The 72089-nt window shown below is 39.8% G+C and overlaps 2 protein-coding genes across 2 annotated transcripts; one reads left to right on the top strand and one right to left on the bottom strand.

Moving 5' to 3' along the window:
• LOC109227882 (serine/threonine-protein phosphatase 7 long form homolog) lies at positions 24622–26007 on the top strand. Its single transcript, XM_019393074.1, has 4 exons — positions 24622–24978; positions 25115–25285; positions 25383–25772; positions 25849–26007. Exons 1-4 carry the CDS (start codon positions 24622–24624, stop codon positions 26005–26007), a joined length of 1077 nt encoding a protein of 358 aa, XP_019248619.1.
• LOC109227065 (DEAD-box ATP-dependent RNA helicase 38-like) lies at positions 40329–51702 on the bottom strand. Its single transcript, XM_019392066.1, has 8 exons — positions 51314–51702; positions 50932–51225; positions 49870–50097; positions 48858–48923; positions 44891–45307; positions 44607–44718; positions 42144–42229; positions 40329–40804 (listed from the first exon to the last, which is right to left on the bottom strand). The coding sequence occupies exons 1-8, from the start codon at positions 51572–51574 to the stop codon at positions 40742–40744; spliced, it is 1527 nt and encodes a 508-aa protein (XP_019247611.1). The 5' UTR covers positions 51575–51702; the 3' UTR covers positions 40329–40741.

Raw genomic sequence — 72089 nt, 5'->3', positions numbered from 1 at the left:
GGAGCCCGCCTGGAGAACAAGGGAGTACAATTCAAGTCTTAGCTTTCAAGTTCTTACTGATATTTGGTAATATGATGTTCAGCCACCAAACTGGGGCAAAAGATTTTCTTCGTTTTGTCTATTTTTGTTGAAATCAGGAGCCCGCCTGGAGAGCATGGGAATACGTTTCAAGTCAGCAGTCAGGAGCCCGCCTGGAGAACAAGGGAATACATTCAAGTTTAGCAGTCAGGAGCCCGCCTGGAGAACAAGGGAGTACAATTCAAGTTTTAGCTTTCAAATTCTTACTGATATTTGGTAATATGATGCCCAGCCACCAAACTGGGGCAAGAGATTTTCTTTGTTTTGTCTATTTTGTTGAAGTCAGGATCCCGCCTGGAGAACAAGGGAGTACATTTCGAGTTTAGTAGTCAAGAGCCCGCCTGGAGAGCATGGGAATACATTTCAAGTTCAGCAGTCAGGCATCCACCTGGAGAAAGGGAAAACATCTCAGATTACAATTCAAGGGGCAACAAAGGGATATCACCGGGAGAATACAAGTCAAAGAGGCAACAAGAACCACAAGAGCAAGTTTGAATATAGATAGGATTTTTGTAAAGCATAGATCATAGTCTAGTCTAGTTTCTTTTATTTTTGACATGGTGTAATAAGGGGGTTCAGTAAGCAGAAGCAGCAGCAACAGTGAAATCACAGCTTCATGGTAGTCCCAGCTACCAGGCCTTCCTGAACTACACTGACCTGATTCCTTTTTAGCCAAGGATATGTAGGTAGCCTCAGAAGCAGGGTGCGGTCAAATCTTTTAAAATGTTTCACACAGAGTATTCAAACGGGCAAAAATCGCTTGTATTCGCTCACTTATCTTTGCACGAAAACTCTTCGTGTTTCTAAGCAAATAGGGACAGCTGTGAGAACATGATTTTTGCCCTATATGAATCACTCCCACAAACTCAAAACAAAATTTCTTTCAGTGTTTGCAATTTTGGGAATTTTCGTGGCATTTTCTGTTAATTGTTTGCATTTTGTTTGTGCATTTTAATTAGTGAAAAAATACAAAAATGTGTTGCATATGCATTTAGGAGTCAAATCTTTCCGCGATTCGGGATTCTAAACCGGTGACTTGGGACACCATAAATCTCCCAAGTGGCGACTCTGATTTTTTAAAAATAAATCCTGTTTCGATTGTCACTTCAAGTTGGAAATAACTCCCTTATACCCTTCCCGGGGTGTGTGAAAAAAGGAGGTGTGACAGGGTTTGCGGTAGAAATGTGGTCCGCATACCCGTTCTGCGGTTGCATAATGCACCGCATAACTGCCCTTTACAAAATCTCAAGATGATTATGCGACAACTATGCGGTCCGCATATCAGTTATGAGATCGCATAATAGACCGCATTTTGACTTCACATTTGACTAACACACTAACTCACTTTGCAACAGAAATGCGATCCGCATACTTGGTTTGCGACCGCATTCTGGACCGCATAATAGCACTTTTCTGGAAAACTTCGATTCTTGAATTTTAAATGCTTAGATCAGTACAAAGGGTCCGAACTAACACATACTCGGAACTGGGCACTACGAGCTACTAGGTTTTAAGTACAAATTTTCACGGGGCCTTACACAATTATCAAGCCTACTGCCAATTGATCATATGCAAGAAGAGACACAACATTGAGACTCACCCTAGAGAGTCTTGGGAAACAGTTAGAAACACAGAATTGTAGGTTAAAGAACACACATTAGAGTTATAGAAAACAATGTCATACCTGTTTGTTAATTTCAGGCAGTAATGACATTCAGAAATTACATGATCATTGAGGAAGTTAACACGCTACACATGAAGGATCTAGTAAAAGCAATACATCCTAATAGATTCGGGGCAATGAACTGGTTCGTCACAACAGTCTTGAGCAAGGTAGGGAGATAGGCTCATAGCAGACACTAGACATAAGTACTCATAAACACACAGAACAGTAAAGCATGCTTAAAAATCTAGAATCGAGTTACCAAACTAGGAAAGTTATAACATTAGAAAAAGTTCAGAATCACAAACTAATTTTATGTTAAATAGGTTGTAAACAGAAATATCATGGTAACATACTGGTTCACAAACAGTTCAGAAACACAAACAAAGGATGAAACAACAAATGCCAAAGTACTTACCAGTTACCAATAGACAAACGAGTAAACGAGAAAAATAATTTCAGCAAAATCTCGATCGTCAATACAAAGATGAGAAATTGAAGAGGAATCTCAGTGCGTCAGAGTTCCCAAGGGTTTCGGATGAACCTCGGGCAATGATCACACTGAGAAGGTCCAATAATCGAATTCCGGTGGCCTTGGCTTTCAGCAGGCCATGAAATTAAGTTTCAGAGTAAACTATGACAAGTAAGAGTGAAAGAATAGCAGTAGTTGTTAAGGTCCCTAGGTGAAACAGGGTAGGGGGTTTATATAGTAGCAAGATTGGAAGAACAAACAAGGAAAAACAATCAATCAACACAAAAAAGAAAATATCCCATGTATACTCAAAAATATTAGAGGAAGTAAGAATTTCAAACTCTAGTTGGAGTCAGATTTAGGGAAAATCATTGAAAAGACCCAATCACGACAGAATCACCGGAGATATACCATAACCAAGAGAAATTTTCTCTTCTTAAGTTTATAGAGCCACAATCGCACCCAAAACCATAGGGTTAAAGCCAGATCTGTGAGAATCGAACATTCCATAAGTCTAACGGTAATGAATGTTACCATAACTGAGTGATAATAACAGAAAAGGTAAGTATCATCAACGTATGAACGTTTAAAAGGAAGGAACATGAGAGAGTCTCCATGGTCGGCTAGAATTTGGTATGAAAGTGGAGGGATAGAGAGAATATAGAGGCGGCTGGGCGGGGAAATAGGTCTTTAGGGCTTGGGTGAGGGATTATAAAAGAGAAGAGAATGGCAGTTGTGGATGTTGATTATTTAAGATCAACGGCCATGATCGAAGGAGAAGTTGCGTGTTATTTGACGGGTCATGATATTCGGCCATAAATGCGTATATTTAACCATTATTGTCTAAAATTCTAGTACTTTTAATCATATTTTGAGTATTACTTATATTACTTTATGATTTGTTTACCTTGAAAATGGTAATAACAGTTAGATTTGATTTTATGGTTCTAAGTGAGAGATTAGAAAATGAAATAAGAGCTTGTAGATACCTTAGTAACCAAACAGAATAGTTGGAAATCGAGGCCTCGAGATGGCGTGTGCGAGCCTCGAGGTCGAGTCGGATGCCCGGCTAAGGGCAGTTGATGAAGGGTTAACGGTTATGATAAATTTGATGGCAGCTCTTTATGACCAATAATGAGCAATAAATGAAGAATAAGTAGTGGAATGTAATAAATATAAGTAAGACAATAAATGTAAGCAATAGAATCAAATGGAGAGTATGTTTGAGCTAGAAAGCAGAGAATGTTCTTGTATTGAAAAATGTGTGTTGTCTCTCTTACAAAATGACAAGGGTCCCCTTTATAGATGAGGGGAATCCCATTATGTATAAACGAATTTTTTACAAAGATATGAGGTTTGTACAGATATTTAATGCCATTGTACAGGCATGTACTAGCCTAATAGGCTAGGTCAACTTTAATCATGCCCTTGGGAACCTCCCGCTAGTGTGTCATAATCGTTGCTGTATACTACCTCGGGGCCGAGAATTATAAACCATTACGGTCGAACTGCGAGCTAAACTCTGAGCCTTCCGGGGGTGATCTCTATGAGGTTCCGTAATGATCATAAAATCAATCCCTCGAATTTTTACTGTATACAGATAGTCCCCGCATTTCTTAGATTAAAATTATATGAAACGGCTTTGACACCGATCTCCTTGAGCCTCTTGCGCGACGTTAACTTTTACGATAACTGAGGTTTCCCATCGATACGTCTTTCCTAGAAACATTCAATATAGCGCCAATTTATTTTCTCAGGGCAATGATAACGCCACCGATTTGTCTTCCATAGGGCATTGATTGCGCCGTCGGTTACGCTGCCACCTTTCTAAAAATGGGAGTCTTCTTGAACCAAAACTTAATTCAATCGTTCTCCAACAGCCTTTCATTCCTCTCTTCTCTTCATCCTTAACCAAATCTATTTTCCATGTTTAAAGCCTGTGACCATAGGGTCACATGGCAGTGTTCTCATCAGTTATGCCATGGCTCTTTCCCAGAGCCTTCCCCTTCGAAGTGGGATCGCACTGGGTTTTTTTTTGTTGTTGTTGTTGTTGGCCCGAAATAATGATAGGAATCTCAAATTATTTTCGCATTAAGGAACATGCAGACTACGAATTTCTGCTCATCTCTCTTAACTACCTGGTGTGGCGCTTCACTTCTTTTACTTTCCGTGGTGTGAGGTGGCGCTATCTACTAACTATTGCATCCCGCACCGGTGCAACTTCTCAAGAAGTGGCTTCATGGTAGTAGTGCTGGCGAGACCCATACTCGCCAAATTTTTCGCCTAGCTCTTCTTCATTTTCTCAGCTTCTTCATCATTTTCTACTTCTTCGTCGTTTTCTGCTTCTTCTTCCTTTTTCGCTTTGGAAGGGGTTCTCGAAGACATAATTTGGATGGTTGAGATGGCTCCCCGAGGGATTGGTTCTCACAGAAATGGCTCCCGAAGATGTATCCGAGAATAGCTTAGATTTTTAGTCGTTGTTTTTTGTTTTTTTGTAAGGACCCTTCGTGGGCTTTTGTAACCATGTGTAAGGACCCTTCGTGGGCTTTTGTAATCATTATTTATTTATGCAAAATGCTTCTTGAATATGTCTCTGATTTATGCTGGATTTCCTTTTATTTGTGTTTGCGAAGAATCGGAACATGTGGTTTTGCCGATCGATCCAAATACCGGACATGGACGTGGGAATTTCCTTGATTTTTGATAGGTAAATATGATTTTCTCTGATATCCCTTGTCGTTCTTCAGACCGAACCCGGGTTGACTTGATATAGAACTAGGTTGTCGGAACCTACGACTTTGAATTGAGTGGGAGTAAGGTCTCGATTTTTAGAACAAAACTTAGGCCTTTTAGACACCGTCGATAATCCTCGAGGGATAGTTTGCTTGAGTCTTTGGGAATAAAAATAGCCCTTGGGCTTTTGCGGACTGTCCCCGAGTGAGACTTCGCTTAGGCTCGGGCAACCTGAAAACACGTGTCGAGATTAGAGTGATAATAGCCTTAAGGAGTTATAGATAGGCCCTGGATGAGAGTACGCCTAGACTCGGATAGCCCCTGGATTAAATTAATCGAGAGGACGTTTAATTTGATCCGAAGGCGAAGAATAGCCAAAGGCATTATTAGTAGTTTTTGACTTAAAATTGGCTCGAGTTTGGGTAGCTCGAGGGCCAGAGAATCGGGTGAATGACCCGCATTTGCAAATAGCAGAAATCCTCGAGGTAGGGTACCACCTCGAGGTTAGGCTTATATGAGTAGCTCCTCAAAGTTTATCTTTCGTTTTGATAGGGATCCTCGAAATCGGGCACCATCTCGAGGCTTGTAATGATATTAATGGCTACTTAGAGCCTATCTGCTTTTTGACAGAGATCCTCGAGATCTGGTACCATCTCGAGGCTTGTAATGATGTTAATGGATCCTTATAGACTATCCTCTTTTTGACAGAGATCCTCGAGATCGGGTACCAACTCGAGGCTTGTAATGATGTTAATGGCTCCTTAGAGCCTATCTTCTTTTTGATAGAGATCCTCGAGATCGGGTACCATCTCGAGACTGGTAATGATATTAATGGCTCTTTAGAGCCTTCAGTTATGGAAGCGGAAATCCTCGAGATTGGGTACCATGTCGAGGCTTGGTTGATGTCGTGCTCTTTGATCCTCTAAACGTCATACGACAGCATTAATCGTATGACATGGTTATGAAACCACCAAGGTGACCCTGCCGGTACATCTTCCCAAAGCGATAGTGGCTTAGCTGGCTTAGCCAGTATTTTTAATCGGCCATTGAGGCAGGTGGACAATCACCGCTTACTCTATATATAGGTTTCTCTTCTCTCCTTTGAGGATTTCCGCAATCCTAAGTAGCTATTTGTTTACCGTGAAAATGGTAATAACAACTAAATTTGATTATGGGACTCTAAAAATACGTGATCTATTTTTATGCTAGTTGTTAGGCAGTTGATGCTATGTGAAAGACTTAGAAACGAAACAAGAGTTTGAGAACAAGTTGATAACCAAACCAAAAGGTAGCAATCGAGGCCTCGAGCTTGTCGATTCGGAGGCCTCGAGGTCGACTCTAATGCTCGGCTGAGAGCTATCGAGGGTGATTGATGTGCGACTAACAGTTATGATAAAATTGATGACGGCTATTTATGGCCAATAATAAACAATAAATGATGAACAAGGAACAGAACACAGTGAATGTAAGGAATGAATGGAATAATGAACTCAAGAGGATATGTTAGAGAGCAGAGAAAATGTTCTTGTATATTTTAGTGTGGAGAAACAGATGTCTGCAAAATGAAAAGGATCCCCTTTATATATGAGGGGAGATCCCAGTATAGTACAAAATACATTAATTACAAAGATATGGAGATGGGACAGCTAGTTGACCCCCTTATTTGGGTTTAGGCCTAGTCTGGCGGGCTTTGTCGGCTCCACCTGCACGCCTTGGGAACTCCCCACTTTTTATCCTAGCTGTCAATTTGCGCCATCTCGAGGTTGAGCATCAATAGCCCTTCGGGGTGGATCTCGACCATGGTCCCGAGCCTTTAGTGATCTTTGCTTACGAGGCGTTATAACGGCCAAAAATCGGACCCTCCAATTTTACCGCATACAGATAGTCCCCGCGTTTCTTAGAGTAGAATGATAAGAAACGACCCTAATAACCAACTTTTCGGATTTCCCCCGATGACATAACACTGATGACATAAGCCTCCATGATAATCGATACGTCCTATCATTTCATCTTTCCAGAATTATTCATAGCATTACTGTTTCTTATTCTTCAAATATATAATGTCGCCGCTGGTTCAGCTCCCAAGATGCATTAAATGCGTATGACGATACGTCTTACAAAGACACTGATGGCATTGTCGTTTATGCTGCCGACCCTCCTATAAATGGGAACTTCCTGGAATAAACTTTTATTCAAGTGTCTTCCAATATCTTTCTATCTTTCTCTTCTCATCGTCTTCATCCATTGATATCTCTCATGTTTGAGGCCCGCGGCCTTATGGTTATACGGTAGCGATCTCGCCAGTTAGGCCACGCCCCTTTTTCAGGGCTTTCCTTTGCCGAGCGGGATCACTACGTCTTGTCATCACTGTTGTTGTCGTTGTTGTGTTATTGTTAGCTCGAGATGGTGAGCCAGGGGAGTCGATTTCCTCTAACCTGGGAAGATATTTGGATTCTACACCGCTGCTCACTCTTCCACCACGGCCTAGTGCGGCGCTTCATCCCCTTCTCTCTCCAGGGGTGAGGTAGCACTTTTGGCTGGCGGCTTGCACGGCACAATGTCCCAAGAAGTGGACTCAAAGTAGCCGTGCAAGTAAGGCTGGCGCCCGCCAAGTCTTCTCCTGGGCCGTGGTCTTCTTGGCTTGGTGGAAGCCTTTGCTCTTTGGCAGGCTATGGCGTTTTTTCATCCCTTTCTGCTTCTCCCACTTTCCTCTTCTTCATCCTCTCCCTCGAAGATGTTGTTTTAGAAGGTCGAGACGAGGCCGTCGAGGAGGCGGTGCTCGAACATAGTTCCGCCGAGAGAAGATCAGACTCTTGGCTTTCATTGTGTGGATTTTCTTTTGCCTCTTTGTTTCTGTGTAAGGACCCTTCGTGGGATTTTGTAATCATATGTATCCCTCGTGGGCTTTTGTAATCATGTGTTTATGAATACAAAGATGTTCCTTTGATTTGTTTCTGACGTGTGTCATATTCCCCTTTATTCTTGTTTGTGGAGATTCTGAATGCATGACGCCATCGGTTGGTGCCAATATTGAGCCCAAGTGAGAGCATTTTTCCTGACCTCTAATTAATTAACACGGCTCCCAGCAGTACCCTTTGCCGTTCCTTGGACCGAGCTTGGGTTCGACTGATAAACTCGGGTTGTCAGGATCCTTACTTTGAGTTGAATGAGAGTATGACTTCGAACCCCGGGACTAGTCTCTAGAGGGGGAATTCACTCTGAAGCTCAAGAATAGGGACTGCCTTTAGGCTTTCGAGGGTAGTCTCCAAGTGGGTGTTTGCTCGAACACAGGCCACCTTGGAGCTTGTTTCGATCTTAATGTAGATAGCTTTAATGGGCTGTAGATAAATCCCAGATTTAGATGGTATCCCGAGGCCAAGCTTACATGAGTAGGTTTTTAGAGCTTATTTTCTTCTTGAGAGAAGCCCTCGAGATCGAGTAACATCTCGAGACTTGTAATGACATTGATAGCTTTCTGGAATCAATCTCCTTTTTGTAAGGTCCTCGAGGTCGGGTACCACCTCGGGACTTGCAATGATGCCAATGGCTCCTTGGAGCCTAACTTCTTTTTTACGGGGTCCTCGAGGTCGGGTACCACCTCGGGACTTGCAATGACGCCGATTGTTTCTCAGAGCCCAACTTCTTTTTGATGGAGGTCCTCTAGGCCGGGTACCACCTCGGGACTTGCAATGACGCCGATGGCTTCTTGGAGCCTAACTTTTTTTTGACGGAGGTCCTCGAGGTCAGTTACCACCTCAGGACCTTGTTGATGCGGGGTTTTTGAACTTAAAGCGTCGTATGACGACGTCGGGTGCAGAATGTGGTTACGAATGGCCGAGTCGACTCCACCGGCATATCTTTCCAAAGGGACCAAAGCTTTAGTCAACATTTTTAATCGGCCTTTGAGGTAGGCGGGTGGTCGCCGCCTTTCCCACATATAGGGTTGTCTTCGCCTTCTTTGGAGATTCCGCTATTCTGAGCAATTGTCCTCCTTCACAGAGTTCTCCTTTCTCGCACCAATTTTCCTTTAGCTCAAAGCTTTTGCCCAAGCCTTCATTTCCCCTTCTTTCATTTTGATATAGTTATGGCTGCTATGCCGAATCTGCTTGGCAAGGAGAGAAGAGCTCCGCTTCTGGGCACTTAGCTTCGGGAGGGAGTCTCCCACAAGAAGAGACTCCCAGTATTCAAGGTTATCACGATTAGACCTCGAAGCCCATATCTTCAATAGGAGAGGAGCATCTCGAATTGGTGAGGAAAGACTGTGGATGGGGGGAGAAGGTAGCATTACGTGTACTTTCCCTGGTAGAGAGCTTTATGGACCACGCTGAGGGGTTTTTGAACGTATATAAGTACCCCTTCATGGTAGGCCACCCCGATAGGGTTGTGCTTGATTGCTGTCAGAAATATTGGATCACCTTGGCGCAGATTCATCCATCATTTTGGCGGATAGTACTGATGATGAGGTTCTTCGCGGAGAAGGCAGGGCTTGAATTCACGCTCAGCCATCTTATCAGGATGTATCGGCCTTTCCACAATCGAGGCCTGGTAACTTTACGATGCCGGTCGGCCACGCCTATTGTTGTTGATGATGAAGATGATGGAGACCGGGAGTGGATGAGTCGATTCATCCGAGTTCGAACTGTTGATATTATCCCTGTGGAGTTTATGCTATTCCCTGAGGAATGTAATTATACATGTAAGTGGTACACTTCGTGCCTCTTAGTTTTGTTAATGGCTAAGGTAGGCTTCGTAGACGTGCCTTCCTTTCTTTTTCTATAGCGATTTCATGGATGTCGAGCGATGTTCCTGATCTGCTGGATTGGGTTTAAAAGTTGGCGACCCACTCGACTTGCGATGAGCGTAAGTGGCGAGCTTTGTCCGGAGGCAGATGGGAAGCGAAGCATCATAGTACGTGTTGTGAGATTTTTTTTTCTTTTTCCTTTTTTCATTTGGAAAGGCACTTTCTCTTTTTGCGTACTAATCTTGTTGTTGTAGGCATCGTGGAGCCTTCCGAGGCGAGGCCGAGCCCCTTTAGAGAGGGAGAAGGGTTGTTAGCTTCTGAGCTAAAAAATAATAACAATAACCGAGGGATACCTTTGTAGGGCAACGGTGCTCAAAGCAAGGAGAACCTGGACCGGGGGCCCGGAATGGAAGTATTGACTGAGCCAACTGCACCCGTGATTTCTGGATTTGGAAAGGCAGTTTCTCCTCCGCTGTCGTCCCCTTTTTTTGTCGGAGGTAATTCGGGGGATGCTCGGAACCCGGGGTCATATATGCCCAGCGACCGTGCCTCGGCCGGGGTAGACTTTTTTAGAGTCGACGAATCCAAGCTAGCAGATGTGTGCTCGACCTTCGAGGAAGCCCAGCGGCTTCACTATGCGGTGAGTTTTGGAACAGGCTTATTGAGTTCGTGCCTTCCCTTCTTTATCGTGTTTCCTTTGCAGGATTTTGATAAGCTTAAGTCCAAGCTGCTTCGCCGTGAGGCCAGGCTGCGGAAAGCTCTGAATGAGGAAAAATCCCTTAGGCGCCTTTGCGAAGAAAGGGAAAACGAGTTGGCACACTTACAGTATAAGGCGACTCTGAGCTTCAATTATGAGAGCTATTTGAAGGAGCAGGTAGTTTTTGTTCCGATCGAGCGTGTGTTCTTTCTTCTAGCTCCTGAGGCTAATGTTTTGCTTCTTTCAGTTGCAGAAAAAGATGGAGGACCTTGAACACATTCGGAATGGAGTTGGTCGAGCCAAGCGCGAGTATGATGAGTTAAAGGCTCAGGCGGACGCTCAGGCTTCAGCGGAGAAGGGTGCTCTTGCCAAAGTCTCTGCCCTTAAGGTTCAACTTCACTTAGCTCGTGATAATAGCTCGTCTCGAACATATATGATTATGAAGCTCGAGTCTGAGCTTTTGAAGATAAAGGTTGAGGTTGTGGACGCCCGGGCCGAAGCCGTAATGAGCAAACTAAAGCCGACCAGAAAGTGGCGGTCGATTCGCGATATGGCCCTGAGGCTCATTAGGCTGCCCGTAGGCTTTTATGTACTTGGCCGATGCGAGCCTTTAGCATAAGCCGGCGTTTGAGCTCTTATGCTTTTGTTTTTAGGCATACTTTGGTCAATTGTTTTGGGTTCAGTCTCCGAGTCGGGTATCGATTCGAGCTCATTGGACGCTCAAGATGTCGAATTTTAGGCTGGCGACAATGGCTCTTACGCTTTAGGCCAATGCGACCTTTTGTGTGGGCTGGCGTTTGAGCTCTTATGCTTTTGCTCTTAAGCATATTTTGCTTAATTGTTTTGGGTTCAGTCTCCGAATCGGGTTTTGACTCGATCTCATTCGACCCTCAAGTTTTATAATTTCAAGCTGGCCCTTAGGCTCTTACGCATTGGGTCGGTACGACTTTTTATGTGGGCTGGCGACAGAGGCTCTTATGTGTGGGGTCGATAAGACCTTTTTTAGGCTTTATTTTTCTCTCGTTAAGGACTTTTTGGAATAATGTTTGCCTGACTCTTCGATGGTTTAATAAAAAACCTCGATTGTGAGTCGTTATATATGCGATGATCGAGCACCTCAGGAGGTTTGGCTCGGAGGATGAGTATCTCGAAGCCTGTAATTTGGAGCTGACATGGTCGAAGCTCTTTTTCCTATGTTAAGCGCAGCCTGTTTAACTGGTTCTTTTCGAAGTAGATTCGAAGTTATTAAAGGCCTGTGATTTTGTAGCGATGGTCGGGCGTCCCCGAGTCGCGTTAGTTTGGCTGGTGCAGCCTTGTGACCGTAGTCATTTGTGTTTGGTCGGAGCCATTTTTAATCCCCAGTGGAGTAGTTTCGGTGTCTATATCGTGGGTATGCCTTTTAGGGGTCGTACAAGTTCGATATATAGCCTTAACTTTGAGATCGGATTTACACCTTTAGTAAGGTATTACAATTTTTACACGCCTTTGAGGTCTTATAGTTTTGGATGCTTGGTACAAGTATGGTTCATGCCTTGCTCGAGGTCTTACAGATATTGCCACTTGGTACAAGTATTGTTCATGCCTTGTTTGAAGTCTTACAGATACTATTGTTGCCTTATGTAGGTCTTACGAGGCCGAGTTTGCCCGCTTGGGGTCTTATGGCCACGGGGTTTTAATGAATGGTGACTGGCGACAGTCCCCGAGTCATCAAAGGTATCTTGGCTCGGGAGCCGTTACTCATAAACTTGGTATTGCCTTATTGAGGGATTACTATTTTTGAGATTCTGACCCGTAGGCCGTGCGATTTTTGAGGTTTTGACGCCAGTCCCCGAGTATTCGGAACACTTTCGGTTTTGGAAATGCTTTGTGGTTTTGATGTTGCCTCGTTGAGGGCTTATGAGTTTGGAGTTCCGACTCGGAGGTCGTTCAGGCATTTAATTGTTGCCGCCAGTCCCCGAGTATTCGCGACGCGTTTGACAGAGTAGTCATTTTTTCTAGAAAACCGAGTTTCTTTTGGAACGTGAAATTCCTTGATGAAAAGTATTCTTCGATTACTTGGTACAAGTATATACGTTTTCACTGTCAGGGGCCTAACTATCCCATGTGGACACGGTTCATTCGACCGTTTGGCCCGGTACATCATTTTCCAATTGGGACCCCATTCGACCTCTCTTGGCTTTTCCGTATGGGTGGCCTTCCGGGAGGATGCCCACTAGTATTCGAGGTTTGTTGCGAAAAAAGCCTTGAATACTCGTTGACTCTTCCTTAGGTAGCATGTGGATGTTGCCTCATTAAAAACCTTGCCGGTAAAACCCTTTTTGGGGAAAAACTCGGTCGAAGGAAAAGACTGCAACGTATGCTTTTGAAACCTAAGGCCTTCAAGCTGGAGAGTGCTTTGGCCGTTTCGATCTGGTACCTGCGCTTGGGTCAGTGTAGAATGTAATCGAAAGAGAAAAGAGATGGTCATACTTTAGAGTGGAAGGTGTTGGCGGTGTTTCGAGCCCTGATGCGTTTTGGACGCTTGTGACGGGGACGCGGTACAATCCCCTGCTTTGTTTAGTCGGGAGTAGTAGAGATTGTAGCTTGTTGTCGTTATTTTGTTGTTTGCTTATCCTTCAGCTCCTTTGAAGGCGAAGGTGTCGGTGTCGAGGCCACATCATGTACTGCGAACATTTCCCTCACCTTATGCTGCTCCCCGTAGACGGTTTTAATCCCATCCTTTATCGGGAATTTCATCATTTGATGGAGGGTGGACGGTATTGCTCTCATTCACTGTATCCCTGGCCTTCCGAGCAAGGCGTTGTATCCCATGTCTCCCTTGATGACATGGAATTTTACATTTTGGGTTGTGTCAGCCACGTTGACTGGGAGGGTGATTTCCCCTTTCGTCGTTTCGCTCGCCATGTTGAATCCATTGAGGACTCGAGAGGCGGGTACGATTTAGTCGAGCAATCCGAGCTGCTCTACCACCCTTGACCTGATAATGTTTGTCAAGCTACCTGGATCCACAAGTACACGTTTAATTTGAAATGTATTTACAAGGAAATAGATTACCAGTGCGTCGTTGTGAGGCTAAGACAAGGTCTCGATGTCCTCATCGCTGAATGTGAGGGCATCCTCAGGTATGTAGCCCCGAGTTCGTTTTTCTCTGGTGATGTATATTGTTGTTTTTCTCATCACGGGCTCTTGTGAGGTGTCGATGCCTCCCAAGATCATGTGGAAGACATGTGGGCGATCATTCGTTTCGTTCTTCTTGGTTGCTTCTCTTTCCCGGAACTGATTTTTGGCCCAATCGCTTAGGAATTTTTGGAGGTGACCTTTATTGAGTAATCTAGCTACTTCTTCTCGGGGCTGGTGGGAATCCTCGGTCCTGTGGCCGTGCGTGTTGTGAAATTCACGCACTAAGTTATGGTTCCATTGTGAAGGGTCTGATTGTACCGGCCTGGGCCACCTGGCTTCTCTGATTTTACTGATGGCGAAAATGATATCTGATATGTCGACGTTGAAGTTGTATTCTAACAAGCGAGGCGCCTTCGTTGGCCCTGTGTGCCTATCAAATCCGGCTCTGTTGACGAGTCCCGGAGGATCCTGTCCTCGGCCCATCCTTCGGTCATTGTGGGGTATGTTGCGTCTTGGGGAGTTTCTCCTGTCTTTAGTGTACGACTGGTACCTTTCTTTGTTTGGCTTTGGCTCCTTCTCTAGAAGCCTGCTTAGGTATACCGAGCCCGAGGGGGCTCCTAGCCGGTCGTCCTCGACGCTGATCTTCAACTGGTTTGGGTAGTGAACGTCCGACTAGGTTACGGGGGGATATTCGACCAGATTCTATTTCAGCTGCTTCAAAGCCACCGAGCTTCGTTCGTTCAGACCTTGAGTGAAGGCCTGTACCGCCCAGTCGTCGGAGACCGATTGTAGTTCCATTCGTTCCATCTGAAAGTGAGACACGAATTCTCGCAGCATCTCATTATTCCTCTGCTTGATCTTGAAGACATCAGATTTCCTTGTTGCTACCTTGATGGCACCAGCATGTGCCTTTATGAAAGAATCTGCCAGCATGGCAAATGAATCTATATAGTTTGGGGCCAGGTTGTGGTACAACATCATTGCCCCTTTAGAGAGCGTTTCCCCGAACTTTTTCAATAGGACGGACCCGATTTTGTCGTCTCTTAGGTTATTGCCCTTTACCGCACAGGTGTAGGCGGTGACGTGCTCGTTGGGGTTCGACAATCCATTGTACTTCGGAAGGTCAGCATTTTGAATTTCTTCGAAATGGGTTTCAGAGTTGCTTCCTGCGGGAATGGCTTTTGTACGAACTTCTTAGAATCCACACCTTTCAGGATCGGCGGTGCTCCCAGAATCTAGTCGACCCTGGAATCATAGTCTCGACCTTATTGTCGTTGGCCTCTATCTTCTTCTCGCCCGATTCAATCCTCCTCCCGAGGTCCTCGAGCATTTTTATGATGGCGGGATCGGCTGCCGACCCGTTGTTGCTTGACCTCTCTGGTACCTGCTCGGCTGGGGAGCCATCCCTGGTGCTACCGTGCTAGGAGTTTTCTGGTGACTTTGCAGCTGAGCAATAGCCAGTTGTTGTGCCTGCAACATTTCAAAAATAACATGAAGGCTAACCTCTCATTCTTCCCGAGCTGAGGTTTACTGGGCTTCCTGTTGGTTTCCTTGGTGTATGCTCCTGTCGGTGTGGGAGCTTGTTTTGACGTGCTGAGCGTCACGTGAAACCCCATCCACGGGTATCGGTTCTGGCGGTTCCCCTAGGTTTCGTGGTGGTACACCAACACCTGGGACGTCAACACCATTTTCTCCATGCTCTTCAAGGTTGATGTTTTCACATGCGTTTACTTAGTTAGACATTTTGACCTAAAATCAAAGATCTTGGACAGGAAAAAGTGTGAAAGGTAACTTGCGTTGTGTAATGAAACCAGCAAGGAAATAATCACTGTTATTTTTAGCCCCGAGGTGGGCGCCAAACTGTTTACCGTAAAAATGGTAATAACAATTAAATTTGATTATAGGACTCTAAAAATACGTGATTTATTTTTATGCTAGTTGTTAGGCAGTTAATACTATGTGGAAGACTTAGAAACAAAATAAGAGTTTGAGAACAAGGTGATAACCAAACCGAAAGGTTAGCAATCAGGGCCTCGAGCTTGTCGATTTGGAGGCCTCTAGTTCAACTCTCATGCGCTGCTGGGAGCTATCGAGGGAGATTGATGTGCGACTAACAGTTATGATAAAATCGATGACGGCTCTTTATGGCCAATAATAAGCAATAAATGATGAACAATGAATAGAACACAATGAATGTAAGCAATAAATGGAATAATGAACTCAAGAGGATGTGTTAGAGAGCAGAGAAAATGTTCTTGTATATTTTAGCGTGGAGAAACAGATGTCTGCAAAATGACAAGGATCCCCTTTATGTATGAGGGGGGATCCCGATATAGTACTAAATCTATTAATTACAAAGATATGGAGATGGGACAGCTAGTTGACCCCCTGATTCGGGTTTAGGCCTAGTCTGACAGGCTTAGTCCGCACTAGCTGCACGCCTTGGGAACTCCCCGCTTTTTTATCATAGCTGTCGATTTGTGCCGTCTCGAGGTTGAGCATCGATGGCCCTTCGTGGCAGATCTCGACTGTGGTCCCGAGCCTTTAGTGAACTTTGCTTACGAGGCGTTATAACGGCTAAAAATCGGACCCTCTGATATATACCGCATACACTATCCTCCTTCATAAAGTTCTTCTTTCCTGCGTTAGGTCCTTCACTATTTTAATATTGAATCCCTCGTTCAAATTCCCGCTCCAATTCTCTGATTTTATCACAATTATGGCTGCTACACAAGGATCCGTTCGGCAAGGAGAAGGAAGTTCTGCCTCTGGTACCTGCCTTATTGGTGGTGCACCGCCAGTGTCAAGCGAGCCATCCTTGAGACATTTTATTTCGAGGGGGAACTTTTCATCAGGGAAAACCCCCATTGTTCAGGGCCATTATGAGTATGCTTTGCAGTAAGGAAAGATTGTGGATGGGGGCAGAAAGTAGTACTACAGGTACCTTCCCCGGAAGAGAGTATGATGGATCATGTCGAGGGGTTTATGAACATATACACGTACCTCTTTATGTTGGGCCCCCTTGATGGGGTTATGCTCGACTTCTGTCAAAATGATCGGGCTACCTTGGCATAGGTTCATCCGTCATTTTGGCGGATAGTACTGATGATGAGTTTCTTTGCGGAGGAAGTAGGGCTCGAGTTTACCCTTAGTCATCTTATCAGGCTGTACCAGCCTTTTCGCCATTGAGGCCTGCTAAACCTGCGATGTCGATCCACCAGGCCCTTCGTTTAGTCCTATCTCCGTGGCCAGTCATGAAATGAGGGATGGTGTCACGCCCTAAACCGAGGGACATGACCGGCGCCCAACCGGGTAGTCCAGTCAAGCGGACCTGGGTGCCTTTCCTATCCCACGTGTTACCCCGTATTTTCATTGCTCATTAATCAAGGAGTTAGCCATTTATAATTAAAACACCTTTTTACAAGACATACATGGTTAATTAATGAGGTTTACCACTTTCTCCGCCCAGCATACAAAATATGGAATTACATCAGTTCGTAACCCACATTTATTGTCTACGGAGCCTCTAAAGATACAACAAGATAATACAGTACTTGCCGGTAACAAGGCTCCGGCTATACCTTACACAAAAACCAAAATAAGACTCCGGAATAACAGCGGCATGAGCTATGCAGGGCCCCGAGAGGAAAGGGGCTCACCAATACAGCTGGCGGAAGATGAAGGGGAGCTACGGTCGGTGGACTGGAGTACCTGCTACGGATCCTACAATCATAACACAAATGTTGCGCCCCCCACAAAAGGGACGTCAGTACATTTGAATTGTACTGGTATGTATAAACAAACTTTGCCCTGAGTAACCTCAAACCATATACAAGTGACAAATGGTAAAGGAATCAACAATTAAATATGCATGAAAGGAAACAATCAAGGCAAACAAGTTGACAATCTCTCCTTTTCCCCATCATCATTTTCGCATCAATGATTTCACACTTTTTCTCATATTTTCATTTCAATAGTGATATCGATCACTTTCCACCCTTTTTACCTCGGCCACCCTTATCACCACAACCCACACCTTATTACTTCGTGTTGCGGCGCGCAACCCGATCCCATCGAACAATCACAATTCACAAACAATACCACAACAAATACAATTCACAAAGAACAACAACAATTCTCAAGGAATAACAACAACAATCCTCAAAGAGCAACAACAACAATTTACAAGAACTTCCATAGACATCAATACCATTTCCATCGTATTCCACATCTTATATGCTTTTTATGTTACAACGAGAATTTCCCCCGACAAGCCATATATATTATTACCACAGCTATTCCGATTGCATCAATTACCATTTCCTTCCATCATTTGTTTCACAATTCTTACCACATAGCACACTCACAATCACACACCTGGTTCATTGCCAATTACTTACATCATTATATCAAGAGCCATAACCACGAACACTCAACCATACCAATCACGAGAATTTCACATACAACCCACGTAGAGATCACATACCAAACACTCAAACACCAAACAAGGTGATTTTACAAAGGTCGAAGTTAGCCATACATACCTGGAGCCGAATTCCCTTTTAATTTCTACTACCAACTTCACCAAAAAGCCTAGCAACGTCAATCTAGTATACAAATTAACACATATTTCTTAGAATCAAAGTTCCCAATCACTACCCGAACACATTTAGATTATCAACCCTCCTTTGTACAATCCTTTACTCCTACCCAATCCCTCTTACCAGATTTTAGGTTTTAAAAGACATGCATGAATGTTTCAACCTCTATTATCAAGAATCAATGCATGATACTTCCCCCCCCCCCCCTTAATTAAACCTGAAAATTAATGAAAATGGGTTAGCGATTTTACCTGCAAGGGATGAAGACACTCACTTTGAAATTTCCTAGCCCGGTTAGTTTTGAAGAATCAATTCGAAGAAGATGAACTCTCTCTCAAGAACCTCTCCTCCCTCTCTCTTATTTTTGTTCAAAAAAGTGGTTAAAATGAGGGGTTGGGGTGTTTTATTAAAAAGGGGGTCGGGTTTAAAATTTAGAAAATTAGGAGCCGAGTCAGGTTTGCGGTCGCACTTTGCGATCGCAGATACGAAATGCGGTCCGCAGAATGGACCGCAAAGAGTGTTCCAAAAACCTGATTCCACTATTTGGGTATGCGGCAGAAATGCGGTCCGCATACACGGTTTGCGGTCGCATAATGCACCATATTTTTGACCTCAAATTTGACTGACACATTGACTCACTTTGCGATGGAAATGCGGTCCGCATATTAGTTATGCGATCGCATATTGGATCGCATTTTGACCTTAATTTTAACCAAACCACTGACTCATTATGCGGTAGAAATGCGGTCCGCATACTTGATTTCCGACCGCATTCTGGACCGCAAAATAGCACATTTCTGGAAAACTTGATCAGTACAAAAGGGTAGCTCGCCGCGAAGAATTTTACACATTCCTAACACATATTCGGAACTTGACACTATGAGCTACTAGGTTTTGAGCACAAATTTTTACGGGGCCTTACATCCTCCCCCCACTTAAAATCATTCGTCCTCGAATGAGGATCTTGAAAATCAGTTGGTTTTTAAAAACATGATATGCAGACTCCCAATTTTCACTAACTCCCATATTTTTGAAAAATTTTGCCAGAGTTTCCTTTATAATTTAGACATATCTACCTGTCAGAGAGCCCCCGAAACACAATTCCAAGCACCATTACACAATTACAACTATCCCTACAGCTGGTATACAATTCATTACCTCGACAATTGCACATATTCATTACCTACAGCTGGGAGAAGAAGTTATTCCGTTTCGCTAAGGTGAGATAGACGACGGCTCGGGATCTGGACCAAGTGAGGTGCATTAAAGATGATGACGGCAAAGTTTTGATGGGGGATGACCAGATTAAGAGGAGATGGCAGACCTACTTTCATAAACTTCTAAATGAAGAAGGGGATCAGGATATTGTGCTAGGTGAATTGAGGAATGCCGACAGCCCCTATGAATTAAGTTATTGTAGGGACATTGAGGTCGATGAGGTCATGGAGGCAATGCGTAAAATGAGGAGGGGCAGAGCTACCGGGGCAGACGAAATTCCGGTTGAACTTTGGAGGTGTGTGGGTAGAGCAGGCTTGGAATGGCTTACTGGGTTGTTTAATGTTATATTCAAGATTAATAAGATGCCTGAAGAGTGGAGGTGGAGTACAATGGTTCTGCTGTATAAGAACAAAGGCGATGTTCAGAGCTGTAACAACTATAGGGGTATCAAATTACTAAGTCATACCATGAAAGTCTGGGAGAGAGTGGTAGAAATGAGAGTACGAAGGACGGTGTCTATTTCAGATAACCAGTTCAGGTTCATGCCGGGGCGATCTACCACAGAAGTTATCCACCTTATTAGGAGGAGGATGGAACAATACAGGGATAAGAAGAAGGATCTCCACATGGTGTTTATCGATCTAGAGAAAGCGTACGACAGGGTTCCTAGGGAGGTTCTATGGAGATGCTTAGAGGTTAAAGGGGTCCCATTTGACTACATTAGGGTGATTAAAGACATGTATGATGGAGCTAAGACTCGGGTTAGGACAGTAGGAGGCGACTCCAACCATTTCTCGGTTGTTACGGGGTTGCACCAAGGGTCTGCGTTCAGCCCTTTCCTATTTGCCCTGGTGATGGATGCCATAACGCATCATATTCAAGGGGAGGTGCCATGGTGCATGCTATTTGCTGATGACATAGTCCTAATTGACGAGACACGACGCGGCGTCAACAAGAGGCTAGAGGTTTGGAGACATGCCCTTGAGTCTAAAGGTTTCAGGCTGAGTAGGACGAAGACGGAATACCTCGAGTGCAAATTTGGGGTCGAGCCGACGGAAGCAGGAGTGAAAGTGAGGCTCGACTCTCAAGTCATTCCTAAGAGGGGTAGTTTCAAGTACCTTAGGTCAGTTATTCAGGGGATCGGGGAGATCGACGAGGATGTCACACATCGTATAGGGGTGGGGTGGATGAAGTGGAGGTTAGCAACGGGAGTCTTGTGTGACAAGAAAGTGCCACCATTACTAAAAGGTAAGTTTTATAGAGCAGTGGTTAGGCCTGCTAGTTGTATGGGACCGAGTGTTGGCCGGTTAAAAACTCACACATCCAGAAGATGAAAGTAGCAGAGATGAGGATGCTGAGGTGGATGTGCGGGAATACAAGGATGGACAAGATTAGGAATGAAGATATTCGAGAGAAGGTGGGCGTGGGCCCCATGGAGGACAAGATGCGGGAAGCAAGACTCAGATGGTTCGGGCACATTAAGAGGAGGAGCACTGATGCACCAGTGAGGAGGTGTGAGCGACTGGCTGTGGCAGGCACGAGGAGAGGTGGAGGGAGACCTAAGAAGTATTGGGGAGAGGTGATCAGGCAGGACATGGCACGACTTAGGATTTCTGAGGACATGGCCCTTGACAGGGAATTGTGAAGGTCGAGCATTAAGGTTGTAGGTTAGGGGGAAGTTGTGAATATTACTACAACGCACTAGAGTGAGACTAGCCAGTTAGGAGTTAGTCTTAGGATGGGGCTTTATCTGTTGGATATTAGTATACCTTACATCCTTTTCTCCATCCTTTTCGTATTTCTTATATTTCTTATATTGTTGTTATTTTATTATTTTATGTTATTATTTTATGTTATTCTATTATGAGTCTATTGATAGTACTAATATATTGTCTCTTGTTGCTCTCTTGAGCCGAGGGTCTCCTGAAAACAGCCTCTCTGCCCCTCGGGGTAGGGGTAAGGTCTGCGTACATATTACCCTCCCCAGACCCCACTTGTGGGATTATATTGGGATGTTGTTGTTGTTGTTGTTGTTCCTTAATGATTTCCTATAAATTAATTTTTAATTTTCTTATTAAGGCTTTGTCCCAGCCCATCACGGAGGCCACTGTATGCGCTGATGAGGATACCACGGAGGCCGACGAGACCATGGTGAGAAAATGGCTTTGATTTAACACGTACAATACTAATATACATTTTTCACATGCTAAGCTTAGTACTTGTTTTGTAGGTTGTTGACGGCCCGACGGCCTTTTCTACCGAACCTGCCAGCTGTACTGTCGATGCTGCTGCGCATCCTCACATAAAGAGGCGACTTGATGATGATGATCCCGATAGTGTACCCGGGCGACAGGGGATGCGACTCAGGCCAGTAGCAGCAATGAAGCACACAGGCTGCGGGACTCATTGATTTACTTTTGTTTGTACTTTGTAAAAATACTACATTATGTAAGTAATTGCAACAATTATATTTTAACAATTATTTTGTATTAACTGCGGTTGAACAACAACTTTATTTTAACAGTACAACACAAAGACAAACATAACTTTATTGTAACAGAATTTGAACAACAATTTATTTTTACTATGTACAACACAAACACAAAACGAGACGCACCTAAACATACACATAACCAAAACAAACNTCCTGTATTTTCTGCTCCAATCGTAGAACCACATCATTCTGGGCCGGAATACTCAGACCATCCGAGGTTTCAGTATTCTCAGCATTTTTCCTTCGGACTCCATTCAAGTCATCCATCTTAGTTTTTCCTCTGCTTTTCGTATTACTTTTCTTCATCCTTTCCTGAATGACTTTAACTTTCTCCATAGCTTGGTACACAAGGTCTGGCCCTATCAATCCTTCTTCACACACTTCAAGCCATCCAATCGGAGACCTACACCTCCTTCTGTACAATGCCTCAAATAGGGTCATCTGAATGCTAGCATGAAAGCTGTTATTGTAAGCANCGCGCTCATGTGGGGGGTTCAGACTCCGGAGGGGCTCCTACAGCCCAAGCGCAATATCATCGTAGCATTCGCTGCGGCGTGCAGTCCGATCTACACTCAGTCCAGATATATATATGCATGTAAGCCACTCGGGCACAGTCAAATTGTTCATTTTAGTTCAGTTATTAGGAATTATAGAGCTAAGTGTTTAAACCTTTATTTATTTACTAAACATTTCGAGGCAGTGTCTAACTCAGGACTGATATCATGCAATAAGCTAAGCATCATGGAAGCAGTGATAAGGATCCCTGAAGGATGCAAATGATAGGCACAAAGCCCCGAACATATGCATAAAATCCAAGTAGGATGATTACCAAACAATTTCTAGTCAAGAACACAGTACGAACATCAATCGGAAAGGACTAGGTCACAATCCCCAGTCACAATCGACCCCGCACTCATCATAGAGTACGTGTCTCGCCTCAATATAGCGTCACAATGTGATATACCGGGGTTTCAAACCCTCAGGTCATCATCTACATCTATTACTCACCTCAAGCCGGCCACAAGTCTAGCTCGCTATGCCTTTGCCCTTCGAATCAACCTCTTCGCACGCCGAATCTGATTAAAACCACAACGAATACATTACAATAGGCTAAAGAAACATAACCCAATCGAAAAGACTCGAAAAATACTAAAATTCACTAAGTTGGCAAAACCCAAGCCCCGGGCCCACTTCTCGAAAAATTACGAAATTTACATCACTGGATTCCTCGTCTTGCCACGAGTCTACACATACCAATTTTACCAAAATCGGAGTTCAAATGCCCTTTCAAAATCCATTTTTACATCACAACTTTTCAAGCCCTAGCTTGACCCGTTTTTGATGAATTTTCCACAATTTACATGTAATTTCTACCATAAACTCGAATAATTAGGCCAAGAGACTTACCTCCAATTGATTCTCAGTCTAAACCCTCGAAAATTCTCGCCCAAAGCTCTCAAAACCGCTTAAAAATGGTGGAAACCAACTCTTGTTCGCGGATGAAATTTAATATTTTAAACCCTTCTGTAACAGTTGTTTTTTCGCTTCTGCGGTCCCGCTTCCGCTTATGCGGGACCGCTTCTGCGGTCAGAAGTCCGCTTAAGCGGTTTTCACTAAAACCGCCCTTTTCGCTTATGCGACTCCAGATGCGCTTCTGCGGTTCTCTCAACAACCGCTTCTGCGGACCCGCTGAAGCGACCATCCTTCCGCTTTTGCAGAAATTCCCTAACCCAGGCCTGACCGCTTCTGCGGTCGCTCACCCGCTTCTGCGGAACCGCTTCTGCGGTCCATTTCCGCAGAAGCGGAAATATCAGATGACAGCAGCAACAGACCTGCAACACACCTCAAAACTCTCGTTCAACCACCCGAATTCACCCCGAGGCCCCTGGGACCTCAACCAAAAACACCAATACATCCTAAAACCTCATTTAAACTTGTTCTCATCCTCAAAACAGATCACACAACGCTAAAACCATCAAATCACATCGAATTCAAGCCTAAGTTTCTTAAAAAACTTCTGAATTACGCATTCGATCAAAAACCCGACCAAAACACCTCCGAATGACCTGAAATTTTGCACACATGACCAAAATCACCTAACGGAGCTACTGCAAATCTCGGAATTCCATTCTGACCCTCGGATCAAAATCTCACCTATCCACCGGAATTCGCCAAAGTGCCAACTTTGTCAATTCAAGCCTAATTCTACTCCGGACCTCCAAAATCACTTCCGATCGTACTCCTAAGTCAAAAATCACCTCCCGAAGCTAACCGAATCACCGGAATTCACATCCGAGCCTTCTAACTAATAAGTCAATGTTCGGTTGACTTTTCCAAACCAAACCTTCCTTAAAGAGACTAATTGTCTCATTTCCTATCCAAACCAATTCAATTCAACTCTAACTCACCCGTTGCTGATAATAAAACATGAAAGAGCAATAAATGGGGGAAACGGGGCTGTAATACATGAGACGACGGGTTGGGTCGTCACATCGAGACAGCTATCGGATCAGCCTCTCCGCCCCAGGAGACCTGACGATTTGTGGGAGTTCTTGAAGCAGCATCAGTTCCATGCCCGCGTAGTCGCGCGCCTACAGGCTACAGGCTTCTTTACGATTTTGCAGATTGGGCGGATACAGCTTGATTGGTCTCTCATCACTACATTGGTAGAGCTGTAGCGATCGGAGACGCACACTTTTCACTTGCCCACTGGAGAGGCCACCGTCACGCTTGAAGATGTTCAGGTTTTGTATGGGCTGCGCGTAGATGGACGGGCCGTTGCACTGCCCCAGTACATGAGATCCATGACGCGTGCCCAGTATTTGGATTTGATAGGGCAGTATACTGGTTACAGACCTCAGGGTGACGCTATACAGAGAGGGGGCAGTCACGTTTCTTTGTCAGCTATCAGAGACCATATGGCGTTTTTGCACCGAGACATTACCGGCGAGACAGAGGATCTCCATATTGAGCGGTACAGGAGGTTGGCGCTTCTCCTGCTTTTTAGGGGTGTCTTGTTCTCGAACACTTCGGGAAGTAAAGTGAGTATGCGTTTTCTGCATCATCTGCAGCAGCTAGATGAGTTACCCCTGTACAGCTGGGGTGCTGCTGTTCTAGCATATTTGTACCGGAGTATGTGCCGGGCGAGCATGCTTTGCCAGGTGGACATATGTGGTTTTCTGCCCCTTCTACAGGTGACAACATTTTCGAATACTCTGTTCATTAATCCGAATTCTATATGGTCGAAATGACTCTTAAATATTACATCAACCTTTTATCTAGGTTTGGGCCTGACAGCGGATCATGCCGTTGCAGCCACCTCTGCCACCACTAGAGCCGGGTAAGGCTTATCCGTTTCTTCCTCTAGCTACTAGGTGGTTTCTCCGGCGTGGGAACTACCGAGGCTCTGATGCTCATCATAATCTCCCCCTTGTCAGGGATGTGTTAGATATGCTGGTGGCCGGACAGGTAAATATGTACCTACACTTACTTGTTATAAATTGACTTGTGTTGCGCATACTCACTTTTATATTATTATTTGGTAGTTCATCTGGACGCCATACAGCGACGAGTTGCTAGCTCAGTTGCCCGATTATTGCTTAGTCGACCGACTGCTTTGGAGCACCTCCGTCCCGAGTATCATGCCATAGAGCGTGTGCTTCGCCAGTTTCACCATCCCCAGCCTATACCAGGGGAGCCAGCATGGGTGCCTACACACTATCAGCGAGATGACCGTACCAGGGTGGACGATATATTTATGGGATGGCTAGAGCAGCAGGTCCATATTTGGGAGCAGCAACAGTACCGTATTCCGGCACCACCTTCATTTACCCAGGAGGCCACTATTCAGCTGTATACGTCATGGTACCGCCGTCACACCCGACTGATGATCGGGAACCCCATTCATGTACTTGGCGAATGCTACAGACTATACGCCAGGAGGCACGAGGCATTGGTATGTTTTTGTGGCTTATTAATATCTTATAATTGTGATATAGCGTTATTTAAGTAATATTTTAAATGTTTCACAGGCTATTGGGCATCATCTGGTCTACCAGTTGGGACAGGAGATGCAGCAGCATGGCGACAGTGCTACAATCGTTGAGTATGGCCGGCAAGTGGCAGAGCTGGCTCGTCGGACCCTGTTTCAAGCAAGAGATGGCGTGAGGTTGGATCACGAGGCTCAATAATGGCACTAGAGGACTACCATCGGGGAAGGGCTGTCCCACGAGGCAGGGTTAGGGCACGAGGGAGGGGTGCCCCACGAGGCAGGGGTGCCCCACGGGGTCGCAGGGGATGGCGAGGAGGTGCTCCCCAGCAAGGGGGCGTTGAGGCACCTGTCGACCCACCTGTTGACAGACATAATGAGGATTTTGGAGATGAGGATCTTGGAGATGATCAGCCGGGTTATATCCCTCGGGTAGATGAGCCTTCTAGCAGCATGCCGTCGTACAGCCTTCAGCTATCTCTGCCAGCATCGCAGGACACCCCGTCAGGAGCATTGTTGATCACGGGTACATTCGACGGGGATGTAGACTAGTTCTTTGCAGGCCCATATACCGCAGCTGAGCATCGTCCGACCCGGGACGTGGATGACGGGCGCAGTTTGAGTTATGCCTCATCCCCGGCGGTTGATGCGGATCTACCATAGGCGCAGGTATGTTTTGTATTACAGTGAAATTTCAATTTGTTACGGGGTTGCACCAAGGGTCTGCGTTCAGCCCTTTCCTATTTGCACTGGTGATGGATGCCATAACGCATCATATTCAAGGGGAGATGCCATGGTGCATGTTATTTGCTGATGACATAGTCCTAACTGACGAGACACGACGCGGCGTCAACGAGAGGCTAGAGGTTTGGAGACATGCCCTTGAGTCTAAAGGTTTCAGGCTGAGCAGGACAAAGATGGAATACCTCGAGTGCAAATTTGGGGCCGAGCCGACGGAAGCAGGAGTGGAAGTGAGGCTCGACTCTCAAGTCATCCCTAAGAGGGGTAGTTTCAAGTACCTTAGGTCAGTTATTCAGGGGATCGGGGAGATCGACGAGGATGTCACACATCGTATAGGGGTGGGGTGGATGAAGTGGAGGTTAGCAACGGGAGTCTTGTGTGACAAGAAAGTGCCACCGTTACTAAAAGGTAAGTTTTATAGAGCAGTGGTTAGGCCTGCTATGTTGTATGGGATCGAGTGTTGGCCGGTTAAAAACTCACACATCCAGAAGATGAAAGTAGCAGAGATGAGGATGCTGAGGTGGATGTGCGGGAATACAAGGATGGACAAGATTAGGAATGAAAATATTCGAGAGAAGGTGGGCGTGGCCCCCATGGAGGACAAGATGCGGGAAGCAAGACTCAGATGGTTCGGGCACATTCAGAGGAGGAGCATTGATGCACCAGTGAGGAGGTGTGAGCGACTGGCTGTGGCAGGCACGAGGAGAGGTAGAGGGAGACCTAAGAAGTATTGGGGAGAGGTGATCAGGCAGGACATGGCCCTTGACAGGGAATTGTGGAGGTCGAGCATTAAGGTTGTAGGTTAGGGGGAAGGTTTGAATATTACTACAACGCACTAGAGTGAGACTAGCCAGTTAGGAGTTAGTCTTAGGATGGGGCTTTATCTGTTGGATATTAGTATACCTTACATCATTTTCTCCATCCTTTTTGTATTTCTTATATTTCTTATATTGTTGTTATTTTGTTATTTTATGTTATGTATTTTATGTTATTCAATTATGAGTCTATTGATAGTACTAATATATTGTCTCTTGTTGCTCTCTTGAGCCGAGGGTCTCCTGGAAACAGCCTCTCTGCCCCTCGGGGTAGGGGTAAGGTCTGCGTACATATTACCCTCCCCAGACCCCACTTGTGGGATTATACTGGGATGTTGTTGTTGTTGTTGTTGACAATTGCACATATTCAATCACTTGCTACATTTTGCACATGAATTAGTCACTTCAATGAGTCCCACATAATTTAACCGCTTCGACATACCACATCCATATAAATAAATCATTATCAATCTACACTACCATTAGTTGCTTACTTATCACATGAGTCTTTATAAAACTTTCATTTACCAAAAAGAGGTTCACATGACTTAANCTCTGCCCCTCGGGGTAGGGGTATCCCCGGCGGTTGATGCGGATCTACCACAGACCCCACTTGTGGGATTATATTGGGATGTTGTTGTTGTTGTTGTTGTTCCTTAATGATTTCCTATAAATTAATTTTTAATTTTCTTATTAAGGCTTTGTCCCAGCCCATCACGGAGGCCACTGTATGCGCTGATGAGGATACCACGGAGGCCGACGAGACCATGGTGAGAAAATGGCTTTGATTTAACACGTACAATACTAATATACATTTTTCACATGCTAAGCTTAGTACTTGTTTTGTAGGTTGTTGACGGCCCGACGGCCTTTTCTACCGAACCTGCCAGCTGTACTGTCGATGCTGCTGCGCATCCTCACATAAAGAGGCGACTTGATGATGATGATCCCGATAGTGTACCCGGGCGACAGGGGATGCGACTCAGGCCAGTAGCAGCAATGAAGCACACAGGCTGCGGGACTCATTGATTTACTTTTGTTTGTACTTTGTAAAAATACTACATTATGTAAGTAATTGCAACAATTATATTTTAACAATTATTTTGTATTAACTGCGGTTGAACAACAACTTTATTTTAACAGTACAACACAAAGACAAACATAACTTTATTGTAACAGAATTTGAACAACAATTTTATTTTTACATGACAACACAAACACAAAACGAGCGCACCTAAACATACACATAACCAAAAACAAACAGTAGAACTAATGAAAACACTTGACAAGGGAAACATAAAGATACGTTACTACGCTCAACAAGTACATGTCATTATTTAGTCATCACCGCCTAGTATTCTCCGCTCCAACCACTTGAATTGGTCTTCCAGCTTTTTTTTCTCTACTTCCACCTCCTTAAGTTTCGCCTTTAACTCGAAAATTTCTTGCTTGGATTGGTGCTGTCTTTCCCACTGCCTCTTACACACATCATGAAGATGATACAACTTGTCTTTGTAGTATTCCTGCTCACATGGTTCATCAATCCATACCTTAAAATTGCATGTAGGTACGTCGGGTTGCTTATAAAAAGTGTTCATACACTCCGAGTAGCGGCGTCCAGCTTCTTCCCAACATTCGTTCATCATGCTTTTGTTTCCGCAGTGGCACCTTGGGACTTTAAGGGGTTGTTGAGACATTTCTTAAAGATAAACTTTGGTTTTACGCAAATATTTGATATAGGTTGTTGTTAAGCGCAGAAAATAACTAGAATGCGCTCGTTATTTATAGACAAGATTTCACATAAAACGTAGTATTATACCACGCTTTAGATATTAAATTTATCTGAAACAAAACAGTTTTTTTCACATGGCTTTCAGCTTTTTTAGAACGATAAGACAACTCAAAAAAATGTAGTATTATACTGCGCTTTACATATAATTTTTTTCTGCAACAAAACAGCTTCTTCTGCAGTCATTTCAGCTTTTTTGAGAACGACGAGACAACTCGCAAATAAGTTGAATATTTGAACAATTCTATGAAGAAAATACTACATTATGTAAATAATGGCAGCAATTATATTTTAACAATATTTTTATTGTAACAGAATAATAAACAATTTTATTTTTACATGACAACACAAACACAAAAGGAGCGCACCTAAATATACACATAACAAAAACAAACAGTACAACTAATGAAAATACTTGACAAGGGAAACATAAAGATACACTACTACACTCAACACATACAAGCCATTGTTTAGTCACGACCGCCTAGTATTCTCTGCTCCAACCACTTGAGTTGGTCTTCCAGCTTTTTTTTTTCTTCTTCCACCTCATTGAGTTTCGCCTTCAACTCCTCAATTTCTTGGTTGGTTTGGCACTCTCTTTCTCATTGCCTTGTACACAAATTATGAAGAGAATAAATTCTCTCTTTGTAGTATTTTTGCTCACATGGTTCATCCATCCATATCTCAAAATCACATTTACGCTCGTCGGGTTGACTATCAAACTTTTTCATACACGCCCAGTAGCGGCGTCCACCTTCTTCCCACCAATTGTACAAACTGTATTTTTCTCCGCAATAGCGCCTTGGGACATAAAGGGGTTGTTGAGACATTTCTTAAAGAGAAACTTTGGTTTTATGGAAATATTTGCTATTGGTTATTGTTAAGCGCAGAAAATAACTAGAATGCGCCTGTTATTTATAGGCAAGATTTCACATAAAACGTAGTATTATAGCACGCTTTAGATTAACTGATAAAACGTAGTATTATACCACGCTTTACATATTAAATTTTTCTGCAACAAAACAACTTTTTCACATGGTTTTCAGCTTTTTCAGAACGACAAGACAACTCAAAAAAACGTAGTATTATACCACGTTTTACATATTAAATTTTTCTGCAACAAAACAGCTTTTTCACATGGTTTTCAGCTTTTTTAGAACGACAAGACAACTCAAAAAAACGTAGTATTATACCACGCTTTACATATTAAATTTTTCTGCAACAAAACAGCTTTTTCACATGGTTTTCAGCTTTTTCAGTACGACAAGACAACTCAAATAAACGTAGTATTATACCACGCTTTACATGTTAAATTTTTCTGCAACAAAACAGCTTTTTCACATGGTTTTCAGCTTTTTCAGTACGACAAGACAACTCAAAAAAATGTAGTATTATACCACGCTTTACATATTAAATTTTTCTGCAACAAAACAGCATTTTCACATGGACTTCAGCTTTTTCAGTACGACAACACAATCTTTTTCAGTACCACGCTTTACATATTAAATTTATTTTTTAATATGTCATTTTTTTTGGTCCACAATCTTGGTCTTCTTTACACAATTTTGGTCTTATTTACAAACACCAATATGTTTAATATTTGAACAACCATATCAAAAGGCGCGAGGTTAAAAAATAAGATATATCAAGATTATGGAACATAATTTTATTTGATAAATATTGGAACATACACAAGGACCGACACGTATTACAAAAAAAATACGAAAACAAAAGACTAAGGGTATCCTTGATAGTTGGGTACATTCGACGAACTTGCACCAGGAGCTAAAGGGCATTTACGACGGTTGGGTCCTGTTTGCAAGCATATGCCACATTTACGCGCATAAACGGTGTCACCAATATCCATTTGGTTCCGTATACGCGTTCTCTTTTGCACTTGCAGCTTGCCCAAATAGTCCTTGTTACACACCATCTTAAAAGGTTCCGGTGGCCAATAATGCTCAGCACCTAATGGCTGCAACTGCCCACTATACGTGTCTACGTATGCAGCAACACTGTATTACCTATCAATATAGTTGGTTGCCCCTAAACCAACTTGTTGAAATCACTTCAAGGCATGTGCGCACGGCATGTGGTAGATGGTCCATTTCCCACATGAACACAACCTTCTGGCTTCATTCACCGTCTGTAGGTTATTCCCACGATGTCCGCGGATAGCGGTCTTAACTTCAAAAACACCCCGGTCGTGATCGTACTGTAAAAATAAATGCCAATGTGCTCGCCTCCTGTACCTTTCAAATCTTTTCATCGGTATTGGCATAAATTAAACACCCTGTCCATCAATGCCGATGCAGCTCCATGCCTTTGAACTAACCTCTCCGCACTCTGTTTGAATGTCATGCAGACCATGGCAGTGACAGGCAATCCACGGGCAGACTTCAACAAGCCGTTGAATGACTCCGACACATTTGTAGTCAGGGCTCCCCATCATCTACCGCCATCAGCATGCAATGTCCACATGTTAACCTCATGTCCCATCAGCCAAGTATATGCTCGTTGATCAATCTGCTGGATCGCTTCCATGCACCTCATGAATTTGCACTGCTGGTGCTCAGTTGCGGCCATCCACATTAAGTCATGCAAAGCCTTGTCAGGATATTTCTTCTGGAAATTATCCTTCAGGTGCCTCACACAGTAACGGTGGTATGCATAGGGTTCCTGCCATTCAGGCAAGTGCCGCACAGAACTTAAAATACCACCATGTCGATCAGATATTAGACAAATACCTGAACGCTGTTTAACAACGTGCTGCTTCAAGTGGTTCAAAAAAGCGTCCATGTCTCTTCGCTTTCGTTGGCACAAATGGCAAAGGCTAGTGGAAATATTTGTCCGTTGGCATCTACTGCAACTACAATCAAAAGCTTAATATCATACTTTCCATAGATATGAGTACCGTCTATGGAAATTACAGGACGGCAATGCACAAAACCATCAATTGCTGGTTTAAATAACCAGAACACATAGTTGAAAATATATTCGGGTCTGTCCGGACTCCGCTCATGCCTCCATTCAACAACAGTCCCGGGGTTAAAGTGTTGCAGTGCAGCCATGTACCTGGGCAGAGATGAAAAAGACTTATCCCAGTCACTATAAATAAGTTCAAAGGCACGTTTGTGACCGAGATATGCCTTTCTTTTGGTTATAGTGCAACCATACTCCTGGTGGACGGCTGTAATACACTCTTTAATCTTGAACCTAATGGACACTTCTAAATATGGAATCAAGACAAGAGAAATCAAGTCTACATCCAAGTTGAAGTGATTCTCATTGAATGTGTCCATTTCACATCTGTGGGTGCTAATAAATTTACCCACTTTCCACAACCCTGATTTCTTCTTGCTGGCAAGCAACATCCAATGACAACCCATAAAGTATCTACGGCATACAGCCTTAAATACCTCTGTAGTTGACTCGCTTACCGTCATCTCACGACACTCTCTTACGTTGTAGATTTTTACAGCCCTGATTAGGCGAGCTTTATCGGGAAAATACATGCCCTTTGTCAGCACAGCTGGTCTAGACTCATCCCACATCGCTGACCGAATTTTGTCATCATCCCTTTTGAGGGCATCCGCGTCCGGCATACTCGGCAAATTATCAAGGTAGGGAATATTCCGCTCATGAAATGGCACGTGGGACTTGTACACTCTTGGTCTAGCGGGAGGTGGAGGAACATGCTCCCTCGTCAGCTCAGGTTCAACATTCACTTCTTCCTCATCATCATCTTCATCATGGAAGGGTGTGTCATCTCCAGACTCATCCGCATTGATGTCATAATGACTATCATCTTCCTGACTCTGCGCATCTGCCAAATCACGAGTCAATACGTCGTCTATGGCCATCTGTGTGAGGTCAGGAGCATCAAGATGCTCGTTTTCACTGCACAAAAAGAACAAAATGATAAGCTACCCAACTAGATAAATACCTTACATATAGCTATATCACTTTACTTACAAGTCGTAATGTCTTGACGTTTCGTGATGGATGTTTTCTTGTTGGTGATGACTGCCGGATGGACCACCGTGGTCCAATATGCCAGAACTACGCATATTCCAACTAGGGACGGGGTCATAACTTGTAAAATTCATATCTGGACGGTACCCCCTATGAAAAATATGAGTGTTAATACAAATTAATTAAAACATAAAATAAACATCGCTAAAGCATAGAAAAATTGAAGTTTACCAGTCGTCTTGTGGATTATATAAAGACGAAAAATTATTTTGTGGCTGCTCATTCGCCGGTGGTGACAAGTTTAAATCAAGGCAAGCTCTTTCATCAGCAATCTGTCCCACAAAAACTGCTCCAGAATAACCACCCGATGATTGGGGGTTATCCCTACTATGCACGCCCTCATTATTGGAAACGTCTTCAACCTTGACGTACATTTCCAACAATTTTATTACAATAAATTCCCTGTATTCATCCGGAATCCGCAAAAAATCTCTAAGAGTTTCATCATCTTCGATGTTAAACTCAGAATAATAAGCAAACCCCTGCGGAGTCACTGAATACGAAAATCTAGCGGTTACTTTAAGGTTCACCGAACGTTTCCTCACACTCATTTTTTTTACATAACAACGATACCAATTTATCATACTCCATTGTAAGCGGCAATTTAACATGACACTGTGGAGGTGAGCTATACCTCACAGAGTTATTCTCCAGCACAACTTTCACCCCCCCCCCCCCCAACCCCTACTAATGAAACCCTTATTTTTGGTCTCTTCAGACATTATAAAAAAATGATTGATAAGAAGAAGAGAGAAGTATGAACGGAAGTTTGAAGGAGAGTTTTGAATGAATTTTCATAAAATTCAAATGCCTTTAAATAAGGCAAGTCCGAGCTTGGTATGCAAAATTTTTAAATATAAATCGCAGTACAATACTGAGTTTTATCAATTTGAATTATTGTTATGTCAGTTATCCGCAGAGCACTTATTGGTGGGCCCAAATTTAAAAGCGATTCGCAGTATTATACTGCGAATTGTGTTGATCGCAGTATAGTACTAAGTTTTATCAAAAAAAATTATTTTTTTAATAATTCGCAGTATAATACTGCGAATCACTTTAACGGCTAACTTTCCGTTAAAGTAATTCGCAGTATTATACTGCGAATTATGTAGTTATGTAACTTTTTTTTTAACAGTAAAAAGGTATTTTTTGCCCAAAAAGGCATTATTTAAGTTCTGGACTCGTTTTTCATATATTGTTCCAGAAAACTTTAAAAGGTGACAGAATTCTGACTACTTATAGAAAAGCTAAGAATGTTACATTGTCGTATTCATTTTCTTAAAAAAAAATTACTAAAATATTACGTATGTATCAGATATCTTTCACTTATATTATATAGACATACATCATAATTATTTTAAAATTAAAGAAACCTCAAAAAAGAATATAGCATTGTCAATCTGGATGGCATATATGAGGTATAGACTAAAATGACGACCGAGTAACTCATTTTCGATTCGTTATCAAGTTTACTGGTTTTTTTAATTAAAAAATTTCATTATATTGAGAGAAGGGGAATGGAAAGGGAAAAGGTGATGCTTCTCTACTTATAGGGTTTGAACCCTCCACCTTAATTGTTCATAGATTGAAGCAGATCCAGAATTTCGCGAAAAGGGATGCACTATATATTATGAATAGACGGATATGATTTAAATTTAACAAATCAACCTTCATGTTCTTATAACCAGGGCCCTTAATTTTTTAAATTTTTTATTATTATTTATTTGAAGTCTTTTTTTTTTATACAAAGTTATTAATAATTTTCTTATAATCAATAACTCCTAATAAGTATTTCTCAATTGACAATATAGCTCATCCATTTAACCTTTCTTGTGACATTGTTGTTCTTAGGTAAGATTTTATCAATTTTAATTTTGAAAACTTCTTTCCGCTGAAGCAACGGTAACATGAGTTACTAACATTATTCCATAAGCACTTCAGGCATTTGGAAAAGAATTAAATCTTTTTATTTGATTAAATGTATCAATTAAACTGTTATCTTCTAATTGTACTATTTTCCTTAATATTTTTAATTGAGAAAATAAATCTAAACCATCAATATCGAATTGATTATTATACTTTAAGGAACATTCAAGATTAAGGCAATATTTTTTTAAATTTTCCTTAGTGATCTTAGTTTTTACTGCCAAATCGAAAATCAAAAATATTTTCATATGCTTCGAATTGTTCAGATCTATTTTGAAGTGAAAAAATAGCCTTGTCTATTATCTATAAAAGTTAATCAACTCTAAAGGACTCTTCGAAAGATTTTGAGATTTCATTATCAACATTCGCATCAAATTGTTACTTCTTATATATCACACGTTTCTTACGAAATTCGGGTTCGATATTCATTTCAAGTGCAAGTTCCTTGGTAGAAATCATAGCAGTTGCAAATCCTTTTTCTCTATATTTGTTAAAGAAGGAAATTAAATTTTTTTACTTTACATAACTCTTTTTTAAAACTTATACATAGTCTATTAGGTGTAAAAAAAAATGGGGCCCCCACAAATATTGGGCCCTAAAGCGGTTGCTTTATTTGCCTTATGCCAGGGCCACCCCTCTATTTAATTAGAACACAAGATAGACATATATGGGAATTGAACCTTCACCCTGTAAGGTGCACCAAATACTTATTTGCACAATAAGACTCTTTGAGCTTGATACACATACATATATTTTTAAGTAATTTTAAAAAAATAAAACATTATCATACGTGGTCTAGAAAGAGAAGCATGAGTTCATCACGTGAATCCACACCCCGTACATTGGATACGCCCCTGTACATGGAAGGCAGAGAGCTCACTAAGTGAGTGTTGAGCTCGTTTACGGGTTAAAATTAAAGTTTTGACCTCATGAATTTTGTAGATAATTGTCTTATAAGGCATCTGAAAAACACAACCAAATTTACAATAACAGAAAGTCAAAAAACGAGAATGCATGACATATATAACTTGAGCAACACTATCTAATTATGAACTAGTTGAAAAGATCAGTGGAGCTTTTGGCAATATTCCTACATGCATAAAAGAAGAAGACTTCAACATCAGGAGTAGAAAAAACTGCATCATTTGTTAATCTTCTTGGTAAACATGACTTGGCCGTTGCAGCTACCTTTCTCTTCTTCGGAGCCGGCGGACACGTCGAAATCTCCGGTATCCGATATCTCTTCCCTTTAGGCGTTGCGCAAGAATATTCATGCACCAAGTTTTGCTTTACTTCCTTCATATTAAGGCGGGCAACTTTATGTGATCAGACGTCAGAATACTAGGGTTTTGGAAATATTCTGAAATTTTTTGAGGTGACTACACTGAACAGAAATCTCACTTAGACGAAACTTATATTCTTCTTCATGTTGTCACTTTTTATCCAAGAAAATAGTAGTTAAAAAATGGAAGTGCGTTTTTGCTAATGTAAGCTGCAAAATACAACAAAAACTAGATTCTAAGTTAGTTGTTAGACTATTGGATAGTTGGAATTATCCCGCTTCTTTTTTGATAATTGAACTAAGTACAATTACTATAAAACAAAATAGCAACTGCTACAATGAAATTGGCGTGGCATTTTTCTAGTTTGCTTACCAATCATGATAAGAACAATTGCCTTTTTGGATTGAGAGTGATTAGAAAAAATAAATTTGATACAAAAAATATGTAAATAATAATATCTCATAATAAATAAATGAGAATGCAATCTCACTTGTTGACTCAGTGTATAATTTATTCGTTTTGTTATTTACCTAAACCTCCGGTGAAGTGGGCTTGCAAACATAGGGTTAAATGCTCATAGTATATCTACAGATATCTGGTAGTATTATTTTTCCATTTTAAATATTTCGAATCTCAATTTATTGTGAAGAGCGCTTTAGAAGAAGACAAAATCTATGTATTTGAATGTTTTTAAAAAAAAAATATTCATATATATATATATATATATAGGTACAGTCATCAGTGAAAGATAGTAAAGAAAAAAGAAAATAATTATTGTTCGCATGATTTGCCAGTATCCAGTTGCAGTTTTTCAGGAAAAATATTTTTGCACATACTTTGCAGGAAAGTATGAAAAAACAAGTGAAAATTTTACATAAGAACAATATTTGGGCTCCCTACTTTTCAATTATAGCCCATATTTCAATTTACAATCAACTAGCCTAAAATAATAGGCTAAGATTCAACATCTAACTCCAATAGGTTCTCAAAATTACTATTTAATTTTTAAAAAAGATTGCTCAAGCTTTTAAGTTAATTTTCGAATCAGTAACTGTGACTCAAATATTAGTTCAACAAACCAAATCCATTTGGGTGGTGAAAATTAAATTTTTAACAAGCTTAATTATGTGGGTTTAAATTCTGGATTTGATTTTGTGAGAAATTTGGAGTGGGTATTATTTAGACTTGTTAGAAATAGTATAAGGAGGTTGTATATAAAATTTGAAGTCATTTAATGGAGATTTGGACTGGTTTTGAACAAGAATTGCAACTGAAAATCGTGGAAGAAGTTCGTCTACGGACGCTTGTATAAAGGTGTATAAAAGTGTATAATAGTCTATATTATGTGTTTATACACTCATATACACTATTATACAAGATTATACATAATTATACAAAAGATTGATTTCGTCTTCTTCCTTGCGTCTTTTCTGAAATTTAACTCAAATCTTGCTCAAATCTACTCCAAATCACTTCAAATTTAAATTTTGAACTCCTTTTGATATTTTCAATCAATTGGAACAACCGCCAATCCAAACAACTAACAAACTCAAAAAGCCCTATTTTCGAAACTAAAGTTTTGAATGGCCTTCATTGGTGGACTTCTACACTTCAATTTTTTTACATTGCAACCAGGTGACATAGGGGGAGAAGCAGTAATGGTGGACGGTCCCTTGAAGCATATGTAAAAGATGTGACAAGAATAGAGAGTGAAAGCAATGGTTGTGAGAACACAAATTTAACTACATAGCTTTTAGAAGCAATGGTTGTAAGAACACATATTTTGAATTTGCAAGAGCTACTGTTTTCAATATACGTACAATATGGGCTAGGTCGGGTAAAACTTAAAAACATGGACCATTTTTTATTATGGTGTGAAGTCATGTGTATTTTCTTATAATTCTTTCAAAAACGAATTTGGGTAGCGTTGTTAGTGAACATGAAAGATGAAACTAACACTATGTTTGGATCATTGTTCCCCATCGTTTTATAATGTATTGTATTGTATTGTATCGTATTGTATCATATCGTTTTATGAATACAATGTTTGGATAGATTGTATTGTTTGTTATTATTAAATAATATTTTGCTGTTTGGTTTGACTGTATCGTACTGTACTGTAACTGATAAGTTTACTAACATACCCTCAACTGTACTGTACTGTATTGTATTGTATTGTATCGTATTGTATCATATCGTTTTATGAATATAATGTTTGGATAGATTGTATTGTTTGTTATTATTAAATAATATTTTGATGTTTGGTTTGACTGTATCGTACTGTACTGTAACTGATAAGTTTACTAACATACCCTCAATTGTTTAAATATTAAATTTATCAAAGTTATGCATAAAAATAATTTTAAAAAACAAAACAGAAGAAGGCAAAACACCTTAAGAAAGCAGAACAAAGGAGCGAGACAGAAGAAGGCAAAACAAAGGAGCACAGCTAATTAGAATTGAGTTAAAAGCAAATTAGGAGAAAAAATAAAACAGAAGGCGGCAAAACACCTTTTAATGTTGGCAGCAGAAGTTCTGAAAAAAAACAAAGTAGGCTATAGGTTGGAGAATTAAAGTTAAAATAGCAAAAAAAGCAAAAGGTTAAATAGAATTGTGAGTAATAAGTTAGAGCATAATTGAAAAGAAAAATAGGAAACAATCCCCACCACACCAAATCGGTTGTTTCAAAAAAGGGATTTTATTGTTCCAGAACAATGGATTTAACCATACAATACAACCAATTTTAATGAAACAATCAAAACAAACACTGTTTTGAGTTAACAATACAATACGATACAATGGAGAACAACCATCCAAACAAGCTGTAAAGCAATATGAACTTATTGTATTGCGGTTAAATCGTGATCCCTTAATTATTGATTTTTTTAAATAAAAAAAATATATTTTCGGTAACGCTTACTGTTGCAGAGTATTCGGTGAAAGAGCTAAATATATCTTAAAACATAGAACTATAGCAAGTTAGCAACAGTAGAATAAATGGAGTTCCGACCAAGCTTGTTACATATCTGGCCAAAAGAATAAATTCCTTAAAAGTGCGAGTCCGAATAGAAAAATAGAAAAAGTTGATATGGTTTGAATAAAATTTAGATCTGTAATTGTTGCTAAATTCCATTTACCTTAACTTTATAGAGTATTGTTTTGGCTATTATCTTAACAACTTTCATTAACATGTGCATGCCCCCTTAGCCTTGTCTTTGATGGGTGCCAGCAAGCCGCGGATGGTAATTAATTCTCCGACCAATTAAGGTGAATCCGAGGTTGTAGATGAAAGTAAGCAACAACTGTAAGATTCCACTTAAGCTTGAAAGAGAGAATATTCTTACTGATAAATGAAAGAGCAGCCTTAAGGATAAATTTGCCACAAGCATTTTCCCAGGTAGCAGAGTTCCATAATACGTTAGAGACGGGGACGGAGCTATAGTGTCAGCTACTGAATTCGACTGAACCAGTAAATATGATTCAAATCGCGTATTTGTCTCAAAAAATTATTTCAATATATACAAATTATTAATTTAGAATCTAGCAACTTAAAAAAGAATAAAATTTCTTTCTCACCACCTAATGATGATCAAATCACGATCATGGTGTTTGCGAAGGCTTGTGAGTGCATTAAGTAAATTAAACAGATACTAGCTGGTCTGAACTGTGCAGGATCGAGCCCTGGCCCATTTTTCTATGGTCGGGCCAGTGTAGCTACGGTAGGTGGCGCTCGCCTTATGGTTCTCAGTCCTCTTTCGCCGAGATGCCCTTTAAAAAGATTTTTTCCCGCATCGGAACATCCCGGTTCTAATTCCATATGCAGAATAGAACACATAAGCTTCAAATCTCAGATACCTGGAGGTCACTCACAGATCATCTACCCTCACAAACAGAAAACACAAGTCTTTCTCCAAAGTCTTCTTACAAGGCAGGATTCAACCACTGAAGATACCTACACTTGACTTGCATTATTTGCAATGTACAATCTCTTTTACATCAGATAAAGATTGTTGAACCGCCAAATTGAAAATAGAAAGTGAACCTGACAGCAATCAATTATGAACAATGATACCTCTGCATTTCAGGAGCACTCTAGGCCTATGATGTTTCAACAGTACAAAAGCCATTTCCAAGCATTACCAGTCTGTTTTACTCAAAATAGTTGAGGAGAAAATGAATAGAACATATTTACCAAGACAGGAAGAAAAAAACACCCTGACAAGACCAAATAGCCAAATACATGCCATCAATTTACAGTCTGTTTCGCTGATGCTGCTTCAGCGAAATACAGATAGTGCATCCACCTCCTGAGATCTGTTGACCAACAAAAGGTACATTCTACTCAACTTAGAGCAAGCCAGCTTTCTTCAGAGCATTCTCAAAATCCTCCTCACTTTTCCATGAGGCGATCTGCATAACGAACATGAAACAACCAACCTGAGTTTAATGTTTTGCCCATGGCCAAGGACATGGGGAATTATACCAAAACTGAAAAATAATTCAAGCAGTTAAAGCTCAACTATGTTGGCATTCTACTATAGAGAAAAATTATCTCTGAAGTTTACCATGCCATATCTCATAAGCAAGTATATATTTTCTCAAGCAGCACTCAAGATGCCATAAGAAAGTTGTTGTGACACAATGGGTCATACAAGTCATGACAAGCCATGGTCATTGTAAAGACGTAACCCAGCTGTATTGAATTATCCTAAAATCCAAATTCATGGAATCAAAACCTAAATTGCCAAATATTCAGGAAGGGCAAATTTGGAATGGCATCTCTCTAGTATAAAATAGTGATTGACCACTATTTTGACCAGAGTTTATAATCTACTGTCTTTTACATAATATGCAGATCACAGCAATGTATATCATACAAAACAATTCTACTTAAACAAAAAATGGGGAAACCCCCCCCCCCCCCCCCCCACCAAATAGAGCAACTCTTGAACACCTTATCAAATTAAGAAAAATACTCTATACCCTTTTTCCCTGGAAGATGTTTCTTTTCCCTTTTTTTTTAATGAGAAAGTGGCCAGCCTTTTTTCTTTTTGGTGAATAGCATACAACAAATGTTGCATTTGACCATAATGCTAAATGCTTTATTCATCTTGCTTTTATCTTGAATTGATTCTGCACACACATATCACTTGGAAATGTATCATACTGGAAGAACACTTAGCTTTTACAATAGTGAATTTGCAACCCCCAACCCTCCCGGAAAAAAAAAAGAAGAAAGAAACCACCCCCACACACACATAAAGTGGGGAAATTCTAAGGGGTAGGTTTTCCAATCTCTTGAATTAAGAGGGATAATATACTCTTAAACTATTTTCAGGCCACAAATTTGCCAAACCTGTAGTTAATCATGTTACTCCTTCCGTCCCAATTTATATGGCCGTGTTTGACTGCGCAGGAGTTTAAGAAAGAAAAAAAGACTTTTGAAACTTGTGGTCTAAAACAAACCGTAGAAATTTTGTGTGGCTTTAAATTATCTCATCAAGGATAAAAGGGGAAGTTTAAAGTCGAATTATGACATTCTTTTTGGGACAGACTAAAAAGAAGAGTATGACGCATAAATTGGGAGAGAGGGAGTACTATATTTCCAGCCTTAGTTCAGTGAACATAAGCGGAGCATGCTAAGCACCTTTAAGCAGGTATGACCTAACCGTACAAAAATCGTAGGCAGAATCCTAAATGGTCACAAAGCAAAGCCCGAAATGCAGTAACACAAACAGTAGATACATGCCTCAGTCACTTGACTATTGAAATGGTTCTCAATCTTTGACATCAGCATGTTGTCTCGGTCATCGCAGAGCAAGTTGAATATGGCACCTGCTCAACACAAAAGGGAAGTCATATTAAGCATGTTGCATAAACTAGGTAATATTTATACATGGCTCATTTCAATTGTATTCTAATACCAAAGGAATTAGCACAAATTTGTCTCTTATCTGTTCTCTCTTAATTTATTTTCCTACAGGCAACAAATATATATCCAGTCATCCCTTTAACAATGAGCACTCAGCAAAAGGGTTTGCACATTGCATTATCCATTTGGTTCCTCATCTCCTAATGAGAAAAGAAAACTACTAGATTCTATCGTGTAGAGTGAACTCTGTATTTGGATAGGTTATTGACCCTCCCTTTCAGATCCTAAAGCTTAGTCCTTCACTTCAAGGAGACACCATAACCATTGGCTATTACAGAACTACGGAAGAGAACATTTATTTTGCAAATGTTGATCTATTGCAGTTCGCCACATATTAAGAAGGTTTTCTCTTTCATGGGAAGCCAACAATCTACAGAGAACCAATGCTGCTCCTATGTCACATGGCAAACGCCTTACTCTTGCACTAATTTATGCACTTACAGTCCACCATTTCTTTTGCTTGACACTAAGCCTCACTTCCCGTTGGTTATGGTCTTTTCACTGTGCTTGGAAGCGCGTTACTGATGGTCTTATCTCTATAATGTTAAGCACTAGAATTTTAAATGGAAATTCGAGCACTACTAAAAAAGAAAGGAAAAAAAGAAGAGTATGTTAAGGAATAAATACTTGTTTTCATGTCGCAGTGGACTTTCTTTGCGAGTACATAAAGAATGATTTTTTAATTGGAAAACTAGAGAATTTTCATACTAACAAAAGCAGTCTATAAATATTCAGAATACAAATTTGTATTCATGTTACAGTGGACGTTTTTTGCGAGTACATACAAAATGATTTTTTAATTGGACAACTTGAGAATTTTCATGCTAACAAGAGCATTCTAGAAATTTTCAGAATACATATTTTGAAGTGCCTTTTTTTTTTTTGAGAAAGTTGAAGTGCTTCTTCCCCATGTATATCTAGGTTCTTAAGGGGATTTCATTGTGAACTCCTAAAAGGATAACAACCTTTCAATTAATGCTTAAGACTAGACTCGCCTTTTCAAGACCGTACGTCTCAGTACTTGCAGGCTAAAAGTGTGTCTGTTGGTTATTATGAATTTGTCATTATTTTCAAGTAGATTTCCTTTATTTCTTCATCTTCGTTCATATCAGTATATTTTTTAATGCTCTCGAGAAATGCACCATGGACACTGTACATACTCCCTTTTCTATGACGGACACTGTACATATTCTCTTTTCTATGACGGATACTGTACATACTCTCTTTTGCTAGTATCATAACATAATATAACATATATAAATGGGATAATTTAGAGACTCCTTCGAGGTTTTGCTTCATCATACTAACCTTCCTTATAGTTTTGCAATATTAAGTTTGCCTCCCTTATTTTCATTTTCGTAACAATTGTGATTCACTGGGTTGTTTTGTTGTTGTTGCTGTTTTAAACTACTTATCATTAATACAAACTAATTACAATGTGATCAATTTACCCTTTTTAATATTAAACTTGTTTGATTAATGTTATAAATATCTTTTCTTTAATTTCTCATATAATTAGAAAAACATACTCCTAATACCCTAGGCTAGTTCTTCAGTGTTCTGAACTACTACCATCATGGCCACCGACAAATGAAGGAATCTTCATACTTCAATATTATCCAGAACATGAACATGACCAGTAGCGCAAAACTCACCCATTTCAGAAATTATGGATAGGCATATTCATTAAAGTATTACCAATGAGAGTTCCAATCAAGATTTAGCAAAAGAAAATAACCAAACTTTATCGAGACATAAAGAAGATAGAAAACCATATTTTCCAAAGTTAAAAGGGATGGGAACCAAGAGCGGAAGAATCACTCTACATAATGTTTCCTTGCAAGAGGATTACAACGTCCCCAAATCCAAAGACTCTTCTACTACATTATTATAAAAGAAAACAACCCAAATATTAACGGCTGGAGAAGCTAAGTATAGATTGCATTTTTTTTTTATTTCAAAAGAACTTGTCAATTAAGATAATTTCATTGAATTAATTAATTGGAAGAGTTTAATATTAAGAAAGGGCAATCTATCAATCGTAAATTATTTAAATTTAATGACAAATAGATTTAGAGAATTGTTACAAGAAAATCAAAATAAGGGAGGCAACGGTAATATTATAAACCACAAGGGAAGTTAGTGCGACGAAGTGAAACCTGGAGGGAGGTCTCTTAAATAACTCTATAAAAACAATATGTAAGTGATACAGAATGATAAATACGCCAAGAGAGACAAACAAGAGCAGGGAAGATGCATAAAAAAGTGGAAACATATTACCTTTGCGGCCAAAACGCCCTGCTCTACCAATCCGATGCAAGTATACCTCATGATCTGGCTCTGATGGACTCTCATGTCTTACAGGGAGATCATAATTAACCACCAAATTAACCTGCATATATTTTGTAGTAGCTTTTAGGAATTCAAAATGTTAGCCACCAAAACAGAAATCAAGAAAGCATTTACAGAAATAAAACATCATTGCTATGAATGAAGTTACACGAAGAACCTTAATTTTATATCATATATGACTGACAACTGGGAAGATTAAAATCTAAAGTTACCTGCGATTGATCAAATCCACGAGCAAGAAGATCAGTTGATATAAGAACTTGTGTCAATCCTTCTTTGAACTCTTTGATTATTTTGTCTCTATCTTCTTGCTTAAGAGCCCCTTGAATTGTTGTCACTTCATAGCCATAGTCCACCAATGATGTATGCAACATACTCGCACTGTTTCTTGTACGAACAAATATAATTGTTTGCCCCACCTTCTGTCCTAGTTCAAGAATTTTGTCTTTAATCACCATGACTTTTGAAAGTTCATCCGGACACTGCACTTTATACTGCTTCACTGAATCCAGCGAAAGTTCTTCTTTCTTCACAAACATTTGGTTATAATCTTTCACGAAAAGATCTCTAACAATTTTTGTCACAAATGCTTTGACACTTTCCCCAAACGTTGCAGAAAACAGAAGCACCTAAAAATTAAAATGATAAAAAAGAAAAGTCAAATATTTAAAAAAAAAATATTGATAAGGTAAATTTTAACATCAATTTTTTTTTCTAAAGAATAGCCCGATGATGGAAGCTTAGCGAGAAGAATGTATTATAAACAAAAACTTAGCGCAGACGCAGACGCCCTTCTCATCCCATCGCTTTCTTACCTAAGATAAACTCAGGTGTTAACCAGCTCCATGAATTGCACTTTAATTTAAGCCTCAGACTATACTCAGTTACTCACTAAATGAGGAAGGTGAAGTTAGACATTGCTAGAAGTAGTATTCTAGTTCCAATCCTAGCCCATGGCGTAAATAAGAAGGAAACATGCGGCAGCCACTATTCCTTTTTACATGTGAGATAAAGACAAAGGAATTTTGCTTCTCTTTTTTATTTTGCAGCTGCAAATGCAATGTATATTATCAGTTGTACTTCAAAGCAAGAAATAATTATTAATTGGTCAGTTTTGGAACGCGGAACCTGGCAACCTCCATGAAGGGCATAGATAACATCAGCCTGTATGCAGCTTATTATCTCCATTGAGAGAGTGGCTGACTCGTATCAAATTCATTACAATATTCGCCCCTCATTTCTGAACTACTTTTTCTTGGTGTTGACAACTCTATTCAACTATTGATATTAAACTAACAGCAGTTCCAAGTGTATAGTTCCAATAACAAGTTGAAATTTATCAGAAAAGACATAAAAGAGCACATCACCCCCCCCCCCCCCCACCAAAAGACCCAAAACAATAAGCAGAGACTAATCCTCTCTCTCTTATCTGCAATGCTAACTGAACTATCTCTTCCTTCCCACCAATGGCATACACATGTACACACACACAAAACCAGGCTTCAACTGCATATGTAAAACATACAAGTAAAACACATAATAGAAATGCTAAGATTCAAGCTTCACACTTCCAAGGTTCTGGGACTGACAGTGTTACTACATGCCCAATAAGAAAAACAATCTTTGACAGTGACATCCTGTACCAAGATTTTTTCCCAATAACATAATGAAATAAAAAGTTACATCTATAAAATACTAAAAATTTATCCACAAAAGAATGAGAAAAACTATGACTTGTGAAATGCAAAACTTACCCAGTTAATAGGTAATTAAGCCCCCACCCCCAAAAGAAAAAAACAAAAAGAATCCATCATTAACGCTCCTTGGGTACTAAACTTTACCCTTCTTAAAGTATGCAGCAAATCCCCATCCGCCTTTCGGTCTCTTGTCCTCTTCTATTTTCCCTCATCTTCTTCTTCTCTTCTATTATCCATGAAACAGCTTGGTTTAAGGGTCTATACTTGTACTCCTCAATTGCTCTAAAGTCGTTCCCCTTTTGCATGCTCTATATGCCCTATTTACGGAGGATGTAATGAAAGATGCACACTAGTGAAAACTACACCAACAACTCGACACAAATAATGCTTGCTATCTATTACTTGTGAGCAACAAATATTGACTGACTGATTATATCTTTCATGTAGTTATTGAATTTCTCGAGAGTATATTAAGTACTTGAATTTACCATGTCAAAATAATGTCAATTTAATAAGGGTGTGACTTAGCAGTCCATGAAGCTAGAACGGACCATGGGAGACATGGGTTTAAACCCTAGTAGCCTAAAAACCAAGGTGGTTTCTTCCCATCTATCTAAGCCTTTGGTAGAAAGATTTACATGGTACCTGTGTAGGTAGGAGGGAGCAGTACCTAGTGAATTAGTAGAGGTGCAAATGAGCTGTCCGGACACCACCGTGATTTAAAAGAAAATAAGTGTCAATTTGATTTGTAATTCTGACATGCTACATTCGTGTATGCTATGCAAAAGTATCTCTTTTCCTTTGAGGTATGTGTGGTCGATAAGATAATTTTTAACCTATGTATCCCTAGTATAGATAAGCCATAGACCTTACCCTACAGTTCAGTCCAGTAACTAATATTTCACTTCTACCACCACAGCACATCATTTAACCTTGCTCTCCAATTTGACACTGTAACTAAGTTCTCACTTCTAGCATAGCACAGCATTTGTTTACTGGGGAGAGCAGGTATTAACTATTAAGTCTTCCAGTTGAGTGTAATCTTCAAAATGAGTCATCCTTGTTGATGTGGCTCAAAAACCTCGGTAAAGGAATAATTAGGGCCTAGGGGTATCAATAGATATCTCTAAACCGACCGAACCGTACCGCACCGAACCGATTTTAAGGTTTCTTTTAATAAAATCGTATGTTTTTTTATAAATCTATAACCTTACCGATAATTAGGGTAGGTTTTGTATAACAACATAACCTAGTACTAATTCCACTAGTGGGGTCTGGGGAGGGTAGAGGGTACGCAGACCTTACACCTACCCCGGACGGGTAGATAATTAGGGTAGATTTTTTATTTTATGAAAATAAACCGAAAAAATACCAAACCGTACCGAAAAAATTTACATATGGAAAATATATTTATATATTAAGTTTAAAAATAATAAAGTATTAAATTTTTCCTTGGGCGTTGGAATTATTAAAACGGTTACAAGCCAACAAGTAATTAACCTCAAAAATCCTAATTCCCATACCTATTATGCTCCTCCTATTGAAATTAACTTATTTCCAGCATATTCACTAGCAAGACACAAGGTATCCTAGCGATTATGAGTAACAAACTACAATGTGTTAAATATGCTTCCTTTCGTATGATTTAGATTTATCTTTTTGAATATTTAATCTTCTATAGACTTTATTCTTGAGCCCCGGCTTGGTTAATATCTTTCCACTCGCGTGATTTATATTTTCTTTGTCTTTGCTTAGTTTCTTTTACACTGCTATAGAATGGTTGATAGATGTATACTCTGACCATCTTTCATATTTTCTTAATTCATCACCCTCTAAACAGTAAAAATGTCTAGAGTTTTGCGAAGTCCTATGAAACTTATGTTATTGCATTCTACTTCGACTAGTGGCTTTTACATGACATTAAAAAGACAACCGAAAACTAACCGAACCGTACCGATAACGAAGAGAAACCGATATGATTGGGATGGTTTCAGAAAGTTAAATTTTGGTTATACATAATAGAATAACCGAAAAATTAGTACGGTACAAATTTAATAAAATAACCGGCCGAACCGAACCATTGACACCCCTAGGAATAATATTTGGTAAAATTATACAATCAACAAGTTTAGTAGTAGTAAAAAAAAAATTAACCACTTTTTTTGTAATAGGTAATAATGCAATGTGCTACTCTAAGGCTCAACCCTGCATGTGACCTCTGAAGTTTTTCAGACTCTTATTACAAACTGAACTACAATTCAAGCAGCAGCAATAAACATCATAGGTCTCATGTTCGAGCTCAGAGAATGGAGCCTCTTTAGTAGGGAGCGCTTTAAGACCCCCCCCCCCCCGAAAGCAGGTACCGGACAGGCGGACACCATGTGGGAAACCAAAAAAAGTAGCAGCAATATACCCAAAAAAAAGAATTCATCACCACTTTAACTGGAATTTTGAAAAACACAAGGGCCAAACTTTAACCAACCTGGCAGCCAACGCTGGCTTTGACAATTGCCTTCATTATTCTTATGGAATCATCCTGAAAACCACTCTGTGCACAAAGAAGAACATCAATAAGCAATCAAATACTGAGCAGGAATTTCAGACAGTGCCTTAATTTTACTGGACTGCCTTCATCTTCTGTAGACAATACTTTTCCTTTTTCAATAAGCAGTCAATTCCAAATTCAAATTAAGTATTGGACTAGTAAACAACTCGCCTACCAACTATGTCGTAATTTACATAAACTCTGAGGTGGCTGAATTATGAATTGCCTCCTAATCATTTTACAGTTTCCATTAATAATAGGTCCGTTAATCAGTGAGAATCCTGCATTGTTGGGCAAAAGCAAAGAAGTCCGTGACATGGAGCCTTGCCTTTTATAGCACACTTGACAGGTCATGAAAGATAACCTCATCTTCACGGAAAAATCCAGCTGGCATATGAAACAAAAAAATTATCCAGGAAGTGAAAATTTTACATACTACATTCGAGATTACTTCTAGTATGTCAATTCCTTCTTCCCCCTAATAAAGAGGTAACGCATACACTCACCCAGCAAAAAAGTTTTAATTTCTAAAGATTTGTCTGCAAGGATAACAATACCCACCCCACCCCCAGCAACAAGTTCTGGTAACCTCGAAGAAATCTAGAGGATCAAATGCACCCATAAGAAGAATGTGCTTTTACACTTATCCCCAGGAAAAAATGGAAATCATTGATAAAATGTCAGAGCACAAACTGTTAACATTTAGAGCAAATTCCCCCCCAAAAATGAAGATGGAAAATTTAATATTCAAATATTTAGCTCATTAAGCTCAACATTACCATCCATCTAAGAAACCAAAAGCTATATCCAAAATGTTTACACCAACCAAAAAAAAAGAAGAGAGAGAACTCATTTTTTAAAAAAAAAGAATACATGTATAATCATTAGCAAGAACAAAAAGGGAAAAAATCAAAGGAACTATCGTAAGTGCTGATAGTCAATCAATTACCTCTGCCAACATGTGGTCCGCTTCATCAAATACAAGAATCTTCATGCAACTCATGCCCAGTTTCCTTGCCGTCACCCACTTATTTATAGTTCCAGGTGTGCCAATTACTACTTGTGCTGACACAGGTGGCCGCTTTGAAATTGGTATGTAGTTGGCTGCATCTGCTGGGATAGCTAACTCTGATGTTATACCAGTGAACTTCCCCATCTTCAACAGCACTTCCATATTCTGCAGCATTTTTCACCATTTTATACCAAACCTTCTCAAGTTTCTTTTTTGAATGATGAAGAATCTTCTTAAGTTTTTCTTTGAAATGTAACGACGTTAAAAAAGATCCTTCCTACGGTTATCTCCCCATTTGATTCTAGTTCCCCATAAAAAAATAGTTTAAACCACCACTCCAAATGGCAAACAACCAGATAAAATATGAAGATTTGGCGTCATCAATGAAACCATCTTAAAAACTATATACAAGAACACATAAAACATAATCTTACAGGCATCATGATAAAAGTTTATAAAATATAGATGCGTAGAAGCACTTTTCTTTCAAAAAAGGAAACAGATATGCAGTAAAGCAGGTATATATAAACTAAACCACATGCATAACCTGACACACATAAGGTTGCACAAAACTTTTTATTCAGCTAATGAATTGATTCATTAGAAAATAAAGTAATTGATCCTGCTACGAATTAATTCTCCAATGCTAACATTAATATTGCACCCAAAGATTTACCTAGATCAATGAAACTGGATTGAAAATCTAATGAAACTGAAAACAAAAAAAAAGGAAACTTTATTATTTCTTCTCTACCTGCCTAATCCTTAGTCACTAAGGAGTTTAAGTATCATGCACAAACGATGTAAAAAATATTTACACAAATAACTCACTTAAAAGGTAATTGCATGCAACGCTATTTAAAGATATTGATTGATTATCTATAACAAATGTTAAGTAACCTAACAGGCAACAGATTATATTAGTGTAAAAAGTTTATTACAGTCTCATGCATATAACTTAAATCCAAAAGAAAATAAAAAACAGCATTTATGTCAAACCTGAATAGCCAATTCTCTGGTTGGACAAATACAGAGAGCTTGAGGGGCACGAAGCTTCGGATCGACCCGACTCAACATTCCAAGCACAAAGCAAGTAGTTTTACCAGAGCCATTATGAGCCTGAGCAATAAGATTCTTGTAGGGCGGCGTAAGAATCATGGGTAAACTAATCTCTTGAATTTTGCTAGGTCGCTCAAACTTCATCTCTACATATAATCCCTTCAATAACTCAGGAGACAAGTTCAAATCCTCAAATCTCTTCGCTGATTTGTACAACGTGTCGCCAGATGTAACCTATATTTCATTAATTGAACTCTAATTTAGTTATTGCTAGTAAAACAAATCGACTTATGAAGCTATAATTGAGTGAGGAAAAGCGTACGGCTTCTATTCTGGAATCTTCTGGATCATCAAGAGTGGAGTTGTTGACTCTTTTGGACTCGTCAATTTGTAGAGATCCAATTTCAGTCTCGGCGCTAGCGTTTTCAGACTGCTCGGTTTGATCTATCTCGTCGGCTTCGTCTGCCCAGCTTCTAGTTTCTCTTGACTTTGCCGTCGTAGAAGCGGCGGTGCTGCTGGTGGTACTAGAACTGTCAGCGACGAACGCGGCAGTGCTACTGGCGGTACTAGAACTGTCAGCCATTGGCAGGAGAGGGAGAGTTTGCTGTGACCAACTTCGTAACTATTTACAATTTCTGTTAGAAATATGGTTGATGAAAGAAGGTGAATTGGGAATTAGGCTTGGTCGTCGAAGTCTCTGGTTTTATATTTTTGAGGGTTCCTACTTTATTTGAGTTTGTTATTTACATCTTTTACTACTAGTTTCTCGGCACGTGCACGTGTATGTCAAATCATATATTTATAAAATAATATTAAAAAAATAGTTGAGTAAACAATTACACATAAAAACAATAGGTTTTTGATAGTTTGAATATCTATTACCTTGTAAACTAAGTAAGTGTAGGATACCAAGAACTGAAAAGAGCGGAAAGTGAATAAAATAAATTACCAGATTTAGGAATCGAAAAGAATGAACCAAGAAATTTCCAGTAATTCGCACAAAAGACAAAAGAGAAGTATAGGTATGTTCCATTATGATTCTTGACTGCTACTCTCAATAGCCACGAAAAATTGATTAGCAAAACCCCGTTGTATCAAGCACGCAAGTGAAGAAAGAAATGATTGTTTGAAGTGATAAAAAGTGTAGTATTTAATTAACTTACAATTTTGACAGTTAATGAGGATTATGAAACGTTGAGAACTGTTTGTAGGCATTTGGAACGGTGGCAACTCTAAGCAACTTAGAAACAATCTTTCTTAACAACTGACCATGAAGCGTTGCCTTCTTCCTAGGCGTTAGTTTTTTATTTTATTAAATAGGATATTTAGTTTAATTAATAGCATACATTTATGTTATTTAAAAGGGTAATTAATGCGAGAGAAAAATACGCATCACAAGAAGGAAAAGGGAGGGGGGAAGGAGTAGACATAAAATAGGAGTTATAATGAAAATAGGGATGGGGGAATTTTACAAAGGGAAACCTGAGAAACATAATGCAAAAGAAGAAAAATAGAGGAATTTTAGGAGAATAGGTTAATAATATATTTTGTTTAGTAGACGAGAGAATTGATTATCATTTTAAATCGGTAACATACGACTTTCTTAACGGATAAGATAGAGAAGACATAATGACAAATAGAACCCAAAAATCTTACTGAATACATATATTCTTTTTTATTGCATTCACTTTAGCAATAGAAACATTTAGTAGTAGGATTCCAGCCACGTTCATTGTAACTTAGATTTATCATTTAATAGTTGGGAAAAAAATAATTTAACAAAAATATAATTTTATTGGAGTAGTGTTTAGTGAAGGGTAAAATGGTCTTTCAGCTTTTGAAGGACATTTTAGTAAACTAACTTCACCTAAAAGTGTTTATGCTTATAATATAGTATGATATGTATCGTTGGGTCAGGCTGGTTCGTAAAAATAGTCACTCGGTCGATTTTGGTTGCGGTCCCAGGCTGGTCATACCGGGTTGTTAAGGGGCCAGTATATTTACCGTACAATTTAATTTATAAACTTGTAATTTACTAATTTATAAGTAAATAATATAATGATCAAGATTTAAATAGTTTGTTAAAGTCTTAAACTACTTTAATACTTGAAAGTCGATAGGTGAAAGTAATATTTGGGAAAAAACTTCAAAGGCTTAAGAGTCTTAATTTCGTTAGACAATACTTTAACAAGAAAATTTCAAATCTATTCTAATTATCAACGAATTCCGCGAATTTTAGGTGGAATGGGAATTGTAATTCTTTCTACTTCTCGAGGTATAATGACAAACCGCGAGGCTCGACTAGAAGGAATAGGTGGAGAGATTTTGTGAATGCCCATTTGTGAAATAAAAAATAAAATTTCATTTCCCCCCACCCCACTCCATGTACGAATAAAGTGCGAAAGGGTGAGTAGTAATAAGTCATATAGAATCAATGTATTCATGATAAAGTAAAATTCCTCGATGACATATTTTATCACAATTAATATTTTTTGGTTAACAGAGGGATCAAATGGTATATAGTTCATTTGTTGGTAGCTTGGAGGATTAAAAGCATGACTCTTGCTTTCCAATGTGGAACTATTAACATGGTTAAAACAAACTGTTTGAAGTCTAGACGCAGCATGGTACTCTTTCTACCACTAGGTTAATATAAAGGTGGTTTCTTGCAATTTCTATTTTGATATTAAATTTTGCAAATTACAAGTCTATAGTAACTAAATTAATATTAAATATAAGAGTACATTTAGAGATTTTGCATTGTCTTTTGTAGTTCTTCCATGTCAATATGAACTACTTGGCTTACTTTTAGGGTGTTTAGTTCAAATGGGCAATCAATTGTGAATATATTTTAAATTTTCTGATTTTCCGATTTACCTACATTTTCACATCCTTAATTCCATTGCTACGATCTAATCCATTCTCTCAAATACACTAGCACCAAGACACTGCTACCGAATGAGTGACATGTGTCTCATATTTGCTGCCTTATATTTGGCTAAATGCGCTTTGTGATGAAATGATTGAAATTGGCACATTGGTTACGTCTCGAGCCATGCGAAAAAGAATGGGAAACGGCTTTGCGTTATCCTTCTATCATGCCCATGACAAAAAATCCTTTGTGCGAGGCTATGTCTTCTTTTGCAAATAAAAATAAGTTCATCATTATTTTTACTATTGTGTTGTGTAAAAAAAATAGTGTAGACCAATAGCAAAACCATCTACATCATCATCTTCATCAATTGAAACAAAAGTAGAAACAGAAGTAGAAACAAAACTATAAGGAATGTTCGGATTAATATTTATTACAACAGAAGAAGCATCATTCAGGTTTGTGTAATGATTTTATAATTGCTGCAAATGCTCATTTAGGTCTCTCATACAAGTATGAATGTACAGGATTTCAGTTGGTCCAATTTTCGTATAGGTATACAAAGCAATGATTAATTGATGGCAAATAGCGATCTTAATAGAAGAGTTTAAAACAACACCAATTAAATAAATAGGATAAAAAAATTGAATTTTTCTTGCATTTTTTCGGTGGCATCGCTATATCTTTCTTTATTATTGAATTCAGGAAGTAAAGAAATTTCAGCTATGTGCTTATCTTATTTATCACTTAATTATAAATTAGTGTGATTTAGTGCATGCAATTAGAATGTTGGAGAGACTTAGATCATAGTGGGTTGCCAAATCATTCAAAGCAAGATATATAATAAAGAGATTCGAGCCCAGGAAATGGAGAACTTCTTATTAGGGAAGGTTTGTAGTCCTTAGTAGGCTTACTCGCAGTGAATTTAAATTAGTCAGACTAATTAATTCTAGAATACTAGATTATTAAACCGAAAAAATACTAAGGACCTTGACAAATTAGGGTCACTGTTTACTGTTGCAGCATGTGACACATTTTGGTTACATGATTAGTATGACCATTATTAACATGTGTGACGTCCCGATCGGTCGTTTTGTATAATTGCGCCCCATTACCCTTTTATGCTTCACACATGTGTGTTTGTGGTTTTAAGACTTGCGCGGTTGGTTAGTTTCGCTCCGCGAAACTTTCAGGTTGATTTGGACCCTTGATTCTTGACTTAGAAGTTTAAATTAGAAAATATTGACCAAACTTTGACTTTTGTGAAAACGACCCCGGAATTGTACTTTTATGGCCCCGATAGTTTCGTATCATGATTTCGGACTTGGACGTATGTCCGTAATTAACTTTGGAAGTCCGTAGGTTGATTTATATTGATTTGCCGAAATTTGGCAACTTGAAGTTGAAAAATTTGACCGTAAGTTGACTTTTAGCTATCGAGCTCGGAATTTGATTTTGGGACTTGGAATAGGTCCGTTATAATATTGACAACTTGACTGCAAAATTTGGTGTCGTTTGGAGTTGATTTGTTAAGATTCGGATATTTAGCTGTAATTTTAGAAATTCTCGAACTTTACTTTGAAATTCATGCGTTTTAGTGTTCGATTCGTAGTTTTAGATATTCTTTTTGTATTTTGATCATGCAAGTAGGTGCGTATGATATTTTTAGACTTGTGTGGATGTTTGGTTTGGAGCTCCGAGTGCTCGTATGAGCTCCGGACATGTTTCGGAATGGTTTAGGACTGAAATTAGATTGTTGGTGCTGCTGGTGCTCAGGTATCACAATTGTGAGCACCAGCATCGCAATTGTGAAGGTGACAGTGGGGGCTCTGATGTTGTAATGGCGACTCCCCTTTCGCAATTGCGAAGACTGCCAAATTTCACCTTAGTTCGCGTTTGCGAACAATTGTTCGCTTTTACGATGCCCTCCGGTTCGCATTGCGAAGCCTTATCGCAATTGCGATGTATGCTGAGGTTGGCAGGGTTCATAAATGCGACCGCTGGTCCACAATTGCAAGGGTTCGCAAATGCGAACCTTGTGTCACAAATTCACACATTTGTCAACCCTAAACTCGGTAGGAGGCGATTTGGAAAGGGGATTTTCACCTACAAACTTTGGGTAAGTGATTCTAATCCATTTCTAATCATATTCCATCAACATATGTTAGATTTTAACATCAAAATCATGTGAATCAAAGTGAAAATTTGTGAAACTTTGTTAAGTTTTTTAAAAATAAGAAATTGAGTTTTGAGAGCGCTTTGGACTCGAATTTGGAAACTAATCACATATATGAACTCGTGGGGTCATGGGTAATCTACGATTGGATCCGAGTTTTGACCGAACGGGCCCCGACTTGACTTTTGTTGACTTTTTGAGAAACGTATAAAGATCTTAGCTTATTTATTATAATTGAATTCCCTAGCATTGTTTGATGATATTAAGTCGATTTTCGTTAGATTTGAGCTGTGTGGAGACAAATTATAAAGGAAAAGCTATTTCCAAGTGTTGAATTGGCCTAGTTGAGATAAGTGTCTAGCCTAACTTTGTGTGAGGGAACCGCCCCTTAGGATTGGTATTGATTGATTCATTTGTGTTATGTGAAATCTGTGTACGCAAGGTGACTAGTGGGCACACGGGTTGTACGTGGTATTTTACCGATTTAGGCTATAGTACTCCTTCCATGTCTTAATTTAATCGTCATATCATGTTCAAAATTCTCATAGTCAATCTATAATAACTTGTGTTAGTCTATCCTTACATGCCTTAAAACGATTTCGTTATCACTTGTTCTACATCTTAATGGATAAATTGTTCTCATGCTTTGGTTTGAAGTTGTTGCCTCTTTTGTTGTTCATGTTATCTATTTCATTGTTGATTATCGTTATTTGAAGTTATTGTTCATCTCTCTCTCTCATTGTTGATTATATTTTTGAAGTTATTGTTCATGTTGTCTCTCTCATTCTTGATTTCCATTATTTGGAGTTATTGTTCATGTTATCCCTTCCCTTGTTGATTTCCATTATTTGAAGTCATTGTTACTCGTTATCTATTCCATTGTGAGTTATTCTTATTTAACGTCGTAGTTATACATTGTTTCTCATTGTTGAGTTATTGGTGTTGACGTTGTGAAGCTGTTATCACGTTGGGGCGAAACTGTTATTGTTTAAACATCTTCTTGTTGAACATTTTACATTTATTGTTGTTGTTGATATTCTTGTACACGTTGTGATGGAGCCTTGGTCTATTGATGTGGAAATATTGATATTGTTGATTGTTGGCAAGTTGTGATATATCAACACTTGTGCGAATTGTTATTATGATGTGATATTGACGCGCATGCGGCGGTATAAGCCTTGGGGATAATGTTCATGCGACGGTATAAGGTGGGACTTATGTGCGTGTTGCTTGTAGGAAAACTACGTAAAGCCACGTGGCATCATAAGGTGGCCTAAAGTGCGTGTAGCTATTTCGGCAAAATTATTTTCAAAACCAATTTCAAATGTAAGGTTCACCCGGCTGTATAAGGAAAGATTGTGGAATATGTGTACGAGGCAGTACCTCGATTGTGGTTCTTGATTTATACGAGGCGGTACCTCGGTGGTGATTCTTATTGTACACGGGGTGGTACCTCGTTGTGACTCTTGTTGTTTATCTCTTTTTGCAAGCAATTTTGGGGGGAACGTTTCTGTTTTTTTTTTCTTCCTCGTTTAGTAGTTGTTGCCCGTACATGGTCATTTTGGCTCTCTCTTTAGCTGCTTCTTTTATGTTACTTTCATGTCTAATTTCCGGTATTAATTCATGTTGTTATCTTATTTCGTATCAGTTTTTTCTTTGCTTTCCATTATTTATCCTTATTACATTTCCATACTGCTTATTATATCCTAGTAGGTGTCTTGACCTGGCGTCGTCACTACTCTATCGAGGTTAAGCTTGATACTTATTGGGTACCGTTGTGGTGTACTCATACTACGCTTCTGCATAATTTTTGTGCAGATCCAAGTACGTCCGCCCGTGCCAGACGCTAGAGTTGATTGAGTTGCTACTTTGGAGACTTCAAGGTATACTTGTTTCACGTTCGCAGGCCTCAGAGTCACCTTCCCTATTTTACTTCCTGTTGTATTTTTTTTAAACAGTGATGTACTAGATATCTTAGTTTTATTCTATAAAGCTTATGACTCTGTTCCAAAGTTCTTGGGGATTGTATGGTTGAGATTCTGTTTTTCAGAAGTTATATGAGTTTATCAGACTAGTTTTTAGTATTTTGTTAATTACATCTGTTAAATTGTTATCAAATATTAGGCTTACCTAGTCGTAGAGACTAGGTGCCATCTTACGACATCCTACGGAGGAAAATTAGGGTCGTGACAAGGTTTTATCAGAGCTCTAGGTTCATAGGTATTACGAGTCACAAGTAAGTTTAGTAGAGTCTCGCAGATCGGTAAGGAGACGTCTGTACTTATCTTCGAGAGGCTACGGAACTGTTAGGAAAATTTCACTTCTTTGTTCTTTATCGTGCAAATTGGTTGACTTCGAAAACCGAATCTGTGACTTTCTATTCTCTCATAGATGGTGAGAACATGCACTGCTAGATCAGACGATCAAACATCTGCACCTTTTCTAGAGCCGCAAGAGGCCGGGGCCTGGGCAGAGGCTGAGGAGGGCTACGTGATGTAGCCAGAGCACCTGCCCGAGCTAAGACAGAGAAGCCACTAGTAGCTCCAGTTGGGGGACAGGCACCAGAGGCACCTTTTGCCACCCTATCACTTCAGGAGACCCTCGCACAGTTCTTGAGCATGTTCGGTACCTTAGCTCAGGCGGGGTTGATTCCACTTGCACCAGCCACATCTCAGGCTGGGGAAGGAGCTCAGACTCCCGTGGCCCATACCCAGAGCACCGGGTCCAGGTTGATCAGGTCCCAGAGGTCATACCGGCACATCCTGTTGCTCTAGTTCAGCCCGTGGTTAGGGCAGCAACATCTGCAAAGGAGCAGCTTAGGCTTGAGAGATTCAAGAAGTATCACCCTCATATTTTCAGGGGTTTATCTTCAGAGGATGCACACAGTTTTCTTGAGGAGTGCCACCGTATTCTCCGCACTATGGGTATTGTAGAGATGAACGGGGTTGCTTTCACTATTTTTCAGCTGTCCGGAGTGGCATATCAGCGGTGGCGAGTGTACGAGTAGGGTAGCCCAGCAGAGGCAGCTTCACTTATATGGACTCGATTTTCAGAGTTATTCTTGAGAGAGTTTGTTCCTCGGACCTTTCGGGATGCATGGCGCAGAGTTTGAGCAGTTGCACTAGGGTGCTATGACATTGTCAGAGTATTTTGTCTGATTCAGTGATTTGTCCAAACATGCACCTGCCTTAGTTTCTACAATTAGAGAGCGAGTCCGTCGATTTATCAAGGGGCTCAACTATGGTATTAGATTCAGTATGGCTTGAGAGTTGGAGACAGATACCCCCTATCAGCAGGTGGTAGAGATTGCACGGAAGTTGAAGGGTATGCGGGGCCGTGAGAGAGATGATAGGGAGGCCACGAGGCCTCGAGGTGCTGGAGGATTTAGTGGTGGCCACACTACGGCTACAGCTCATAATGGTAGAGGATATGTGAGTTGTCCAGTCCACTCAGTACTCCCAGCTTCTAGTGGTGCCCCCGTTGTTACGAGGTCTTAGGTCGCACACTTTGCTCAGCCACTTTCTAGTGCACCTCCTACACAGGGTGCCTTCAGCGGCCAGTCCAGCCGACTAGGCCCGAGCCAGTCCCAGCAGCCACATGCACTGAGAACTTGCTTTAAGTGTGTTGATACCCGCAGCATGGTTAGATACTGCCCTTGGCTCAGGGGGGTGCACCTCCACAGGCCACTCAGGCTCCGCGGATTCAGTCATGTCCACAGACTTCTCAGGCCATAATTGTTACCCCTGTTGCCGCTCCACCTGCACAAATAGCTAGAGGTGGGTGACAGGCGGATAGAGGTCGCGCTATAGGGGGAGGCCAGGCCAAATTCTATGTTTTTCCGGATAAGACAGAGGCAGTTGCTTCAAACTCAGTCATATACAAGTATGGTTCCAGTTTTCCATAGAGATGCATCAGTCTTATTTGATCCGGGATCCACTTATTCATATGTGCCATCTTACTTTGCTCTGTATTAAGATATATATCGTGATTCTTTGAGTTCTCCTGTTTATGTGTCCACACCTGTGGGATTCTATTGTTGTGGACCGCATGTATCGGTCGTGTTTAGTTGTTATTGGTGGTTTTGAGACCAAAGTTGATCTATTGTTATTTAGTATGGTAGACTTTGATGTTATCTTGGGTATGGACTGGTTATCTTCCTATCGGGCTATTCTAGATTGCACGCCAAAACTGAGATGCTGGCTATACCAGGTTTACCACGGTTAGAGTTGAGGGGTGTATTAGATTATGTTCCTAGCAGGGTCGTATAATTATTAAAGGCTCAGTGGATGGTTGAGAAGGGGTGTGATTCTTATCTAGCCTTCATGAGGGATATAAGTGTTTATATTCCTACAGTTGAGTCAGTTCCGGTAATAAGAAACTTCCTAGATGTATTTCCAGCGAATCATCCAAGCATTGCCGCCCGATAGGGATATCAATTTTGGTACTGACTTTTCGCCGAGATCAGCCCATTTCTATTTCACCATATCATATGGCCCCAGCGGAGCTGAAGGAGTTAAAGGAATAGTTGCAAGAGTTGCTTGATAAAGGTTTCATTCGGCCTAATGTATCATTGTGGGGTGCTCCGGCCTTAGTTGTGAAGAAGAAGGATGGGTCTATGCGCATGTTTATTGATTATCGGTAGTTGAACAAGGTTATAGTGAAGAACAGGTATCAATTTCCACGCATTGATGACTTATTTGATTAGCTATAGGGTGTCAGAGTATTCTCAAAGATTGATTTGCGGTCAGGTTTTCATCACCTGAAGATTCGGGATTCGGATATTCCGAAGACTGCTTTTAGGACTCGGTATGGTCACTACGAGTTCCTTGTGATGTCATTTGGACTGACCAACGTCCCAGCAACATTTATGCACCTGATGAACAGTGTGTTTCGGCCTTATCTTGATTCATTTGTCATTATGTTTATTGACGACATCTTGGTGTAATCCCGCAGTGGGGAAGATCATGAGCAGCACTTGAGGATCGTGCTCCAGACCTTGAGAGAGAAGAAGTTGTATGCAAAATTTTCAAAGTGTGAATTCTGGCTTGATTCAGTGGCATTTTTGGGTTATGTGGTGTCGAGTGAGGGGATCAAGGTAGATCCAAAGAAGATTGAAGCAGTGCAAAATTGGCCCAGACCGTCTTCGGCCATTGAGATTCAGAGTTTCCTTGGTTTGGCCGGGTATTATCGTTGTTTCGTAGAGGGTTTCTCATCTATAGTTGTACCTATGACTAGATTGACCCAGAAGGGTGCTCCTTTCAGATGGTCCAAGGAGTGTGAGGCGAGCTTCCAAAAGCTCAAGACTACTTTGTCTACAACCCCAGTGTTGGTGTTTCCTACGGGTACAGGATCATATACTGCGCATTAGGAGTGTCACGTGTTGGCCTTGATGCGGTGTTGATGCAAGACGGTAGGGTGATTGCCTACGCGTCTAGAAAACTGAAGACCCATGAGAAGAATTATCCGGTCCACGACTTGGAGTTTGCAGTCATTGTTCAAGCATTGAAGATCTGGCGGCATTATTTTTACGGTGTCCCTTGTGAAGTCTTTACCGACCACCAAAGTCTACAACATCTGTTCAAACAGAAAGATCTTATCTTGCAGCAACGGAGGTGATTAGAGTTGCTTAAGGACTATTATATCACCATTCTATATCATCTCGGAAAGGCCAATCTGGTGGTTGATGCCTTGAGTCAAAAGGCGGAGAACTTGGGGCAATTTAGCATATCTACCGGCAGCAGAGAGGCCATTAGCATCGGATGTTCAGGCGTTAGCCAACCAGTTTGTTAGATTGGATATTTCGGAGCCCAGTCAAGCTCTTGCCTGCGTGGTTTCTCGGTCTTCTTTATATGACCGTATAAGAGAGCGTCAGTATGACGACCCCCATTTTCTTGTCCTCAAGGACACGATTCAGTACGGTGATGCTAAGGAGGTTACTATTGGAGATGATGGTGTGTTGCGGATGCATGCCCGGTTATGTGTGCCCAATTTGGATGCGTTGCATGAGTTGATTCTTCAGGAGGCCCACAGTTCGTGGTACTCCATTCATCCAAGTGCGGCTAAGATGTACACGACTTGAGGTAGCACTATTGGTGGGGAAGGATGAAGAAAGACATAGTGGAGTATGTAGCTCGGTGCGTAAATTGTCAGCATATGAAGTATGAGCATCGACATCCGAGGGGTCATCCGATCAAGGAATATTGCTTCAGTGAAGGTTCAATGGAGGGGTCATTTGGTCGAGGAGGCGATCTGGGAGACCGAGCACAACATGCGGATTCGTTATCCTCATTTATTCACACTTCAGGTATCTTCTTGTTGAACATTTTACATTCATTGTTGTTGTTGATATTCTTGTACACGTTGTGGTGGAGCTGTGGCTATTGTTGTGGAAATATTGATATTGTTGATTGTTGGCAAGTTGTGATATATGGGCACTTGTGCGAGTTGTTATTGTGATGAGATATTGACGCGCATGCGGCGGTATAAGGCTTGGGGTTAATGTGCATGCGACGGTATAAGGTGGGACTTATGTGTGTGTTGCTTGTAAGGGAACTACGTGAAGCCACACGACATCATATGGTGGCCTAAAGTGTGTGTAGCTATTTCGGCAAAACTGTTTTTAAAACCTGTTTCAAATGTAAGGTTCATGCGGTAGTGTAAGGAAAGATTGAGATTGATATTGTGAAATATATATATATGAGGCGGTACCTCGGTTGTGATTCTTGATTTATATGAGGCAGTACCTCGGTGATGATTCTTATTGTACACGAGGCGGTACCTTGTTGTGACTCTTGTTGTTTATCTATTTTTGCAAGCAGTTTTGGTAGGAAGGTTTTTTTTTGGTAACAAATGTAAAATTACCATTAACCTCTAAAAACATTATAAAATAAAGAGCAACTAAGCTCTGAAATTTTAGGCCTCAACAAAAACATAGTAATCCTCTAATTACATTGTATATAGAATTCTACATTTCCATGCTTTTTTTTATACACTTAGCATCTCTACTCTTTCCCTAATCTCCCTTTTTATTAGTCTTATTGCCTCACTACTATATACATTTACTTCACAAATAGCTTCCAATTCCTAGCTCTCCAAGCATGATATATCACTGCTGCACATATGGCTGCTACCAGTTCCTTCTTAAACAAGTGTTTCTTTTTTATAGATTCCAGCATGATCTTTGCATCAGCAACTTGTATAGTTATCCCTATCCACTGCAGCACAGCCTGCCATATTGACTTGCTCCAATCACACTCCTTGAATAGGTGTGCATTGGTTTCTAACACCTGAGCATTGCATAAACAGCATTTGGAATCCTCCACTTGAAAGTGGAGTTTATCCTTTCTTTGGTAAGTAATCTTCCTTTGACTGCTAGCCACATAATGAATCTGTGCTTTGGCTGGGCCAATGTTGTCCATACCAGTGTAGCTACTTCAAGCTTGTTGTATTGGCCAATGAGGTCAATGTAACTCTGAGTGATGGAGTACTCTCCTTTATTTGTGAGCTTATACCTACCTTGAATATACCAATCCTGCATTACCTCCTTAAGAGAATTTAGTTTCTTCCAATACCAACTACAATCCAGGGGAGGTTTGTGACTCCAAATATTAGGTTCAGATTTAATATATACCTCATGAACCCATTTCACCCATAGAGACTCCTTGAACATTAACAGTTGCCACATCAATTTTCCTACTAAGCAACTAGTGCCACTTTCTTCCTATCTTCACTCTTTCCCCACAGATATTCTCTACATAATTTGTCTACCTCCTTTAGGATACTTTGAGGCAAAATAAAAATAGACCCCCGGAAATTATGTATAGAGAACAATACTGCATTAATAATCTGCAGCCTGCCAACATAAGAGAGATGCTTAGCATATGTAACAGTGATCCTTTGAGTGATCTTGCCAACTAACATTTGGCAATCTATTTTACTCCATTTCTTAGGGGATAATGGCGGCCCCAGATATCTGATAGGAAATGTTCCTAATGAATGGCTAATAGCTCTTCTTTTAAAGTCTGTAATGGCTAATAACTCTTCTTTTATTCTCTACTCCACCCCATCTATAATGATGCTGGATTTGTCTAGATTAGCAGTCAAACCTGAGACCTTACCAAAGTGGTGCAGAGCTTCAATAATTCTCTTAACTGCACTTACATTACCCTTGCAGAATAGGATGAGATCATCAGTAAATATAAGGTGAGTAAGCCTCAAGCCTTTGCACATTGGGTGGAATCTGAAGTCAGGAAGCACGCTGATTGTCTTCAATGCTCTTGATAGGTGTTTCATGACAATAACAAATAGTAAAGGTGACATAGGATCACTTTGCCTTAGGCCCCTCTTTCCTGCAAAGAAACCATGTCCCACACCATTCACCTTAATAGAGAACTTAGTTATTAAAACACACACCATGATCCACTGAACAAATATGTCTGGAAATCCAAAGCTTATTAAGGCTTCCTCAAGAAAATCCCAACTTACCATATCATAAGCTTTTCTCAAATCAATTTTCATCAAACATCTAGGACTTGTCCTCCTGTTATAGTGTCTTAACAGGTCATGACAAATCAACACATTGTGCATCATTGATCTCACTTGCGCAAAAGTTGATTGGTTATCAGCTATTAGGTAGTTCACAGCAACTTTCAGCCTATCATAGATCAGTTTAGATATACATTTGTAGAGGACATTACAGCAAGAAATTGGTCTGAATTGGCTAGCATATTCTGGCACATCCACCTTAGGTATAAGAGCAATACTAGTTGTATTAATCTGCTTAAGTAACTTCCCATTCCGAAAAAATTCAAGCACTCCCTCAGTTACTTCCTACCCCACCACTTGCCAGGCTGCTTTATAAAACCCACTGCCATAACCATCTGACCTTGGGCTTTGATTACTACCAATGTGAAACATTGCTTCCTTCACGTCCTTGTCCCCAGAAGGTTTCGTTAGGTCCATTTGTTGTTCTACTCACGATATTTTACCATCAGGATCCCTTCCACTACTTTAGTTCTTGTACTTGAACACATCCCCAATAGATCCTTATAGAAATCTACAAACATGTTTGCAATTATATCAGGGTCTGTTTGCCAATTGCCTTCTTCATCCTTCAGTTGTGTAATGGCTTGCTTCAGCTTCCTGTGTTTTATTACTGAATAGAAGTAACTAGTGTTATCATCAGCTAATCTAATCCAGTTGGCTTTACTCTTCTGTTGCAGATATACTTCTGCTAAGAAGGAGGATCTCCTGAATTTTTGATTAGGGGTGTGCATTCGAATCGGTTTATCGATAAATCGAATCGATTATTTGTTATCGGTTAATCGATTTCAATTTCGATTTCAAAATTTTCCTTATCGAGTTATCGATTTCGATTTTGTCCTCTTCGGTTATCCGTTTATCGATAAACCGATAAGATATAAAAAGATAAATATACCCTTATTCTATAATACTCTTTCCTTTACCCTAAGTCCCTAGCTTTATTATTTCCTCTACCCATTCTTCAGCGCCGCTTTTACCTTTCTGCCTCTCTCCCACGAACTGCAAACCCAGCAGAGAAAGTGAACTCGGGCGAACTCCGGCGTACTCTGGCGTACTCCGACGTACTCCGACGACTTCAATAGTACGAATCTCCCTCTCTCTCTCTCCGTGCCTTTGTTACAATTTCAAGCATCAGCAGATTTCACCTCCGTATCCATTTCAAGAGACCTTCTCTCTCTGTCATTGACCTCTCTTCAGGTACCCTTTCTTCTTTGATGTAGAAACGGGTATTCTTCTGTAGTCATCATATATGCTTCTTCAACTCCATGTTTGTGGGTCATCTTGGAGAGTTACCCCTTGTTGCTGCTTCCATGGCTACTTCCTTTGCCTCTGTCACTGATTTTAGCTTGTTGGTTAGTCCTTTTCTATAAAGTGTTGGTTTCAGCTTGTTGGTTTAATGAGCTTTTACACAATCATTACAATTTTATTATGTAGAAAAAGTTAATAGCCTTAGATTTCTTATATTGTTGATTCTATAGCATGAGACAAGTTTAGATCTAGAAAACGAAGGAAATAGTTCAAGAAACTATCAAAATGCTTGCTTTCCTAGGATAGTCAGTAGGAAAGTGCTCCTGGTGCTTGAAAAGGAAGGAGATAAAACACTTTCCTTTTGCTGCTCTTTCTTGATTTCCCTTTCTTGAATTTTCCCTTTCTTGAATTTTCTTGTTGGATGTTGTAAGTATTATTGATTTTCCTTTCTTGAATTTTCTTGTTGGATGCTGTAAGTATTACTATTAAATTCCCTTTCTTTTGTTGGATAAGGACCTTATGTAAATTGATTTCTTTCCAGCCATAATTTTTAGGTCAAGAGCGAGGAGTGCTGACTTCGTCTTGCTTTGCTTCATTCAACTCGTTTAAGACTGTAAGTTACAGTCTTCATCCACTTCACATGGCTGAAAATGATAAAATTGATAAAGTGATTGATGAAAGTAGAGCTTCTAAGTCTACTGCTGCAACTACTCACTCGACAGTTACAAAACAAAGGAAAAAACGATCTCAGGCATGAGATTTTTTTGAAGAAAAAGTTGATGATAAAGGAAATAATAAATATGTATGTAGATATTGTGGACAAGAATATTTTGAGACAAAAGGCAAAAGTACGACGCAAATGAATAGTCATATCAGTAAATGTCCAAGGAATCCTTATAAAATTGAAAAAGGTCAAAAACTATTACAATATCAAACATTACCAGGGGGTAATAAAGGTGATCTTATTCCATGGAAATTTGATCAAGAAGAGTGTAGGATGGCTTTGTGTCGTATGGTGATTGTTGATGAACTTCCATTTAGTTTTGTTGAGAAGGAAGGCTTTAGAAACTTTATGAAAGTGGCACAACCTTGTTTTCATATTCCTTCCCGTACTACTGTTATACGGGATTGTTTTGCTCTTTTTAATGTGGAAAAAAATAAATTAATGAAGTTTCTTAAAGGAACAAGTCAAAGAGTAAGTCTTACCACTGATACATGGACTTCTATTCAAAAAATTAACTATATGTGCATCACTGCCCATTGGATTGATAGTGAATGGATTATGCATAAAAGAATTATTAACTTTTCTCCAATTACTAGTCATAAAGGTGAAGATATGGCAATGTGTATTATTGATTATTTGCGTGAGTGGGGTTTGCAAAAGATTTTCACTGTCACAGTTGACAATGCTAGTTCAAATGATGTGACCGTAGAGAAGTTGTCTGACAAATTAGATGATTGGGGAACCAATTCCATGAATGGTCAACACCTTCACAAGAGATGCATGGCTCATATTGTAAATCTTATTGTGAAAGATGGTTTAAAAGAGTCAGGTATTTCTATTGCTCGTGTTAGATGTGCAGTCAGATACATTAGACAGTCTCCTGCTAGGTTGAGGAAGTTTTAGGAATGTTGTGAAAGTGAAAATATTGTCAAGAAGTCTTTATGCTTAGATGTTCCTACAAGGTGGAATTCCACCTACTTGATGTTGAGCAGGGCTATTGAATATGAGCGTGCAATTAAAGAATATTCTGATCCTGATACCGGTTTGTCACGTTATCTTATGTTTGATGCTATTTCATATGAAAAGCTTGTAGGTATGCTGACAAGAACTGATTGGGATGATGTAAAGAGAATTTCATAATTTCTTGAAATATTTTATAATCTCACTTTGAAGGTGTCCGGATCACTTTATGTAACATAAAATGCCCATTTTCTTGAAATTGGTCAAGTTGCTGTTTACTTAAATCGATTAATAACAACTGAAGATGAACTTTTGAGTGAGGTGGCATCAAGTATGTGGAAAAAATTTGAGAAGTATTGGGGTGAACCAAAAAAAATGAACAAAATAATTTTCATTGCTTGTGTTTTGGATCCTCGCTACAAGTTTACTACTGTTAGTTTTGTACTTAAGAAGATGTCTGAAGATGAAGGGACAATTATTGAAAAAGAGGTTCATATTTATATGAGTTCATTGTTTAATGAGTATGTCTCTAAGTCGGTTTCGAAAGATACTGGTGGTAAAGTTTTTACCTCTTTGCCAAGCTCTTCATTCAGCACAATGGAAACTTCAACTCCTGGTTTAGGTGAACTTTTAGATGATATAAGGAAACATAAAGCTGCAAGTGGAGGTGTAGATTCTAAAATAGAATTAGAAAAGTATCTTGCAGAAGATCCTGAAAATGAAAGACCGGACTTTGATATCTTGGCTTGGTGGAAGGTGAACTCACCTAGATTTCCTATTCTTGCTAAGATGGCTCGAGATGTGCTTGCTATTCCTATTTCAAGCGTGGCATCTGAAAGTGCATTTAGTACCGGAGGGCGTATTCTTGACCAATTTAGGAGTTCATTAACTCCTAAATTGGTTGAAACTCTAGTGTGCCTTCAAGATTGGCTTTGGAGTGAATCGCTTCCTGTAAATGTTGAGGAAGATTTAGATTTTCTCGAGACACTCGAGGAAGGTATGTATATTTTAATTAATTTTATTGTATTGCTTAAGATAATTAAATAATATATTAATTGCTTGACTTGTTAATATATATTCTTATTAGATTTTATAAATCTTGGCGAAGAAGCTTCTACCGACGATGTTTGCTAGAGTTTGTTAGCTGCTATGTAAGTTCTCCATTTTAAATAATATACTTGTAAAAGAATGTGATGTATTACAAAGTTCTTAATATTTTTCTTAATTTCTTCCAGGTTTAAAGGTTAGGACTTTCAGCAAGGAATACCACATTTAAGGAATGATCATATTTAAAGCTCAAGAGAATGAAGTTCAAATTAATGGAAAACAGAATTAGCCGCGATGATGTATTTTTTTTATACCGTTGGAGTGTTGGTGGCATACATTTGATCCCTTACTTTAGTTTCGTTGCATGTTCTTGTTGACACAATCTTTAATGTTATAAACGGTGTTCGTCTTATTTTAGCTTCTTTTTGTCCATATTAGTTAGGCGTGTTTATAGCGATATACATTCCGTGGAATCCCGCAAATTTTTTTATTGGTGTAATCGATAACCGAATCGATAAGCCCCAAAAATCGATAAATCGAAATCGAAAAAATTGAAACCTTATTGAAACGATAACGGTAAGCATATGTACAAATCGATAATCGATAAGGGTCAAAATCAAATGCACACCCCTATTTTTGATAGACCTCAGTTTCTCTATTTTGCAGAGCTACATTCATAGGACTCTGTTGCAACTGCTCCTGAACTTGCTTCAGTGTACTCTTGTCATCTTCTGCTTCTGCCATAATACTGTGGGTTGGATGAGCTTGAAGTCTCTTCAACTTCTTCTTCAATAACTTTAGTTTCTGCACCACTCTGTACATTGTATATCCTTCAATATTCATATCCCATACATCTTTGACTGTTGTATTAAACTGAGGATGGTATACCCAAATGTTACTAAAGTGGAATGACCCTCTATTTCCATATCCTCTATCTGTAAAGGATACCTTAGCCGGACAAGGAACGTTTTTGTTATTTTGTTCTTCCTTGTTTTACAGTTATTGCCCGTACATGATCATTTTGCTCTCTCTTTAGCGGCTTCTTTTATGTTACTTTCATATCTAATTTTTTATATTAATCATGTTGTTATCTTGTTTTGTATCGGTTATTTCTTGGCTTTCCATTATTTATTCTTATTACATTTTCAAACTGCTTATTTATATTCTAGTAGGTGTCTTGACCTTGCCTCGTCACTATTCTATCGAGGTTAGGCTTGATACTTACTGGGTACCGTTGTGGTGTACTCGTACTATGCTTGTGCACACTTTTTGTGCAGATCCAGGTACGTCCGTCCATGTCGGACACTAGAGTTGATTGAGTTGTTGCTTTGGAGACTTCAAGGTATACCTGCTTCACGTTTGCAGGCCTCGTAGTCACCTTCCCTATTTTACTTCCTGTTGTATTTCTTTCAAACAGTGATGTATTAGATTTTTTAGTTTTATTCTATAGAGCTTATGACTCTGTTCCACAGTTCTTGGGGATTGTATGGCTGAGATTCTGTTTTTCAGAAGTTATATGAGTTTATCAGACTGGTTTTTAGTATTTTGTTAATTATATCTGTTCAATGGTTATCAAATATTAGGCTTACCTAATCGTAGAGACTAAATGGTATCACGATATTCTACGAATTGAGTTCGTGACAACATGTGTGTAGTTTATAGGTAAAATTACAGAATAGTCGTGTAAACCGATGAATTATAAATATATGTTTATTTGGGACATTTCCACTGTCATTAGATGAAAAACATACTCAATGTTTGTGTCAATTTTTCTCAATCATGTGAAGCTACATAAAATTAACAAAACGTGTAATCCTCCATTTAAATGCCTAGAACTAGACATTTCTTACAACTTAGAACAATATATGAAAAGTATTTAATTTGGTACCTACAATAATAGTCTGGACAGATTTATATTATAAAACTCTCATTCTTTCCCGAATTAAGGTTTTAAACTCTACCCATTTGGTAAACAAAAATAAATGAAGTGTTCAAGCAAACCAAAACTCTTCTATTGGGAAGGAAACATTATATGAATAACGAAGAGAAATGATATTATATAGCGGCTCTCAAAATAATAGCCGAAAAATTTATATTTTTTTGTATATATATATATATATATATATATGTATGTATATATATATATACATACATACATATGCATATTTCTGTATGTATATACAAAACTTATACAAATTTTATAAACTTTTTCGAATATCGAATATAAATAGTTTCTGACGCGAAATAATGAATATGACTAATAGTTTCATTTCATAGTACGAACTGGCCCCTTAAATTTGTTACACCCATGTTTTCATACGTGAGAGTACATCGTAAGTCAACTGATGTAAGCTCAGAAATGAGATCATCTTTGAAAGTACATAAAGTAAGTTAATCATGTTACCATGGAGGGTACAAATATTTAAGATCACTAATACCAAGTACCAAGAGTGTTGGAAGGCTTAGAAGCTAAACGAATTGAAAAAAATAAGTTTCGTCGAAAGTCGACAAGCTGGGATGTTATAACATGTACTTTTGGGGTGAGACTAGGGTGCTTAACATTATAAGGAAATTATGTTATGAGTTATTTTAACCGTATGATATTCGTGTGTTATGTTTTGAAGTCAAGCGAGTTGTGGAACAAAAGTTGGAAAAGATCATCACAAGTTACATTAATAAATGTGTTGAAACTTAGGTCAAATGTAGCTGAGATTTTCTCCCAATGTACTAGGAATTACGGGATGATCTACCTACCAAATTGAAGATCTACAAGTCTAGTTACAACAGATTAAACCTTTCATTGATACAACATTGGAGTAGAGAGATATTCGCATTTTTGCGAGACTGTGCAGATTGGTAGGTGACAAGTAGGTGCATCACCTATTTGCCAAAAGGAGATGCCTCAATTAAAAGCTCTAAAGTCGGCCAAGAGGGTACTTTTAAGGGCTTATCAACTCATTTATTTTACCCATCTTTCAGATCAAGAAAACCAAATTGAACCCCTATAACTCCTTCCCAAAAATTCCACACAAACCTTAGGGTATTTCGAGTGTTATGATGTGATTCTAGTGCCGAAAAGCCCGAACAGCTTGCTAGTTTCTCTTTCTCCTTCTCGTAGCTGCGTTGGTGTGACGATCCAAAGGGTCATCACCTGTTTTCTTATTCATTTCGTACTTTCGAGGCCTCGAAAACCTCATTTGGGGATGCCTCGATTTGCGTGCGCAGTCCGGGAGCGTAGCCGGAAAGCTTAAATATGAATTCTGTGTGAAAAATGCTAAATTTTAATATTAATATGAATATATTTGACTTCGGTCAACATTTTGGGTAAACAGACCCGGACCCGTGATTTGACGGTCTCGGAGGGTCCAAAGAAAAATATGGGACTCGAACGTATGTCCGAAATCGAATTCCGAGGTTCCAAGCCCGAGAAATGAATTTTTGAGTAAAAAATTGTTTTTCTGAAATTATTAAGGAAATTGGAAATGAAATTTGATTAAAAGACTGTGGTATCGGGCCCGTATTTTAGTTCC

The sequence above is a fragment of the Nicotiana attenuata genome, chromosome 6, assembly GCF_001879085.1.
Source record: "Nicotiana attenuata strain UT chromosome 6, NIATTr2, whole genome shotgun sequence".
NCBI classification, from domain to species: Eukaryota; Viridiplantae; Streptophyta; class Magnoliopsida; order Solanales; family Solanaceae; genus Nicotiana; species Nicotiana attenuata.
This window is presented reverse-complemented; position numbering and strand designations above follow the sequence as displayed.

Coding starts and splice junctions, on each gene's coding strand:
- LOC109227882 (XM_019393074.1), top strand. CDS start 24,622: ATGACGCGTGCCCAGTATTTGGATTTGATAGGGCAGTATACTGGTTAC. Junction 25,286..25,382: donor ATATGCTGGTGGCCGGACAG/GTAAATATGTAC, acceptor GACGCCATACAG/CGACGAGTTGCTAGCTCAGT. Junction 25,773..25,848: donor CCAGGAGGCACGAGGCATTG/GTATGTTTTTGT, acceptor AATGTTTCACAG/GCTATTGGGCATCATCTGGT.
- LOC109227065 (XM_019392066.1), bottom strand. CDS start 51,574: ATGGCTGACAGTTCTAGTACCGCCAGTAGCACTGCCGCGTTCGTCGCT. Junction 45,308..48,857: donor AAGCCAGCGTTGGCTGCCAG/GTTGGTTAAAGT, acceptor TTTAATTTTTAG/GTGCTTCTGTTTTCTGCAAC. Junction 44,719..44,890: donor GTGGATTTGATCAATCGCAG/GTAACTTTAGAT, acceptor AAATATATGCAG/GTTAATTTGGTGGTTAATTA.